Source organism: Epinephelus fuscoguttatus, linkage group LG18 (genome assembly GCF_011397635.1).
Source record: "Epinephelus fuscoguttatus linkage group LG18, E.fuscoguttatus.final_Chr_v1".
Classification (NCBI taxonomy): domain Eukaryota; kingdom Metazoa; phylum Chordata; class Actinopteri; order Perciformes; family Serranidae; genus Epinephelus; species Epinephelus fuscoguttatus.
Window position 1 is genome coordinate 41,205,254 of NC_064769.1, and position 56,757 is coordinate 41,262,010.

At 46.8% G+C, this 56,757-nt stretch overlaps 1 protein-coding gene across 3 annotated transcripts; it reads left to right on the forward strand.

Annotated features, from left to right (window-relative positions):
- The first annotated feature begins 434 nt into the window (after positions 1-434).
- Positions 435-53,611, forward strand: apc (APC regulator of WNT signaling pathway). 3 transcript variants are annotated; one of them, XM_049604813.1, is made up of 17 exons: positions 435-641; positions 13,076-13,231; positions 20,583-20,670; positions 21,965-22,187; positions 22,509-22,617; positions 23,221-23,334; positions 27,388-27,450; positions 27,812-27,862; positions 28,116-28,202; positions 28,365-28,542; positions 28,616-28,816; positions 37,583-37,678; positions 37,761-37,900; positions 37,986-38,063; positions 39,111-39,227; positions 41,659-41,873; positions 47,446-53,611. In XM_049604813.1, the coding sequence occupies exons 2-17, from the start codon at positions 13,097-13,099 to the stop codon at positions 52,409-52,411; spliced, it is 6,861 nt and encodes a 2,286-aa protein (XP_049460770.1). In that variant the 5' UTR covers positions 435-641; positions 13,076-13,096; the 3' UTR covers positions 52,412-53,611. The 3 variants fall into 3 exon arrangements, with proteins under 3 accessions (XP_049460770.1, XP_049460772.1, XP_049460771.1); XM_049604814.1 differs by lacking the exon at positions 435-641 and adding an exon at positions 3,853-3,943; XM_049604815.1 differs by lacking the exon at positions 27,388-27,450.
- Positions 53,612-56,757: the final 3,146 nt, after the last annotated feature.

Sequence of the window (56,757 nt, forward strand, 5' to 3'; positions counted from 1 at the left end):
GAGTACAAGTATTTCAGTGAATACTCGTACTTCAGTGAGTACTTGTATTTCAGTGAGTACAAGTATTTCAGTGAGTACTCGTACATCAGTGAGTACTTGTATTTTAGTGAGTACTAGTATTCCAGTGAGTACTTGTACATCAGTGAGTACTCGTACTTCAGTGACGACTTGTATTTCAGTGAGTACTCGTACATCAGTGAGTACTTGTATTTTAGTGAATACTAGTATTTCAGTGAGTACTTGTACATCAGTGAGTACTCGTACTTCAGTGACGACTTGTATTTCAGTGAGTACTCGTACATCAGTGAGTACTTGTATTTTAGTGAGTACTAGTATTTCAGTGAGTACTTGTACATCAGTGAGTACTCGTACTTCAGTGACGACTTGTATTTCAGTGAGTACTCGTACTTCAGTGAGTATTTGTCACAGACAGACACAAGATGGCGGACCGCAGCAGCAGCAGTTTCTCTAGAACAAAAAGGCCGAGTAGTTAAAACTTCTCTTGACTTTGTTAAACTCTACTTTTCCCGCTCTGACCGGAGACATGAGCGGCCCCCGCCGCCCCTGACGGTCCATTTACCGGCTGTGTGTTTCCCGGTAATGTTCCCTTGAATCTCCGCCGTCTGAACGGACTTTGGAAGGTAAGAACGGCCGTGCTGTTAGCTTAGCTCGGTGTTAACAGTTTGTTTATGTTGAATGTCAGTGTTTGGACGGGTCTGCGGACCGACCGGTGACGGTTACCGGCTTTACCGGAGACCAGAAGAATAACCCGGTGTTTGATGAATCGACAGACAGCCGATATTTCTGGATGGATTCTGGGAAAATAACGTTAAAGTAACGGGTCAGTGTTAGCCGGACTGTCATGTTCAGCTAACAGCTAATAGCTAACAGAGCTGCTGCTGCTATTGTCCCAGCGGACTCACACTGACACTACTGTAGCACTGTTACTGTACTATAGTACTAATACAGTACTGCCGTCGTACTATTGTAGTACTTTTACAGTACATCTCTTCTATACAGTACTACAGTCATACTGTACAATAGTAAACTACAGTACAACTGTAGTACCTTTACTGTTCATTGCTACGGCAGTACTGCTGTAGTACTGTAGTACCATTGTACAGTGACAGTACCACAGTCACACTGTGACTGTACAGCAGGATGGGTCCATTCCTCCACCTGAACAGAGACTTTCAGATGTCAATTTTTTTCTTCTCCTATGGGCGGTTGAGGCTTAGTTGTCAGCTGACAGCAGTGTGTGTTCTTCTGCTGTGGTGCGGTTGTTATATGGTGGGTTGTAACGTTACTGTTGACCCGGAGTCACTCTGACCTCTGACCTGTGGACATGTCCTCTGTCTCAGACTGTTGCCCGTCCTGGTCTCTGGGTCAGCTGATCACCTCAGGTGTTTAATGTGGTTTGTTGTGAGACAAAATGAGATCATGTGACCAGTCAGATGATGATGGTGATGATGGTGATGATGGAGAACACTTTTTACTTTGACTGAGACACTTTGATCCAAAACATGAGGCTGACCCAAGGATGGACGTCAGGAACAGAACCTTATAAAACTCAACTGATCAGGTCATTGTCATGGTGATGAAGCAGATGACACATTAACCCTTTAGGAAGGTAAAAAAACAGATTTTTGGATCATGCAGTCTCAGGTCTTCTCTCCAGGATCAGATCACCTGATAATCACATGACCCAATCATCCGTCTGACTTCACAGTTTGGTTGGATGTGACACGGTGGTTTGTGGTGGTAGAGATGCCAGAAGATCAATTTTCTTTACTGTAAATTGTTTTAAGTTTTTAATTAGATGTTATTAAATTTATTTATTCTCTGACCCGTCCTCTGACCCCCCACTGTGTGTGGGCACTCAGTCTGTTATGTCCCTGCAGCTCTCTGATGCCACTGATGTCATTCTGATCTCAATGTGATGAACACATGAATAAACACCTCTGTTGAATGTCACAGATAAACATCAGATCATCAGCTGACGAACCTCGCAGTCGTTACCGGCCCGTCAGCTGTTAGCTTCTGTTAGCTGCTTTTAGCTTCTGTAAGCTTCTTTTAGCTGCTAACAAACAGCGGCTCTCGGTCTCTGGTTCAGAGGGTTCCACAGACTATGTGCTGTTAGCTTCGCGGGGGACGCCTCGTTAACAACATTTTATTAAACACAGTTTAAGTTACAGAATTTATTTCCCAAATGTAACAGGGCAGTTGAATCAGTCGTTCAGTTTGTAATGTTAAACGGATGAATACCAATACGTGTGGTGTTACACCCCTGATGCACACACACACACGTGTGTGGGCACGCACGCACACACACACACACACACACACACACACGTATAACTAGAGTTGTACCGATACCGATACCAGTATCGGAAATGCCTCCGATAATGCCTAAAATGCGGTATCGGGTATCGGCGAGTACAGCCTATGACCACTCCAATACCACGTAATGCCTCACGTCATTACGCATACGCACGCTACAGGCATACGAAACGGAAACGGAGCAGAGTTTAAAAAGCATTCTACTGTAGCCTTTAAAATGTCTTTTTTACCAAATTGTGTGGCTGCACTTTAACCTGTGTCTTGATCTGTGTCAACACTGGATAATAATAATAATTCTAAAAAAGTTTTATGACATTATTTCTACTATTGTGTATTTATTTCTTAATATTTTACACAGAGTTTTAGGAGTTGAGACATACAACAATTCATATCCCATCCATTTTTATTTTACGCGCTGGTATCGGATCGGTGATTGGTATCAGCAGATACCTAAGGTTCAGGGATCAGAATCGGTATCAGGAAGGAAAAAGTGGTACCGGTACATCTCTGCGTATAACGAAGGGGTGGTGAGCTGTAATCGCTCATCAGTAACATTAACGGTATTTAAAGACCGTAGAAACGACTGCCTTTTTTTCACTCACGCAAATGCTTGAGGAACTCCAGCCGCCTTCCCTCTTCCCTGTGTGACACAGTTATGGGCGGTTTCCAAGCCACACTGTCGGCACAATGAATGTAAGTTCCACTGTCAGCAGCGTGGAAATAAGTCAAAGTGTGGCGGAGAAGAGGGACCGGTAAAAGCGGCGGACCTCTGGGGAAGCCTGCTCCGTTCTCCCCGCAGGTAGGGACCGTTCTCCACGGTACCGCTGCTGGGCAGGGTGGAAATAAGTCCTGCAGAGTTTCAGAGGACCTGGAGAATGTTTTAGGATAGTAATAACATTATATAAGATAATCATATTGCAAAGATAATATATATAAGATAATAACATTAAAGACAAAATTAAATTGCAATACTTTTTCAAAACTTGATGATTTTACCTTTCTGTACATTTTGTATACAAATTCATCGAATAATTTTGCTTGTAAAAGTCTATTTGCATCACGTTTATTACGGAAAACACATTATTTGATCAATTTACATTGTGCCCCTAAAGTTCTTTGTGCGCTCCTTACTTTTTCAACTTAGGAGCACATGTGCTCCTTGGGAAAAAAGTTAGCTTCAAGCCCTGGTGTGTGTGTGTGTGTGTGTGTGTGTGTGTGTGTGTGTGTGTGTGTGTGTGTGTTCATCAGATCAGAATGGCCCTGTTTGATGTTTTGGATCAAGCATTTGAATTATACATTAACAGAAATAATAATGATAATACTAATAAAACATGTAGTATTGATCACACTGCCGTGTGTGTGTGTGTGTGTGTGTGTGTGTGTGTGAGTGTGAGAGTGAGTGAGTGAGAGTGCGCGCGTGTGTCTTCAGTAACCCATTCTGCCTGCAGCAGCTGCTGCAAAGCATGCTGGGAGGAGGAGGCAGAGGGAGAGTGGCCCCCTCCCCCTCCCTTCCTCCTGATTGGCTGCTGGCGGGCCCAGCTGACTGCCCTCTGTCAGACAGAGAGGCAGAGACAGGGAGGGTGATGGAGGCAACGGCAATGGGGTGAGCTGCCATTTTCTCTTTCTTTATCCACAATCTGTTCATCCTCTATTCATCCGTCCTCCTCTCCTCCTGGCTTTATTTCATGTTCACGGATTATTGAGATGGGGGAGGGGGAGGTAGGAGGAGAGGGAGAGGACGGGTGGAGGACGGAGGGAGGATGGAGGATGAGCGGGAGGTTGATCTTTTCCATTGTCTGTTCTTTGGTGTGTTTTCTTCTTCTGTGGTGGATCTGATCTATTTAGTGTGTTTCCAGAGATGGGGGGGCGGGGGGGTAAGGGAGGATGGGTGGTGGTTGGGGGGGAGGGGGGGGCAGGGATGATGGGTGGAGAGAAAATGGCGGTGCGGTGATGGAGGATGGAGGCAGAGGACGGTGAGCAGGGCAGAGGCTGTCTCCTCACTGTGTTAAATGAGTCACAGCGGGCTGATCGATTATTGATCTGTTAATAAACATTATCATTTCAGCCTGTTTCTTATGTATATGCATATATATATATATATATATATATATATATGCATATATATATATATATATATATATATTTTTTTTTTTAACCACACAACTGATTTTAGAGTCCGACCGAATTTCTGCTTTGTTAGGTGTAGTTTGCTGTGCGGTGTTCAGGACAGAGCGAGTGGACAGATTCCTCACGTCAGAAATTTTGGTGGGCCGTCACAGTAGTGGCGGTCCTTCAGAGCCTGCAGGAAGTGGCTTGCAGAGCGTCTGAAAGCGCCATGATGACGTGATGCATCACGAGGATGTAAAATACAGAGACCAGGTTGGACGGGCCGCAGCAACAGCATACATGCTCCTCCTCGTCCTATCAGGAGCAATATGAACCAGGCAACATGTTGCTGCCTCGTTAGCACCATTATAGAGCTGCACTCTGAAATTTAACAACTCACTTCATCAGTCGGAGACCCCGCAGTCCAGGGACTTTGTTCCAGTCCAGCAGTCAGGGTCAGCTGTGTGTAGCCACATGTGGGGATGTTTCAGTCCCCAGAAATACACTGCAGAGTGAGCGCTCCCGTCTTTACACAGCTCTCTGGTGCAGGCAGCTGCAGACCCAGGGTGAGTCTGAGTCAGCTTTAGACCCAGGGTGAGTCTGAGTCAGCTTTAGACCCAGAGTGACTCTGAGTCAGCTTTGGACTCAGAGTGACTCTGAGTCAGCTTTAGACCCAGGGTGAGTCTGAGTCAACTTTAGACTCAGAGTGAATCTGAGTCAGCTTTAGACCCAGGGTGAGTCTGAGTGAATCTGAGTCAGCTTTAGACCCAGAGTGACTCTGAGTCAGCTTTAGACCCAGGGTGAGTCTGAGTCAGCTTTAGTCCCAGGGTGAGTCTGAGTCAGCTTTAGACCCAGGGTGAATCTGAGTCAGCTTTAGACCCAGGGTGAGTCTGAGTCAGCTTTAGTCCCAGGGTGAGTCTGAGTCAGCTTTAGACTCAGAGTGACTCTGAGTCAGCTTTAGACCCAGGGTGAGTCTGAGTGACTCTGAGTCAGCTTTAGACCCAGGGAGAGTCTGAGTCAGCTTTAGACTCAGGGTGAGTCCGAGTCAGCTTTAGACCCAGGGTGAATCTGAGTCAACTTTAGACTCAGGGTGAGTCCGAGTCAGCTTTAGACCCAGGGTGAATCTGAGTCAGCTTTAGACCCAGGGTGAGTCTGAGTGAATCTGAGTCAGCTTTAGACCCAGGGTGAGTCTGAGTCAGCTTTAGACCCAGGGTGAGTCTGAGTCAGCTTTAGACCCAGGGTGAGTCTGAGTCAGCTTTAGACCCAGGGTGAGTCTGAGTCAGCTTTAGACCCAGAGTGAGTCTGAGTGAATCTGAGACAGCTTTAGACCCAGGGTGAGTCTGAGTCAGCTTTAGACCCAGGGTGAGTCTGAGTCAGCTTTAGACCCAGAGTGACTCTGAGTCAGCTTTAGACCCAGGGTGAGTCTGAGTCAGCTTTAGACCCAGAGTGAGTCTGAGTGAATCTGAGTCAGCTTTAGACCCAGGGTGAGTCTGAGTCAGCTTTAGACCCAGAGTGAGTCTGAGTGAATCTGAGTCAGCTTTAGACCCAGGGTGAATCTGAGTCAGCTTTAGACCCAGGGTGAGTCTGAGTCAGCTTTAGACCCAGAGTGAGTCTGAGTGAATCTGAGTCAGCTTTAGACCCAGGGTGAGTCTGAGTCAGCTTTAGACCCAGAGTGAGTCTGAGTGAATCTGAGTCAGCTTTAGACCCAGGGTGAGTCTGAGTGAATCTGAGTCAGCTTTAGACCCAGAGTGAGTCTGAGTGAATCTGAGTCAGCTTTAGACCCAGGGTGAATCTGAGTCAGCTTTAGACCCAGGGTGAGTCTGAGTCAGCTTTAGACCCAGAGTGAGTCTGAGTGAATCTGAGTCAGCTTTAGACCCAGGGTGAGTCTGAGTCAGCTTTAGACCCAGAGTGAGTCTGGGTGAATCTGAGTCAGCTTTAGACCCAGGGTGAATCTGAGTCAGCTTTAGACCCAGGGTGAATCTGAGTCAGCTTTAGACCCAGGGTGAGTCTGAGTCAGCTTTAGACCCAGGGTGAGTCTGAGTCAGCTTTAGACCCAGGGTGAGTCTGAGTGAATCTGAGTCAGCTTTAGACCCAGGGTGACTCTTACAATGCTGCAGACCCGGGGTAAGTCTGAAGCCTTTTCCAGAGATGGCACTTCAGAGCCACAAAGACGTCCCGCCCTTATATGTTCTCACAGAACCAAATGACGGCGGCATCATGTGGCTCCAGTGTGTGATGTCAGACAGCATGATGACATCACAGAATCAAGAGGCGTGACATGTAACACAACAGCGTCGGCCTCTAGTGTGATATATACCACATGTTATCAGCAGCTCTTGTATTGTAGTGTTGTGTTAGTGTAATGAAACATCGTTGAAGTAAAGCGTTGTAGTGTAGTGTTGAAGTGTAGTGTAGCCTTGTAGTGTTGTAGTATACTGTTGTAGTGTATCGTAGCGTTGTAGTGTACTGTTGAAGTGTAGTGCAGCCTTGTAGTGTACTGTTGTAGTGTATCGTAGCCTTATAGTGTAGTGTACTGTTGTAGTGTACTGTTGTAGTGTATCGTAGCCTTGTAGTGTAGTGTACTGTTGTAGTGTACTGTTGTAGTGTATCGTAGCCTTGTAGTGTAGTGTACTGTTGTAGTGTACTGTTGTAGTGTATCGTAGCCTTGTAGTGTAGTGTACTGTTGTAGTGTACTGTTGTAGTGTATCGTAGCCTTATAGTGTAGTGTACTGTTGTAGTGTATCGTAGCCTTGTAGTGTAGTGTACTGTTGTAGTGTATCGAAGTGTTGTAGTGTACTGTTGAAGTGTAGTGTTGAAGTGTAGTGCAGCCTTGTAGTGTACTGGTGTAGTGTATCGTAGCCTTGCAGTGTAGTGTACTGTTGTAGTGTATCGTAGCCTTGTAGTGTAGTGTTGTAGTGTATTGTTGTACTGTTGTAGTGTATTGTAGCCTTGTAGTGTAGTGTTGAAGTGTACTGTTGTAGTGTATCGTAGCCTTGTGGTGTACTGTTGTAGTGTATTGTAGCCTTGTAATGTAGCGTTGTAGTATATTGTAGCCTTGTAGTGTACTGTTGAAGTGTACTGTTGTAGTGTATTGTAGCATTGTAGTGTACTGTTGTAGTGTATTGTAGCCTTGTAGTGTAGTGTTGAAGTGTACTGTTGTAGTGTATCGTAGCCTTGTGGTGTACTGTTGTAGTGTATTGTAGCCTTGTAATGTAGCGTTGTAGTATATTGTAGCCTTGTAGTGTACTGTTGAAGTGTACTGTTGTAGTGTATTGTAGCATTGTAGTGTACTGTTGTAGTGTATTGTAGCCTTGTAGTGTAGTGTTGAAGTGTACTGTTGTAGTGTATCGTAGCCTTGTAGTGTACTGTTGTAGTGTATCGTAGCCTTGTAGTGTACTGGTGTAGTTTATCGTAGCCTTGTAGTGTACTGTTGTAGTGTATCGTAGCCTTGTAGTGTACTGGTGTAGTTTATTGTAGCCTTGTAGTGTACTGGTGTAGTGTATCGTAGCCTTGTAGTGTAGTGTTGAAGTGTACTGTTGTAGTGTATTGTAGCCTTGTAGTGTACTGTTGAAGTGTACTCTTGTAGTGTATCGTAGCCTTGTAGTATACTGTTGTAGTGTATCGTAGCCTTGTAGTGTAGTGTTGAAGTGTACTGTTGTAGTGTATCGTAGCCTTGTAGTGTACTGGTGTAGTTTATCGTAGCCTTGTAGTGTACTGTTGTAGTGTATCGTAGCCTTGTAGTGTACTGTTGAAGTGTACTGTTGTAGTGTATCGTAGCCTTGTAGTGTACTGTTGAAGTGTACTGTTGTAGTGTATCGTAGCCTTGTAGTATACTGTTGTAGTGTATCGTAGCCTTGTAGTGTAGTGTTGAAGTGTACTGTTGTAGTGTATCGTAGCCTTGTAGTGTACTGTTGTAGTGTATCGTAGCCTTGTAGTGTACTGTTGTAGTGTATCGTAGCCTTGTAGTGTACTGTTGCAGTGTAGCATTGCAATCAATCATCAATCAGTCAATTTTATTTATAAAGCCCAATATCACAAATCACAATTTGCCTCACAGGGCTTTACAGCATACGACATCCCTCTGTCCTTATGACCCTCACAGCTGATCAGGAAAAACTCCCCAAAAAACCCTTTAACGGGGAAAAAACGGTAGAAACCTCAGGAAGAGCAACTGAGGAGGGATCCCTCTTCCAGGACGGACAGACGAGCAATAGATGTCGTACAGAACAATGTAGCAGTGTAGTGTAGCATTGTAGTGTAGTGTTGCGTTGTAGTGTACTGTTGTAGTGTAGCGCTGTAGTGTAGCGTGGTATTGCAATGTAACATTGCAGTGTAGTGTTGTAGCATGCGTAGTGCCACCCCCTCCCCTCTCCTCTATTCACTCCATGAGCCATTCAAGTAGTTGAACTATGAATAATAGGGATGCACCGAAATGAAAATTTGTGGCCAAAGCCGAATAATATTAAAAGCTTGGCCGAATACCGAGTACCAAATACCGAATATTGTTGTTTAGTTTTTCATTAGTTTTTGCAGATGAACCCTCCAGATTAGTGTTGTCACGGTACCAAAATTGGGACCCACTGTACGATACCAATGAAAATATCATGGTTCTGAGTAGTATCACGATACCACAGCGAAAATGAGGCAGATGTGCCTTTTGTCATTTATAAAAAGATAAATCACTTTTCTATAATACATCAATGATATTTCAATGGAATAAATAACTTATTGACTTATTCATACTTCAAAAACAGCATCAATAAGTGATTAACATAGGGGGGATTGAAATAAAATAAATAAATGAAATAAAAATCAACCAGCCACCCTCCTCCCCTGACAAGTAAAGAACAGTCCCTAAAGTGCGGTGAGGTTTGTGGGCCGTGAACGACTCGTTTGTCCTCTGACACGTCACATACCTGTGTTCGGCTGGCTCGGCTGTTCAGGTACTTCTGGTCAGTCGTGATGCCAAGAAGAGGATATTATTGGAGCCGACTTCTCCATCGCCGGTAAGCCGATTGGCCGCCGTATTTGACAGGAATACATTACTGTCTGTGTCTGTGACCCCCGTTCAACCCACAACCGATGGGATTCGCCTTTCGTTTCTGCTGCTGTTTGAAAACTATTTTTAGTCGCAAATGCGAGTGTGGTGATGGATGGATCGCCACACTGCCGACATTTTAATCCGCCCGTCACGGCACGCTGTTTGATTGCGTTATCAAAACCGCACTGCTATTATTCGGCCTTGCTTTTAACTTATTCCACCGAATACCGAATGTGTGTGTTTTTTTTTTTTTTTTTGCAATATTCAGCTGAATATATTCGGTGCATCCCTAATGCGAGGGGCAGGTGATTGTGGAAGATTTCAAAAACAGTGTGTGGAAAATGGCAGAGGGAGAACGAGAGAGGTTGGTCTGTGTGTGTGTGTTTGTGTGTGTGTGTGTGTGTGCACGTGTCTGTGTGTGTACGTGTGTGCGCACACGTGTCTGTGTGTTGGGGCCCAACTCTGTGCGCGATACAGAGAGCAGAGAAGAACTGTAAAAACGCGACCGTTTAGAGACAGAAATGACCTGCCGTCATGTAAACAATATAAGTCATCAAGTGCGTTGCATAGTCGCGATTTCAATTTTGAACAAAATAATAATGATTATGATTATGATAATAATGATTATGATTTTTTCCATAATTGAGCAGCCCTAGTTGTAGTGTGGCATTGAAGTGTAGCGTTGTTGAAGCATAGTGTTGTAGTGTAGTATTGCACTGTACTGTTGTAGTGTACCGTAGTGTTGTAGTGTAGCATTGTAGTTTTGTGCTGTAGTGTTGTTGTAGTATTGTGTTGTAGTGTTGTGGTGTTGTTGTAGTGTTCTTGTAGTGTAGTTTTGTTTTAGTGTTGTGGTGTAATGTTGTTGCAGTGTTGTAGTGTTGTTGTTGTTGTTATAATATTGTAGTGTAGCGTTGTTGTAGTGTAGTTGTAGTGTAGTATTGTGTTGTTGTATCGAGTGTTGTGTTGTTGTAGTGTAGTATTGTGTTGTTGTATCGAGTGTTGTAGTGTTGTTGTAGTGTAGTATTGTGTTGTTGTAGTGTTGTTGTAGTGTAGTATTGTGTTGTTGTATCGAGTGTTGTAGTGTTGTTGTAGTGTTGTAGTGTTGTTGTAGTGTAGTATTGTGTTGTTGTAGTGTAGTATTGTGTTGTTGTAGTATTGTGTTGCTGTAGAGTTGTTATAGTGTTGTTGTAGTGTAGTATTGTGGTGTTGTAGTGTTGTTGTAGTGTAGTATTGTGTTGTTGTAGAGTAGTATTGTTGTTGTAGTGTAGTTGTAGTGTAGTATTGTGTTGTCGTATCGAGTGTTGTAGTGTTGTTGTAGTGTAGTATTGTGTTGTTGTAGTGTTGTTGTAGTGTCCGAACCCTCTAAGGGGGTCTGAGGGCATGCTCTCCTGGGAGAAAATGTAGTATTTAAAGGCATCAATCTGGTGAATTCTGAGAGCCAAGTTATGGTGGCAGAATATGCCTAGATTTCAACATCTTTGTGCTTTTTATGTGTGAGAAATGTTGTATTTTTACTGATAAACACACTAGTAGTATGTTATGGTGAAAGGTTACACTCAAAATACAGCTATGGGAGCCAGAGCTAATCGCGGCCATTCAAGTCAATGTAAGCTGCACCACCAGAAGCGCTGCGGCGTGTCCTAGCCGTGTCCTAGAAGCGTCTTGGTGCTCCGCTCTTAGTCAAACAGGAAGTCAGGCGCAGAGAAGACGAGAGTATCCTGTTAATTTTCAAAATAAAACACCTGGGTGGCCCCAGGCCTGAAGTCAAACACGAAGACCGGCTGACAGGAGATTTCCGCAGATTATTGCGTGACATTATGATCTCGCAATCCACAAATTCCAGCTGCTCACGTGCTCGTCGCTATAGTTCCAGTGGACATTAACTTGGCACAGGATGGAGCGAGTCCACGCGATCCAGTGGACATCCGGCAGGCAGCTAGGTGCTCTCCCTGCAGCCTGTTGCGGAGATCAGTTTTGACCTGGAATGGAATGTAACTACCATGAGCCAAATGAGAAAGAATAAGTTTTCAGAGCTTAAGTGGTGCTGTGTGTTGCCGTGCAGGCTCAGAGTTGTCTTAAATACAGCCACACAATGCTCTGCTGATGTTTTCGGGGAGCCAAAGAATTCTCAGTAGGTGCTCTAGCCGGGGAGCTACAGAGAGACGTCCATTTACTGGAGGCATTTTATATCTGGCCGATTCTTGGAGACTATGGCGGGCCCCCATAGTCTCGTCAATGTATGGGAAACACTGCAGTCTGTACCAACATTTTCAGGGAATGGTTGACAGTTGCCTTGGTTCTCTGCTCAGAGGTTCACCTTACCTGGAGTCAGGATGTTCAGAGTGTGCCGATTTCCGGTTTAACCGGTTCGGTCCGGTTTAAGAGCTCCACCTAGTTTAATTCACGTCAACTGGATAAACCGGAGGAAAAAAAAAAAAGCGTTTCATATCGGCGGCATGTCAAGGGACTATATTCATCTTATCTTGCATTGTAACATGCATTATGACAACTTAATAAGGTTTATGTTTGTTTATAAATGAAGTGGAGGAGCCTACAAGTGTTTTGTTTAGTTTGTCTCAGAGGCTGCAGAGGGAGTCCGCAGCTCCACTCCGCTCAGCTGACTGCTGCTGCTGCGAGAGATCAAATTTCATTGGGGGCGGGGAAAAGTACAAGGGAGTCAACAGTCATTCAGTTTGTTGCCCTAGTAACCCGTTTCCACTGAAGAAGTTCCTGGTACTATTTGGGCGGCTGGAACTACTACAGGAACGTGGTGTCCTCAAGGCTATTCAAGAGAAGGCTGAGACACAGGGTTAAACTTGGGGGGATTGCACATGCGCAGTGTAACTTGAGCTGCGATGCTGGAGGGTGACAGCAGGGGCGCTAGATAAAAAGTGCAGGATCTGCTCAGGCGATCAAGGAGTGCGCTTGGTGCGGTCTGCTTGGACTTTTGGAAGGTGGCTGCCTGAAGTTGTCAGAATTGCATCTCTGTCATTCTCACCTACAACGCAGGCCACCAGTGACAGTCCAGTAATAAGCTGTGAAAATGACATGCATGCACATCCCCCTTATTCTGCGGTCTCACGCCATCTACTGAGCCTTTGAGGAAGTGCAGACCAAATTTTACTGCGCATGTGCAATCCCCCCATGTTTGGCCCCGTGTCTCAGCCTTCTCTTGAATAGCCTTGGGTGTCCTTCTGCGTCTTCTTCTTCTTGTGTTACCTTGTGTGTATTGGCAGTTAATACAGCATTACCGCCACCTAGTGGATTGGAAGCGCATTACACCTATAATGGGCTTTTATTGGGAAAAATAGCTCAAATGTGACCCCCAGTGGTAAAATTAGGTATGTAATTTGATATATCGGTTCGTTTAGATATTTGGCTTTAAATCAAACCGGTTGGAAAATTTTCAAACCAGTACAAGCCTAGTGCAGATATAAAGAAACACAGTTGGTTTTATTTCATATCTGATGTTTAGAAAGTTTCAAACTTTAGCCGTCAGGGATGACCTCATCGCCACAGTGTGGTCACATGACCAAGGTTTTCCAGTACTACAGAGTGATGGTTCCTGGTTTTTTTTGTGTGGTGCAGGTCAGACGTGGGTCCTCCAATATGGCGGCAGCGTCGTACGACCAGCTGTTGAGGCAGGTGGAGGTGTTAAAGATGGAGAACTCCAACCTGAGACAGGAGTTGCAGGACAACTCCAACCACCTGACCAAACTGGAGACTGAGGCCTCTAACATGAAGGTCTGTACATGTCCCACTGACACACTACACACAGTCCCACTGACACACTACACACAGTCCTACTGACACACTACACACAGTCCCACTGACACACTACACACAGTCTCACTGACACACTACACACAGTCCCACTGACACACTACACACAGTCTCACTGACACACTACACACAGTCCCACTGACACACTACACACAGTCTCACTGACACACTACACACAGTACCACTGACACACTACACACAGTCCTACTGACACACTACACACAGTACCACTGACACACTACACACAGTCTCACTGACACACTACACACAGTCCCACTGACACACTACACACAGTCTCACTGACACACTACACACAGTCCCACTGACACACTACACACAGTCTCACTGACACACTACACACAGTCCCACTGTCACACTACACACAGTCCCACTGTCACATTACACACAGTCCTACTGACACACTACACACAGTCTCACTGACACACTACACACAGTCCCACTGTCACACTACACACAGTCCCACTGTCACATTACACACAGTCCTACTGACACACTACACACAGTCTCACTGACACACTACACACAGTCCCACTGTCACACTACACACAGTCCCACTGTCACATTACACACAGTCCTACTGACACACTACACACAGTCTCACTGACACACTACACACAGTCCCACTGACACACTACACACAGTCCCACTGACACACTACACACAGTCCAACTGACACACTACACACAGTCTCACTGACACACTACACACAGTCCCACTGTCACACTACACACAGTCCCACTGTCACATTACACACAGTCCTACTGACACACTACACACAGTCTCACTGACACACTACACACAGTCCCACTGTCACACTACACACAGTCCCACTGTCACATTACACACAGTCCCACTGTCACATTACACACAGTCCCACTGACACACTACACACAGTCTCACTGACACACTACACACAGTCTCACTGACACACTACACACAGTCTCACTGACACACTACACACAGTCCCACTGTCACATTACACACAGTCCTACTGACACACTACACACAGTACCACTGACACACTACACACTACACACAGTCTCACTGACACACTACACACAGTCCTACTGACACACTACACACAGTACCACTGACACACTACACACAGTCCTACTGACACACTACACACAGTCTCACTGACACACTACACACAGTCCCACTGACACACTACACACAGTCCCACTGACACACTACACACAGTCCCACTGACACACTACACACAGTCTCACTGACACACTACACACAGTCCCACTGTCACACTACACACAGTCCCACTGTCACATTACACACAGTCCTACTGACACACTACACACAGTCTCACTGACACACTACACACAGTCCCACTGTCACACTACACACAGTCCCACTGTCACATTACACACAGTCCCACTGTCACATTACACACAGTCCCACTGACACACTACACACAGTCTCACTGACACACTACACACAGTCTCACTGACACACTACACACAGTCTCACTGACACACTACACACAGTCCCACTGTCACATTACACACAGTCCTACTGACACACTACACACAGTACCACTACACACTACACTACACACAGTCTCACTGACACACTACACACAGTCCTACTGACACACTACACACAGTACCACTGACACACTACACACTACACACAGTCTCACTGACACACTACACACAGTCTCACTGACACACTACACACAGTACCACTGACACACTACACACAGTCTCACTGACACACTACACACAGTCCCACTGACACACTACACACAGTCTCACTGACACACTACACAAAGTCTCACTGACACACTACACACAACACACAGTACCACTGACACACTACACACAGTCCCACTGACACACTACACACAGTACCACTGACACACTACACACAGTCTCACTGACACACTACACACAGTCCCACTGACACACTACACACAGTCTCACTGACACACTACACACAGTCTCACTGACACACTACACACAGTCCCACTGACACACTACACACAGTCTCACTGTCACACTACACACTACACACAGTCTCACTGTCACACTACACACAGTCTCACTGACACACTACACACAGTCCCACTGACACACTACACACAGTCTCACTGTCACACTACACACAGTCTCACTGACACACTACACACAGTCTCACTGACACACTACACACAGTCCCACTGTCACACTACACACAGTCTCACTGACACACTACACACAGTCTCACTGTCACACTACACACTACACACAGTCTCACTGTCACACTACACACAGTCTCACTGACACACTACACACAGTCCCACTGACACACTACACACAGTCTCACTGTCACACTACACACAGTCTCACTGACACACTACACACAGTACCACTGACACACTACACACAGTCTCGCTGACACACTACACACAGTCTCACTGTCACACTACACACAGTCTCACTGACACACTACACACAGTACCACTGACACACTACACACAGTCCCACTGTCACACTACACACAGTCTCACTGACACACTACACACAGTCTCACTGTCACACTACACACTACACACAGTCTCACTGTCACACTACACACAGTCTCACTGACACACTTCACACAGTCCCACTGACACACTACACACAGTCTCACTGTCACACTACACACAGTCTCACTGACACACTACACACAGTACCACTGACACACTACACACAGTCCCACTGTCACACTACACACAGTCTCACTGACACACTACACACAGTCTCACTGTCACACTACACACTACACACAGTCTCACTGTCACACTACACACAGTCTCACTGACACACTACACACAGTCCCACTGACACACTACACACAGTCTCACTGTCACACTACACACAGTCCCACTGACACACTACACACAGTACCACTGACACACTACACACAGTCTCACTGTCACACTACACACAGTCTCACTGACACACTACACACAGTCTCACTGTCACACTACACACAGTCCCACTGACACACTACACACAGTCCCACTGACACACTACACACAGTCTCACTGACACACTACACACAGTACCACTGACACACTACACACAGTCCCACTGACACACTACACACAGTCTCACTGACACACTACACACAGTCTCACTGACACGCTACACACAGTACCACTGACAAACTACACACAGTCTCACTGTCACACTACACACAGTCCCACTGACACACTACACACAGTACCACTGACACACTACACACAGTCCCACTGACAAACTACACACAGTCTCACTGTCACACTACACACAGTCCCACTGACACACTACACACAGTCTCACTGACACACTACACACTACACACAGTCCCACTGACACACTACACACAGTCTCACTGACACACTACACACAGTACCACTGACACACTACACACAGTCACACTGACACACTACACACAGTCCCACTGACACACTACACACAGTCTCACTGACACACTACACACTACACACAGTCCCACTGACACACTACACAGTCTCACTGTCACACTGCACACAGTCCCACTGACACACTACACACAGTCTCACTGACACACTACACACAGTCCTACTGACACACTACACACAGTACCACTGACACACTACACACAGTCTCACTGACACACTACACACAGTCCCACTGACACACTACACACAGTCTCACTGACACACTACACACAGTCCCACTGACACACTACACACAGTCTCACTGACACACTACACACAGTCCCACTGACACACTACACACAGTCTCACTGACACACTACACACTACACACAGTCCCACTGTCACATTACACACAGTCCTACTGACACACTACACACAATACCACTGACACACTACACACTACACACAGTCTCACTGACACACTACACACAGTCCTACTGACACACTACACACAGTACCACTGACACACTACACACTACACAGTCTCACTGACACACTACACACAGTCTCACTGACACACTACACACAGTCCTACTGACACACTACACACAGTCCCACTGACACACTACACACAGTCTCACTGACACACTACACACAGTCTCACTGTCACACTACACACTACACACAGTCTCACTGTCACACTACACACAGTCTCACTGACACACTACACACAGTCCCACTGTCACACTACACACAGTCTCACTGTCACACTACACACAGTCTCACTGACACACTACACACAGTACCACTGACACACTACACACAGTCTCGCTGACACACTACACACAGTCTCACTGTCACACTACACACAGTCTCACTGACACACTACACACAGTCTCACTGTCACACTACACACAGTCTCACTGACACACTACACACAGTCTCACTGTCACACTACACACAGTCTCACTGTCACACTACACACTACACACAGTCTCACTGTCACACTACACACAGTCTCACTGACACACTACACACAGTCCCACTGACACACTACACACAGTCTCACTGTCACACTACACACAGTCTCACTGACACACTGCACACAGTACCACTGACACACTACACACAGTCCCACTGTCACACTACACACAGTCTCACTGACACACTACACACAGTCTCACTGTCACACTACACACTACACACAGTCTCACTGTCACACTACACACAGTCTCACTGACACACTACACACAGTCCCACTGACACACTACACACAGTCTCACTGTCACACTACACACAGTCCCACTGACACACTACACACAGTACCACTGACACACTACACACAGTCTCACTGTCACACTACACACAGTCTCACTGTCACACTACACACAGTCCCACTGACACACTACACACAGTCTCACTGTCACACTACACACAGTCCCACTGACACACTACACACAGTCCCACTGACACACTACACACAGTCTCACTGACACACTACACACAGTACCACTGACACACTACACACAGTCCCACTGACACACTACACACAGTCCCACTGACACACTACACACAGTCTCACTGACACACTACACACAGTCCCACTGACACACTACACACAGTCCCACTGACACACTACACACAGTCTCACTGACACACTACACACAGTCTCACTGACACGCTACACACAGTACCACTGACACACTACACACAGTCCCACTGACAAACTACACACAGTCTCACTGTCACACTACACACAGTCCCACTGACACACTACACACAGTCTCACTGACACACTACACACTACACACAGTCCCACTGACACACTACACACAGTCTCACTGACACACTACACACAGTACCACTGACACACTACACACAGTACCACTGACACACTACACACAGTCCCACTGACACACTACACACAGTCTCACTGACACACTACACACTACACACAGTCCCACTGACACACTACACACAGTCTCACTGTCACACTACACACAGTCCCACTGACACACTACACACAGTCTCACTGACACACTACACACAGTCCTACTGACACACTACACACAGTACCACTGACACACTACACACAGTCTCACTGACACACTACACACAGTCCCACTGACACACTACACACAGTCTCACTGACACACTACACACAGTCCCACTGACACACTACACACAGTCTCACTGACACACTACACACAGTCCCACTGACACACTACACACAGTCCCACTGACACACTACACACTACACACAGTCCCACTGTCACATTACACACAGTCCTACTGACACACTACACACAATACCACTGACACACTACACACTACACACAGTCTCACTGACACACTACACACAGTCCTACTGACACACTACACACAGTACCACTGACACACTACACACTACACACAGTCTCACTGACACACTACACACAGTCTCACTGACACACTACACACTACACACAGTACCACTGAAACACTACACACAGTCTCACTGACACACTACACACAGTCCCACTGACACACTACACACAGTCCCACTGACACACTACACACAGTCTCACTGACACACTACACACAGTCCCACTGACACACTACACACAGTCTCACTGACACACTACACAAAGTCTCACTGACACACTACACACAACACACAGTACCACTGACACACTACACACAGTCCCACTGACACACTACACACAGTACCACTGACACACTACACACAGTCTCACTGACACACTACACACAGTCCCACTGACACACTACACACAGTCTCACTGACACACTACACACAGTCTCACTGACACACTACACACAGTCCCACTGACACACTACACACAGTCTCACTGTCACACTACACACTACACACAGTCTCACTGTCACACTACACACAGTCTCACTGACACACTACACACAGTCCCACTGACACACTACACACAGTCTCACTGTCACACTACACACAGTCCCACTGACACACTACACACAGTCCCACTGTCACACTACACACAGTCCCACTGTCACACTACACACAGTCCCACTGACACACTACACACTACACACAGTCTCACTGTCACACTACACACAGTACCACTGACACACTACACACAGTACCACTGACACACTACACACTACACACAGTCTCACTGTCATATTACACACAGTACCACTGACACACTACACACAGTCTCACTGACACACTACACACAGTCTCACTGACACACTACACACTACACACAGTACCACTGACACACTACACACAGTCTCACTGACACACTACACACTACACACAGTACCACTGTCACATTACACACAGTCTCACTGTCACATTACACACAGTCTCACTGACACACTACACACTACACACAGTACCACTGACACACTACACACTACACACAGTACCACTGACACACTACACACAGTCTCACTGTCACATTACACACAGTACCACTGACACACTACACACTACACACAGTACCACTGACACACTACACACTACACACAGTACCTTCGTTCTCTGTCCTTCATCCTGTTTCCTTCATCCTGTTTTTTTTTTTCACGGCTGATCTTTTGTATGTTTTATTTCTGTTTCTGTGTCCTCATGTTTTTGTCGTCCATTCTTGTACTTGTAGTTAGTTTTTTTATTGTCCTGTCCTTCCCATTCTAACACACACACACACACACACACACACACACACACACTTCCTGTTTCCTGTTTCCTGTTTACTGTGGATGAGCAGAAAACACACATGGACGGTGTGAGTGTTGTTAGTTTGCATCATGTCGCTGTACGATCGCTGTCGTTTCATTGTGGTGAGTCAAACTGGGCAAGACAGAGTAAGAATCACTGTGATCAGTCATGTGTTCATTTAATCATGTGTTCATTTTATTGTTTCCACTCATGTGAAACAGGAAGTGCTGAAGCAGCTACAGGGCACCATAGAAGAAGAGTCTGGAGAGGCATCTGGCTCTCAGCTTGAGCTCATCGAGAGACTGAAAGGTGAACAAAACAAACGCACACAGAGAACACACACATCAGGGTTCTTTAAATCACAGTAACGTAAGTGTCGCTGCCTGTTCCCCCCAAAAAACAAAACAAACTTTTTTGTTTATTACTAGTGCTGCACGATTTGGTAAAAATGTGCGATTGCGATTATGGTGGACAATATTGTGATTTGCGATTGTGATTACAATATAATTACAATAAAATGTAATAAATAAATGGTATCATGAGTCTTGTTGGTTGACTCAGTGTTTCCCTGCATTATATCAGCGGGCACTGACCTGACAGAGTTATTGTTATGGACAGACAGTGTGTTAACGACCATCAACAGACTGAGCACAGTCAAACACGCTGCTCACACAGCAGCGCAGCACGACACTGTACACACAGTGGAGCGAGCCTGTGTTGCGTTCAGGCGTTGTCACGTAAATGACAAATTCCAGCGCCATAGCACACCACAGCAGCATGTCAAGTGGGCCGAGCCCGAGCAAAATTGCTCAGTTTTTCATTTGTTATATAGTTTGTTATGGAGTCCATGATTTCCCTGTGACACTTACAGATGTTTGCGTAACTGTGCTTGGATGTTGTTTTATGAGGCTCTGGTGTCTTTCAGTTGTCTCTTTGTCTTGAACGTTATACGGCTCGGCTTTCTCTCACATGCACTCTTCCTACTTCTCTCTGTGCTGTCTCAAGTGCTGATATAGATTGGTCGTGTTGCTGCAGGATGTGGCGACTTTAACTTTTAAACTTTACACAGCACGTCTTTCAGGTACGGCGACGTTGGACAGAAAGACGTGCTGTGTAAAAGTTTAAAAGTCTGTCCACCGTCGCCGTACCTGAATCCAAAGTATCGCCATGTAACAAACGTTTTTTTCGCCACCAACTCTGCCTGTTCATGGTCGAGCTCATGCTCTTCTTCAGCGTCTGTGTTGGTCACTGCTGCACACTGGCTGCACACACCAGAATAGCTTGTGGGCGTGATGTCGACAAACTCCACTGACTACAGGAGAGGCAGTCACGTTCACAGGCACACACGTTAACATTTATTTAGCCTACATTAAATCGCAAATCGCAGCCTTTAATGTGGCTATGTAATCGCACAACCTGACATCGCGATTGAGACTGCGATTAGATTAATCGTGCAGCACTATTTATTACTTAACAACAACCGCAGGAGAAGCAGCACAACACAGGTTTTTTTATTTGTTTATTAGTTACTGTGTTGGTTGTGTTTCATTAAAAACCAACAGAGGAAGTAAACTTGTAACGCTGAGTGTGTCTCCTCCTCCAGAGATGAGCCTGGACTCTGCAGGGTTTAAACCCAGATCGAGGCCTCCTCTGCCCCCCTTGTCCTCCTCCAGCTCGGCCTCTTCTGGTTCAGGAGCTCCTGGAGGAGCAGCAGGAGGCTCCGTAGCTCCAGGACCCCCGACCACCACCGGCTTCCCCAGAAGAGGGCTGCCGACTGCGGGCAGAGACTGCCATGACCGCTGCCTGGAAGAGCTGGAGAAGGAGAGGTACGACTGAGAGTACTGTTGGTACAACTGAGAGTACTTAGTACTACTGATAGTACTGTAGGTACTACTGAGAGTACTGTTGGTACTACTGAGAGTACTGTTAGTACTACTGAGAGTGCTCTAGGTACTACTTAAAGTACTGCAGGTACTACTGAGAGTGCTCTAGGTACTACTTAAAGTACTGCAGGTACTACTGAGAGTACTGTTGGTACTACTGAGAGTACTGTCTGTACTTTCTTTCTCCTGTTGTTCCATTATGTCCAACCTCTCTTTCCTGTCCATCTCTGTTCTGCTCTGTGATTGGCTGCTGCTCCCTGACAGGTCTCTCCTGTTGGCCGAGCTGGAGAAGGAGGAGAAGGAGAAAGACTGGTACTATGCTCAGCTGCAGAACCTGACCAAGAGGATTGACAGTCTGCCGCTCACTGAGAACGTAACTACTCTTACTGTCTGTGTTACAGTACCACACAGAACGTGACTATATTTACCGTTGGTGTTAAACTACCACACAGAACTTGACTAAACTTACCGGCTGTGTTACAGTACCACACAGAACGTGACTATATTTACCGTTGGTGTTAAACTACCACACAGAACTTGACTAAACTTACCGGCTGTGTTACAGTACCACACAGAACGTGACTATATTTACCGTTGGTGTTAAACTACCACACAGAACTTGACTAAACTTACCGGCTGTGTTACAGTACCACACAGAACGTGACTACATTTACCGTTGGTGTTAAACTACCACACAGAACTTGACTAAACTTACTGGCTGTGTTACAGTACCACACAGAACGTGACTATATTTGCCGTTGGTGTTAAACTACCACACAGAACTTGACTAAACTTACCGGTTGTGTTACAGTACCACACAGAACGTGACTATACTTACCGGCTGTGTTAAAGTACCACACAGAACGTGCATAAACTTACTGTATTTATTAAAGTACTTCTCTGGAAAAAGACAGAGTTAAAACAGGAAATGCTTCCTGTTTACGTTGTGACTCATTAGATTGACTTTGTGTGTCAGTTTACTCTTCAGACAGACATGAGTCGTCGTCAGCTGGAGTTTGAGGCTCGTCAGATCCGTTCAGCGATGGAGGAACAGCTGGGCTCCTGTCAGGAGATGGAGAGAAGAGCTCAGGTGTGATGTCACTTTCCTTAACACCACCTCTGATGCTCTGTGACCTTCATATACCAAACAGACGTATGACAGAAAATTGGGTGCATGGTCATTTCCATGCAGAGGTAGTCACCTATCAGTGTGTACATGAGGGGAAGCTCTGGTCACGTCAGGTCTCAACTCATGTACACAAGTTTACAAATCTGACTGAAGTGGAGACGGTGAGCAGAGGTGGTGTCATTAGACCACAGTCTGACTGATATCTCAGGTTTTATACCAACATATAGATCTGTCTCTGTAGGACTGACTCTATGAATGTTTGCCCTTTCTGAATGTGGTTTGTATTGGAGATCGGACCTTGCTAAGCACCTTATTTTCACGATGAGACGATAGCTTCAGACACCACACACACACTGCACAGCCATTACAAACCCCTCCCCTCAGGTACAGATCTCTTGCTTTCAAAACAAAGAGAGCCATGTCCAGCTTTGTACCCTCATCCATCAGACTAATGAATAACAGCTGATTTGATCTGATATGTATGCTTGTGGGTGTGTGTGTTTGTTCTTCTCTCCTTTTAACATTTGTATTTGTATTTTTAAATTTTTAACATTTGTATTTATCTATTTGTATTTATTTTGTTTAATATACACTGTCGCTTTTCACAGACAAAGTTCCTAATGGAAAAATGAAGTTTTTTGAATTGAATTGAATTGTAGGACTGACTCTGTAGGGCTGTGTCTGTAGGGCTGTGTCTGTAGGACTGTGTCTGTATGGCTGTGTCTGTAGGACTGTGTCTGTAGGACTGTGTCTATAGGGCTGTCTCTGTAAGAATGTCTCTGTAGGACTGTGTCTGTAGGGCTGTCTCTGTAAGAATGTCTCTGTAGGACTGTCTCTATAGGACTGTGTCTGTAGGACTGTGTCTGTAGGGCTGTCTCTGTAAGAATGTCTCTGTAGGGCTGTCTCTGTAGGGCTGTCTCTGTAGGACTGTGTCTGTAGGACTGTGTCTGTAGGGCTGTCTCTGTAAGAATGTCTCTGTAGAGCTGTGTCTGTAGGGCTGTCTATAGGACTGTCTCTGAAGGACTGTGTCTGTAGGACTGTCTCTGTAAGAATGTCTCTAGGGCTGTCTCTGTAAGAATGTCTCTGTAGGACTGTCTCTGTAGGACTGTCTCTGAAGGACTGTCTCTGAAGGACTGTGTCTGTAGGACTGTCTCTATAGGGCTGTGTCTGTAGGACTGTCTCTGTAGGGCTGTCTTTGTAGCACTGTCTCTGTAGGGCTGTCTCTATAGGGCTGTGTCTGTAGGACTGTCTCTGTAAGAATATCTCTAGGGCTGTCTCTGTAGGACTGTCTCTGAAGGACTGTCTCTATAGGGCTGTGTCTGTAGGGCTGTCTCTGTAGGACTGTCTCTAGGACTGTCTCTGTAGGGCTGTCTTTGTAGCACTGTCTCTGTAGGGCTGTGTCTGTAGGGCTGTGTCTGTAGGGCTGTGTCTGTAGGACTGTGTCTGTATGGCTGTGTCTGTAGGACTGTGTCTGTAGGACTGTGTCTGTAGGACTGTGTCTGTAGGACTGTGTCTATAGGGCTGTCTCTGTAAGAATGTCTCTGTAGGACTGTGTCTGTAGGGCTGTCTCTGTAAGAATGTCTCTGTAGGACTGTGTCTGTAGGACTGTCTCTATAGGACTGTCTCTGAAGGACTGTGTCTGTTGGACTGTCTCTGTAAGAATGTCTCTAGGGCTGTCTCTGTAGGACTGTGTCTGTAGAGCTGTGTCTGTAGGGCTGTCTCTATAGGACTGTCTCTGAAGGACTGTGTCTGTAGGGCTGTCTCTGTAAGAATGTCTCTAGGGCTGTCTCTGTAAGAATGTCTCTGTAGGACTGTCTCTATAGGGCTGTGTCTGTAGGACTGTCTGTGTAGGGCTGTCTTTGTAGCACTGTCTCTGTAGGGCTGTCTCTATAGGGCTGTGTCTGTAGGACTGTCTCTGTAAGAATGTCTCTGTAAGAATGTCTCTGTAGGACTGTCTCTGAAGGACTGTGTCTGTAGGACTGTCTCTATAGGGCTGTGTCTGTAGGGCTGTCTCTGTAGGACTGTCTCTGTAGGGCTGTCTTTGTAGCACTGTCTCTGTAGGGCTGTCTCTATAGGGCTGTGTCTGTAGGGCTGTCTCTGTAGGACTGTGTAGGGCTATCTCAGTAGGGCTGTCTCTTTAGGACTGTGTTTGTAGGGCTGTCTCTGTAGTGCTGTCTCTGTAGCGCTGTCTCTGTAGGACTGTCTGTAGGGTTGTCTCTGTTGGACTGTCTCTGTAGGGCTGTCTCTGTAGGACTGACTCGACTGCTCCTGTAGGACTGCCCCTGTAGGACTGTCTCTAGGGCTGTGTCTGTAGGGCTGTCTCTGTAGGACTGTGTCTGTAGGGCTGTCTCAGTAGGACTGTCTCTTTAGGACTGTGTTTGTAGGGCTGTCTCTGTAGCGCTGTCTCTGTAGGGCTGTCTCTGTAGGACTGTGTCTGTAGGGTTGTCTCTGTAGGGCTGTGTCTGTAGGGCTGTGTCTGTAGGACTGTGTCTGTAGGACTGTCTCTGTAGGGCTGTCTTTGTAGCACTGTCTCTGTAGGGCTGTCTCTATAGGGCTGTGTCTGTAGGACTGTCTCTGTAAGAATATCTCTAGGGCTGTCTCTGTAGGACTGTCTCTGAAGGACTGTCTCTATAGGGCTGTGTCTGTAGGGCTGTCTCTGTAGGACTGTCTCTAGGACTGTCTCTGTAGGGCTGTCTTTGTAGCACTGTCTCTGTAGGACTGTCCCTGTAGGGCTGTGTCTGTAGGATTGCCTCTGTAGAGCTGACTGTAAGGCTGTCTCTGTAGGGCTGATTGTAGGGCTGTCTCTGTAGGGCTGACTGTAGGGCTGTCTCTGTAGCGCTGTCTCTGTAGGGCTGACTGTAAGGCTGTCTCTGTAGGACTGTGTCTGTAGGGCTGTTTCTGTAGGACTGTCTCTGTAGGGCTGTCTCTGTAGGGCTGTCTCTGTAGGGCTGACTGTAGGGTTGTCTCTGTAGGACTGTGTCTGTAGGGCTGTCTCTGTAAGAATGTCTCTAGGGCTGTCTCTGTAGGACTGTCTCTATAGGGCTGTGTCTGTAGGACTGTCTCTGTAGGGCTGACTGTAGGGTTGTCTCTGTAGGGCTGTCTCTGTAGGGCTGTCTCTGTAGGACTGACTGTAGGGCTGTCTCTGTAGGACTGTCTCTGTAGGGCTGACTGTAGGGCTGTCTCTGTAGGGCTGTCTCTGTAGCACTGTCTCTGTAGGGCTGTCTCTATAGGGCTGTGTCTGTAGGACTGTCTCTGTAAGAATATCTCTAGGGCTGTCTCTGTAGGACTGTCTCTGTAGGACTGTCTCTGAAGGACTGTCTCTATAGGGCTGTGTCTGTAGGGCTGTCTCTGTAGGACTGTCTCTAGGACTGTCTCTGTAGGGCTGTCTTTGTAGCACTGTCTCTGTAGGACTGTCTCTGTAGGGCTGTCTCTGTAAGGCTGTCTCTGTAGGGCTGTCTCTGTAGGACTGACTGTAGGGCTGTCTCTGTAGGACTGTCTCTGTAGGGCTGTCTCTGTAGGACTGACTGTAGGGCTGTCTCTGTAGGGCTGTCTCTGTAAGGCTGTCTCTGTAAGGCTGTCTCTTTAGGGCTGTCTCTGTAGGGCTGTTTCTGTAGGGCTCTCTCTGTAAGGCTGTCTCTGTAAGGCTGTCTCTTTAGGGCTGTCTCTGTAGGGCTGTTTCTGTAGGGCTCTCTCTGTAAGGCTGTCTCTGTAAGGCTGTCTCTGTAGGACTGACTGTAGGGCTGTCTCTGTAGGACTGTCTGTAGGGCTGACTGTAGGGCTGTCTCTGTAGGGCTGTCTCTGTAGGACTGTTTCTGTAGGGCTCTCTCTGTAAGGCTGTCTCTGTAGGACTGATCAATCCTACGCTCTGATTGGCCTGATGAGAATGTGTCATCAATCACATGTCAACTGTGGTTGGATGATCTGAGCTGGTTCGTACGTTAGCCGGACTGTTCCCTAAATGCACCACAGCGCCCAGCTGATGGTGTGTAAACTGTTGTTTGATTGTGTCTTCAGGCTCGAGTGTCTCGTATTCAACAGATAGAGAAAGACATCCTGAGACTGGGAACACGCCTGGAGGTAGCCTCACCTGTCCATCTGTTTAACCTGTTCACCTATTCACTTGTCCACCTGCTCATCTGCTCACCTGTTCACCTGTCTACCTGTCCATCTGTTCACCTGTCTACCTGTCCAACTGTCCAACTGCTCACCTGTCCATCTGCTCACCTGTCTACCTGTCCATCTTTTCACCTGCTCACCTGTCCACCTGCTCACCTGTCCACCTGCTCACCTGTCTACCTGTCCACCAGCTCACCTGTCCATCTGCTCACCTGTCTACCTGTCCATCTTTACACCTGTTTATCTGTCCACTTGCCCAACTGTTCACCAGTTGAACTTTGTTGTTGTTTACATGTTGACGCTCTGTTCTCTTTCTCTCCAGGTGGAGGAAGCTCAGGGGGCGAGCGACAGCAGCGGATTGGCCGGAGCTCAGGTAGGCATGTCTCGTTGTTTGTTTTGTTTCTTTACGTCGCATCTATTTTCTGTGTAACGTCTCCACACAAGCGTTGGCTGTGGTCAGAGGCTCAGTGTTTTCAGGTCGTTCGTCCTGTCATCCTGAATGTCTCAGAGCAAGTTGCTGGGACGGTCCTCAGATCTGACACACAGAGGCCAAAGGTCAAAGGTCACTGTGACCTCACAAAAGATGTTTTTAGTCACAATTCAGAATCTTTCTTTTCTCTCCTCAGAGCTCCAGCAGTCGTTTGGACCACGAGCCAGCTAATGATGCGAGCTACTCTGTGCCTCGACGAATCACAAGCCACCTCGGAACCAAGGTCAGTAACTCTGCCCATTAACACCTTAACAACCAGTCAGCACCTAGAGTGCTGTAACATGACATTCCCCCCCGGTAGAGATGGTGTACAGTGTAAAAAGTTACCTGCCCCCCCACAGGTGGAGATGTTGAAATCTGTCAAAAGTAATCTGCACCCCCACAGGTGGAGATGGTGTACAGTCTTCTGTCGATGTTGGGGACTCATGATAAAGACGACATGTCGCGGACACTGCTCGCCATGTCGAGCTCACAGGACTCGTGCATTGCCATGCGTCAGTCTGGCTGTCTGCCGCTACTCATCCAGCTGCTGCACGGCAATGACAAGGACTCCCTGTTGCTAGGTAAGTGTTACTTCCTGTAGAAGTAAGATGGTGGGAGGTGTTTCTGTCATCTCACCTGTCACCTGTTGCCTAGGTAACTCCCGGGGCAGTAAAGAGGCTCGTGCGCGAGCTTCAGCAGCGCTGCATAACATCGTCCATAGTCAGCCCGACGATAAGAGAGGCCGCCGTGAGATCAGAGTTCTCCACCTGTTGGAACAGGTGCGTCATTACTGTGAGGCATGTTGGAGCTGGCAGGAGAACCACGAGAGGGGTGTCGACCAGGAGGACAACCCCAGTGAGTGATGTCTCTCACACACACACACACACACACACACACACACACACACACTTGCTTCCTTGGTGGGAAGGATCCTTCCAGGTCAGGTCCTACAGAGACCAGAACAGACTCCTTCCTCCGCCTTCAATTGTGGAAAATTTTGTTCAAAGCATTGTGGGAACTTCACACCCGCTGAGAATACAAACACGTGTGTCCTTGAAAATACTCTGGAAAGAGCAATATCTAATCTTCCCTTTATGTCAAAGATCCTTGAGAAAGTAGTCGCAGACCAGCTGTGTGATTTTCTCCATGATAATAATTTATTTGAGGAATTTCAGTCAGGATTTAGAGTGCATCATAGCACTGAGACAGCTCTAGTTAAAATTACAAATGACCTTCTCATTGCTTCAGACAAAGGACTCGTCTCTGTACTTGTTTTATTAGATCTTAGTGCGGCGTTTGACACAATTGACCATCAAATTCTACTGCAGAGACTGGATCACTTAATTGGCCTAAAAGGTTCTGCACTGAGCTGGTTTAAATCTTATTTATCTGATCGTTTTCAGTTTGTTCACGTTCATAATGAATCATCCTTACGTACCAAAGTTTGTTTTGGAGTTCCGCAAGGTTCTGTGCTCGGACCAATCCTATTTACTCTATATATGCTTCCTTTAGGTAACATCATTAGAAATCACTCTGTAAATTTCCATTGTTATGTGGATGATACTCAGTTGTATTTATCGATGAAGCCAGAAGAAAGTAATCAATTAACTAAACTCCATAACTGCCTTAAAGACATAAAAACCTGGATGAGCACCAATTTCCTGATGTTAAATTCAGACAAAACTGAAGTTATTGTTCTTGGCCCCAAACAACTCAGAGACTCTTTATCTGATGACATAGTTTCTCTAGATGGCATTGCTCTGGCCTCTAGCACTACCGTAAGAAACCTTGGAGTAACATTTGATCAAGATTTGTCTTTTAATTCTCATTTAAAACAAATCTCACAGACTGCATTTTTTCATCTGCGTAATATTGCGAAAATTAGGCCTATCCTGACCCAAAAAGATGCAGAAAAATTGGTCCACGCTTTTGTTACCTCAAGGCTGGATTACTGTAACTCTCTATTATCAGGTAGCTCTAGTAAGTCCTTAAAAACTCTCCAGCTAATTCAGAATGCAGCAGCACGTGTACTAACAGGAACTAAGAAACGAGATCATATTTCTCCTGTTTTAGCTTCTCTGCACTGGCTCCCTGTAAAATCCAGAATTGAATTTAAAATCCTACTGTTAACTTATAAAGCTCTAAATGGTCAAGCTCCGTCATATCTTAGAGAGCTCATAGTGCCTTACTATCCCACCAGAACACTGCGCTCTGAGAACGCAGGGTTACTCGTGGTCCCTAAAGTCTCCAAAAGTAGATCAGGAGCCAGAGCCTTCAGCTATCAGGCTCCTCTCCTGTGGAATCATCTTCCTGTTACGGTCCGGGAGGCAGACACCGTCTCCACATTTAAGACTAGACTTAAGACTTTCCTCTTTGATAAAGCTTATAGTTAGGGCTGGCTCAGGCTTGCCCTGTACCAGCCCCTAGTTAGGCTGACTTAGGCCTAGTCTGCCGGAGGACCCCCCTATAATACACCGGGCACCTTCTCTCCTTCTCTCTCTCTCTCTCTCGTATTCTATTACTGCATGTCACTAACTCGGCCATTCTGGATGTCACTAACTCGGCTTCTTCTCCGGAGCCTTTGTGCTCCACTGTCTCTCAGATTAACTCATATCACAGCGGTGCCTGGACAGCGTGACGTGTGTGGCTGTGCTGCTGCCGTGGTCCTGCCAGATGATGATAAAAAAGATTTTACTGATGTAAAATAATATGCTGATGTGACTTTTTCCACCGGTCCGCTGCACAGTGAGTCTGGTGGTCAGCCCTACTACTGTCACTTTCGTCTGTCCTGCATCTCTCTCCGTCTCTGTCTCTGTCTCTCTGTCTCTCCCTCTCTCTCTCTCTCTCTCTGTCTCTCTCTGTCTCAATTCAATAAGCTTTATTGGCATGACTGTAGATTAACAATATTGCCAAAGACATTAAAATTTACAAATAAAGTACAATAATAAAAGTAAGTCAGAAAACTATAAAAAAAAGATTAAATATATGATATATAATACAAAATACACCAATCTACAATACAATACACCAATATATAATATAGGGAAAAAAATGAATAAAGAAAAATGTAGATGGTGAGTTACAAGGACTGTAAATATAGACAGGTGTGTCAGGTGTTGTGATGGTTGTCCCTCAGGCTGTGGCATAACCTGACATATGTTGCTGCTGCTAAGCTGCTGACTCTGTTCTCTCCAAGGATGTGTTGCATTTTAGTTTGATCAGGCAGAGAATCAAAGTCAGTGACTTTATGTTTTATTTTTGAGAGGAAGTCGGCTCTGATGTGTTCATACTTGCTGCAGTGCAACAGGAAGTGTGTCTCTGTCTCCACTTGTCTGTGTGGACAGAGCTCACACAACCTGTCCTCTCTGGGCAGCCAGGTCTGCCTGTGTCTGCCCGTCTCTATGGCCAAGCTGTGGTCACTGAGTCTGTACATGGTCAAAGTCTTCCTCAGTTTCTCATCAGTAACGGTGCTCAGAAATTCTGACACCGAGTACTGTCTATTTAGAGCCAAATAACACTGAAGTTTGCTTTGCTTTTGTGGTCGATGTCCAATAGTTAATGTAATGTTCTTTTTGTTTCTCTATAATTTGGTGGGTCCAGATTGTGTGAGGGCTGTGCTGAGGTCTTGTGTTGTTAGAGGAGCTGAGCCTCAGGACCAGCTGGCTGAGGGGGCTCTTCTCCATGTTCTCCTCTTGGCATTGCAGAGCTTTGTAGTGGTAGGAGTTGGGGTCACTTGTTTTAAGGTGTTTATAAAATTTGATGGCTCTTTTTTGAATTCTAATTAACAGGGGGAATTGGCCTAGCTCAGCTCGGCACCCGTTGTTGGGGGTGTTCCTGTGCACTCTCAGGATGCTCTTGCAAATCTCTGTATGCAGGATTTCGATGGGGTGTTTGTCCCATTTTTCAAAATCTTGATTTGCAAGAGGACCCCACACCTCACTACCATACAGAATAATTGGTTCAATTATAGATTTGAATATTTTGAGCCAGATTCTAATGGGCATATTAATGTTTGAAGATTTCTTTATAGCATAGAAAGCCCTTCTTCCCTTCTCTCTGAGATCATCAACAGCCAGGTTAAAGTTTCCCGTGGACGTGATGTGTAGTCCTAAGTATGTGTAGTCGTGTGTGTGCTCCACCTCATGAGAGCCCAGGAAAAACCTGGTTTGGTTTCCCTGACCCCTGGGTCGTTTCTGGAATATCATAATTTTGGTTTTGTCCAGATTAACTGTCAGGGCCCAGGTCTGACAGAAGGTTTGCAGATGATCCAGTTGCTGTTGTAGTGCTTCATGTGATGGAGCCAGCAATATGAGATCATCTGCAAACAGTAGGCATTTAACCTGTGTGTCAGACAGAGTGAGACCAGGGATGTCAGATAGTTCTAGTGATTTGGCCAATTCATCGATATAGATGTTGAAGAGGGTGGGACTGAGACTGCAGCCCTGTTTTACTCCTCTACTCTGGGGGAAGAAATCTGTTTCCATGTTGTTAATTTTAACAGCACATTTCATATGACTGTACGTGGTTTTGATGATGTCATAGACCTTCCCCCCTACACCCTTCTCAATTAATTTTAAGAACAGTCCATCATGCCAAATTGAGTCGAATGCTTTTTTGAAGTCTACAAAACAAGAGAAGATTTTCCTGTTTTGCTGGACGCCTTTATTAATGAGGGTGTGAAGGGTGTAGATATGGTCTTTTGTTCTATTTTTGGGTGTGAATACTATCTGGCTCTTGCTCAGGACATCATGTTATCTGAGGAAGTCTTGCAGTCGGCTGTTTAGGATACTGAATAACAACTTCACCAGATTGCTGCTGACACAGATGCCTCGGTAATTGTTTGGGTCGAATTTGTTTCCACTTTTAAAGATTGGTGTGATGATTCCTTCACTCCAGAGGTCAGGGAAATGTCCGACACCCAGAATAAGGTTAAATAATTTTAATATGGCAATGTTAAATTTATGGTCATCAAATTTTAGCATTTCATTTAAAATGCCATCAGGACCGCTGGCTTTCTTTGGCTGCAGTGCCTGGATTTTAGCCAGCAGCTCTGCTTCAGTAATTTGGTAGTCTAGGGGGTTCTGGTTGTCTTTAATGACTGATTCTAAAATTTGTAATTTGTTGAGATTGTTTTGGGCAATTCAGGGAACAGCAGTATACAGACTTTCAAAGTGATTTTTCCAGATGTCACCATTTTGAATAGCCAATTCTTCTTTTTGTGGTTTGCTGAAAGAGTGCCATTTCTTCCAGAAGTCATTGGAGTCAATGGACTCTTCAATTATTTGTAACTGATGCCTCACATGCTGTTCTCTTTTAGTTCTGAGTGTTTTTCTGTATACTCTCAGTGTTTCCTAGTACTGGAGGCGGAGCTCAGGGTTGTCAGGTTGTCTGTGTTTTTGATTTGACACATTTCTGAGAGTTTTTCTCAGTTGTCTGCATTCTGTGTCAAACCACTCGTCATTGGTCGGGTCTTTTGGTCTGTGGTGCTGGCGCTTTTTCAGACTGGACAAGTCTGCCACATGGTCAAATATGTTGTAGATGTCCTGTACAGCCTGTCTGAGGCCGTCCTGATTGAGGGGATACGAGGTGGAAAGAAAACAGTCTAAATGGGACTGAAAGACTGGATTTTTGATTGCTGTCTGGTATTCGTCTTTGCTTTTGTTTGTCCATTTATAAGGTTGTTTTCTGTAGGTCAGATTGCAGGGTTCTACTGTGTGAGGGTCGTTTGTTGTCGTTTTAATGTAGAGTGTGATTTTACTATGGTCTGATAAGGGGGTTAAGGGGCTGACTGTAAATGCTCTCAGGTAGAAGGGGTCTAGGTCGGTGATGCCATAGTCTACTGTGCTGTTGCCAAGAGGAGAGCTATGAGTGTAAAGACCGAATGAGTCCTCGGCCGACCGTTAACCATGTACAGACCCAATGTTCGGCAGAGCTGTAACAGTTGCTGCCCACTTTTATTGACAGTTTTGTCAAAGTTGTTTCTCGGGTTGTGAAGGGAGGGGATGCTGACTTGACCAGGTATATGTTTGTCTCCTGTGTGCTGATAAAGTCTGGTTCTGTACCAGTCCTGGCATTCAGGTCTCCACAGATCAGTACACTTCCTGGGCCTGGAAGTAACTAATCTCATCTTCGAGAATGGAGAAACTGTCTTCATTAAAATAAGGGGATTGTGATGGGGGGATATATGCTGCACACAGGAATACATCTTTATCTGTGGTGATAAGGTCTTTTTTGATTTTGAGCCAAATTGAAAATTCTCCTTTTTTGATTAATTCAATGTATTGTACAAGGTTTGCCTTATACCAGATCAGCATTCCCCCTGAATCCCTTCCTTGTGTTACTCCCTTTAGTTTGGTGGACGGGGACATTATCTCTATGTAGCCTGAGGGACAACCAGTGGAGACATCTCCTCTACACCAAGTCTCTTGCAATATAAACACATCTGCATTTTCTAACTCTCTAATAAAGTCTGAGGTCCTGCTCTTAAGGCCAAGAGCAGAAGATCTCAGACCCTGAACATTCAAACAAGAGATGACAAAAGATTTAGATTTCATTTAAAACTCAAAAGGCTGCATTTGGTGATCAAAATGATATAAACTACTAAGTCAAAGAAAATAATTTAAGAGTATCTACATGACATATTATAAAAGGTAACAAATCAATAACTGGTATATTAAATAATCAATACTTATGTACAGTGTAAATGTCCTTTTTTTTTTTTTTTAAACTGTATGAGCACAAGAAATACTCTAATAATAATTCATACAGTGTCTGTTGTGGTACCTGTCCAATCAGACGAGAGCAAAGCAGGCTGAGCATCTGCTGAATGTCCCTCAGTTCATTGTGTGGGGGGGTGGTTAAGGTTGGTTCTGCTGCTCTCCGGACCACCTGGGCATAACTCAGTGGGCCAGGGTGTGGCTCTTGTCGCTGTGGTTGGGGTGGGGCCCCTAGGGACAGGAGTGACTGTGGTCTGGCTTGAGGGGGATCATGGTTGCCTTGGTGGGGTCTGATTTGGACATGATGTGGGTGGGGCTGAGGGTGGTCTTGTCTCCATTGTGTTGGTCTGGATGTTGGTTGAGGATGTCTTGGTGTTCTGGTGGGGTTGGGGGCGGATGTGGTCTGTGTGCGGGCGGTGTAGTGGTCTCTGTTGAGAGCGACGCTTTTCAGTGTTTGGGCGAAGATGGGGACTGTGCTTTTAAACAGATGGACGTGGTCGAGAGACAGCTGATGTCCAGGGTGGGGTGGTGGGCTAGGTGGACATTGGGTCTCCGTGCACAGTCTCTGGACAGGCTGCTGTTGATCCTGTGGATGGTGTCAGGGTGGAAGTCTTTCCTTGGGAGCAGAGTGGATATGACCACTCTGCTGTTGGGGAAGGTGGTGGAGGCTTTCTCTGTCACTCTCTTGAGTGACTCTGACACCCTCTCCTGCTGGCTCCGCAGATCATTGGTGCCAGTGTGGATGATGATGTGACTCGGAGATCCAAGCCGCTCCTCTGACAGCAGGTCTATGGCATGGTGGGTGTTTGGACACCAGATTTTAGCCACTTTGTGGGTGGGGAAAAGTTTCCTTTCATTAAGGAATTTTCCATTGGAGTCGATGAGGAGGACAATGTCTGTCTTCTCTCTCTGTTGTGCTGGTCTGGTGGAATGAGGGGAGGTGCTGGTCTGTGGGCTGGATGTGGAGCTGGGGGTGGAGGTAGGTTCTTGGATTGGTGGGTCCTGGCTGCTCACAGGGTCCTGGTTGTGGTCTAGGTTTTCATCCAGGTCCTGTGTAGCTCCACCTCTCTCCTGAGGCTGTTCTGACAGAGTGGTGAGTGCTCTGCTGTGCTCCTCTCTCTCTCCTCTGAGCTCCTCCACTTCCTTTGACAGAGAAGTAAGTTCTCTCCTGTGCTCCTCTCTCTCTCCTCTGAGCTCCTTCACCTCCTCTGTCAGAGCTGTCAGTGCTGCTAGACGCTGCTCTCTGTCCTGATGCAGCTCTCTGATCTCAGTCCTGAGCAGGCTCAGCTCTCTCCTGCAGCTGTCCCTGTCCTGCCTCAGCATGCCCAGCTCTGTGCTGATGGTACAGGGATCAGGCTGAGCTGTGGTGGCTGGCATGGCTGTTGGCTGATCAGCTCTCTCAGTTGTACAAGTTCTCTCTCCAGCTCTGTGAATTTCACCTTCAGTTCGGTGATGGTGCGGTTCAGCTGGGGGTCCTGGACCTGCTCTGGGCTGGTGGGCTCCTTCTCTTCAGGGGGCTGCTCAGTAGTTAGGCAGCTGGCAGCTGGGACCTGGGAACTGTCAGTGGAGCTAGATCTCTCCTGCTGGGCTCTTTCCTTTATAAGGAGGAAGTCCATCTCAAACAGTTTGAGGTTCCCCTGCACTATGATAGTCCCATTCTTGTATAAGTTTACTGTCATCATGAAAGTATCTGAATCCTCTGCTTCTTTTATTTTTATTTTCCAGCCGTTACAGATCCCCTCGGTGTTGACAGAGGGGTAGTGGGCACTGATGGCAGAGTGCCATGCTAGCGGCTGGTCTGTGAAGAGGATCAGGTTGCTGACCTCCCCGGTCTTATAAAGATCAGAAAACAGGGTTTCTGGTCTTTCTTTTAGCAGTTTTTGTTTAAATGTCTTCCTGGCAGTCTCATTGGTTACATCAGGAGGATAGAGGAGAGGAACAGCCTCTGTGCAGCCTTTGGTGGACTCCATCAGGCTCTGCTGCTGTTGAACTGCTGCTATTTAAATTCCTTGGCAACAGTTGCTAAGGGTCTTGTTTACAGCTAGCTGTGTTATGCTAGCTTAAGTTTATTTAGTGTTTTGTTTCCTCTTTTTAAATGTTATATTTTCTTTCTGATGGTTTCACTCACTTGCGTCTTCAGCTGTTTTCCTCCTCTTTGCTTGACCTTTTTTTTGTTGCTGGTTGGACAGTTAGGCTAACTGTCAGTTTGGCAGTTGGTTCCGTTGTTTTCCAGTCTATCACTGTTTTCTGAGGTTTTTGCTGTTTTTTTTTCCTTCTTGGTAGATTTTTTTTAAAAAAACAACGGTTTTCTCTTCTGTTTTCTTCCAGCTCTTAGAAGAATAGTAGTTTATCTCACTTTAAAACATCCAAAAAAGCAAAAATATTCAGGAGCTCATGTTCATGCTCATGGAATCTCTCTCTCTCTCTCTCTCTCTCTCTCTCTCTCTCTCTCTCTCTGTCTCATTGTGTCATGTGGATTACTGTTATTTTATTATGCTGATCTGTTCTGTACGACATCTATTGCACGTCTGTCCGTCCTGGAAGAGGGATCCCTCCTCATTAAAGGGTTTTTTGGGGAGTTTTTCCTGATCAGCTGTGAGGGTCATAAGGACAGAGGGAAGCCCTGTGAGGCAAATTGTGATTTGTGATATTGGGCTTTATAAATAAAATTGATTGACTGACGATTGGAAGGAAGGTCTCTGTAGATCTGGAAGGATCCTCGACTGAAGCTCCAGCTGACCAATCAGCACAACAATTCAGGGTCACGTAGACACGCCAGTACTGCATAGTGTGCCGGAGTCATGGTTGACCATGTAACTCTGCCAGAGGGAGGCGGAGTCATGGTTAACCATGTGACTCAGTAGCAGAGTTAATAACCCGTTGTTTATATAACCTGTGTTCTCAGTGCCGTCTCCGGTGGAGCATCAGATCTGTCCTGCCGTCTGCGTCCTCATGAAACTGTCCTTCGATGAAGAACATCGTCACGCCATGAATGAACTTGGTGAGTCTTTGTTTATCTGCAGTTTGAATGTTCTTCTTCGTTGGTGTTTCCTGACTGGTTCGTGGGTTATTTGACCCTGCAGGTGGTCTTCAGGCGGTGGCGGAGCTGCTACAGGTGGACTGCGAGATGTTCGGTCTGAGTAGTGACCATTACAGCGTCACACTGCGGCGATACGCCGGCATGGCACTCACCAACCTCACCTTTGGAGACGTAGCCAATAAGGTTGGAGGAGAACACAGGCATCATGTCTCTGGCATGTCTCAGTAACCAATCAGATCACATCTGGATGTTGTTGTTTTTCCATCAGGCCACGCTGTGCTCCATGAAGGGCTGCATGAGGGCGATGGTCGCTCAGCTCAAATCTGACAGTGAAGACCTGCAGCAGGTGAACTCTTCTTCTGTGGTTTATTTGTCTGTTGCTGTCAGGTGACTCTGATCTGTTTGGTTGGATCGGTGTGGGGGAGGCGTCCATAGGTGTCATTTAGGTATGGCGAGGTATGGCAGCTGCCATACCTTGGAACTGGGAGGAAAAAAAAAGAGAGAGGTTCTGTAGTCGTCTTACTTGTGAGTGTCCTTCATATTTGTTGCAAGTGATCAGATGTGATATGTCAGATAGTCCGAGGCGCACTGGCTGGTTGTTTTCATTGTATTGCACTTAAATATGTCAATAATATGCTCATCAGTGAATACGAGTGTTACTGAATCAAATTGTTCGCCACTTCGCTCCTCCGCGAGTTATAAGTTATGTGAGTTATCTGTGTGTTGTAAAGCATTTTGCTCTGCTGCTGTAGACAGCCTGTCTAAATGATGTCTTGAAGCCTGTCTGATTGTATGGGTTTTTTTTTTTCTTCATGTCGGCATGTTGAGCTTGTATTTTCGGTCTCTGGAGACACTCCAATAAAGTCGCCTATACAGTATTGTACCAAACTGGCCTTTGTTTTACTGTGTTTCATACACCGGACCCCTTGGTTGTCTTCTAGAAATGAACTTGTAATTAATTTATTTCCTTTTTTTGCTGTGAAGTTAAACACATGACTAATTATAATTTAACGTCCGCTTGCTGTCCGTGGTGCTGAAATATGCGCGGAAATAGGTCTGATGTTTTCACTGCTCTCACCAAGTCGTGCATTACATGCAGACATGAGGTATTATGAATGTGAGACACAGCTTCGTGTCCTTTGAAACAGTTTTCAATAGCATAGTATGTACTTCTGACAGGTCAAAGACCAAAGTGAAGTTTTATATAAGTTCATATTTTTGAAACTCCATCATCAGTAGCTCTGTGACGTCATGTCATATTGCCCCATACCTTAGATTTTGCTGAAACGACACCCCTGGAGGCATCCATGTTTTTACAGACATGGATGGAAACTGTGTGGGGGGGGGGTTAGTTCCTGTTGTTTATGTGTGTGTCATGTCTTGTTTCCTCTAGGTGATTGCGAGCGTGTTGAGGAACTTGTCGTGGCGTGCTGATGTCAACAGTAAGAAGACACTGCGTGAGGTGGGCAGCGTGCGAGCGCTGACGGGCTGTGCTCTCGAGGTCCAGAAGGTAAAACATCAACATGTTTTCTAAACGTACTCACTGAGGTTATCATGTCAGAGGCGTCATGATAAAAGGACCTGTGTCAGTGATGTCGACGTGTGACAGCGTCACCTTTAGGCTGCGGACGAACAGGAAACTGTTAAATATCGACTTCCTTTTCTCTGAACGCAGCTGACGTTTGGGACTAACTGTAACATTTAAACTGATGGAACATTTAAAGCCCATCAGTCATGTAGTCGTGTGTGTGTGTGTGTTTGTGTGTATATGTATGTGTGTGTGTGTGTGTGTGTGTGAGAGAGAGAGAGTATGGCGACTACTAGGGCTGGGCGATATGACCAACGATAACGGCATAAATGTGCCTCTGTGTGAGCTTTTACTTAGCATGCAGGTGTTCCGGATTCAGAGGTGTGACGGAGATCAGACAGATAAGAGCTTTAAACTCTGCCATGAGGGAGTACAAAAACATTACTAGGACAAGGGGAGGACATTTCTCCCGTTGGATAATATTACGAGGAGCTGGGCAACCGACTCATTTTAAAGAAGACGAGAGAAAAAGAGAGAGAGAGAGCGAGCAGCTGTGGTCGAGCAAGCTAGAGAGTGATATAAACGATAGAGCAAAATATTAAATGATAGATATTTTTCTCTCGTCACACGATATATATTGTAATATTGCACAGCCCTAGCGGCTGCTGTTCTGATGAGGTCATCAACATGTTCACAGGAAGTTATCTGTACCTTTTAAATACTGAGAGACGCTGCGTCAGATAACTGTTGTTCAACAGTCTTTGTTTACTGTATTCACTGAGCCCTGTTTGGCACAAACGTCCACCTCGACTGTTCACCATTTGGTGGTAAAAGGTCATCATCATCATGTGTTAACGTCATATCAGGAACAGAAGGGAAGACATTTGGTCACATGGGTCGGATCTTCTGTGCGTGAGGCATCCATGTTTTCATTGGTGGGTGGAGTCTGTCATACAGTCTCAGGGCAGGCTGGTGGGTGGGGTCATACAGTCTCAGGGCAGGCTGGTGGGTGGAGTCATACAGTCTCAGGGCAGGCTGGTGGGTGGGGTCATACAGTCTCAGGGCAGGCTGGTGGGCGGAGTCATACAGTCTCAGGGCAGGCTGGTGGGTGGAGTCATACAGTCTCAGGGCAGGCTGGTGGGTGGGGTCATACAGTCTCAGGGCAGGCTGGTGGGTGGAGTCATACAGTCTTAGGACAGGCTGGTGGGCGGAGTCATACAGTCTCAGAGCAGGCTGGTGGGCAGAGTCATACAGTCTCAGAGCAGGCTGGTGGGCAGAGTCATACAGTCTCAGGGCAGGCTGGTGGGTGGAGTCATACAGTCTTAGGACAGGCTGGTGGGCAGAGTCATACAGTCTCAGAGCAGGCTGGTGGGCAGAGTCATACAGTCTCAGAGCAGGCTGGTGGGTGGAGTCATACAGTCTCAGGGCAGGCTGGTGGGTGGAGTCATACAGTCTCAGAGCAGGCTGGTGGGCGGAGTCATACAGTCTCAGAGCAGGCTGGTGGGCAGAGTCATACAGTCTCAGAGCAGGCTGGTGGGTGGAGTCATACAGTCTCAGAGCAGGCTGGTGGGCAGAGTCATACAGTCTCAGGGCAGGCTGGTGGGTGGAGTCATACAGTCTTAGGACAGGCTGGTGGGCAGAGTCATACAGTCTCAGAGCAGGCTGGTGGGTGGAGTCATACAGTCTCAGGGCAGGCTGGTGGGTGGAGTCATACAGTCTCAGGGCAGGCTGGTGGGTGGAGTCATACAGTCTCAGAGCAGGCTGGTGGGTGGAGTCATACAGTCTCAGGGCAGGCTGGTGGGTGGAGTCATACAGTCTCAGGGCAGGCTGGTGGGTGGGGTCATACAGTCTCAGGGCAGGCTGGTGGGTGGAGTCATACAGTCTCAGGGCAGGCTGGTGGGCAGAGTCATACAGTCTCAGAGCAGGCTGGTGGGTGGAGTCATACAGTCTCAGGGCAGGCTGGTGGGTGGAGTCATACAGTCTCAGGGCAGGCTGGTGGGTGGGGTCATACAGTCTCAGGGCAGGCTGGTGGGTGGAGTCATACAGTCTCAGAGCAGGCTGGTGGGTGGAGTCATACAGTCTTAGGACAGGCTGGTGGGCAGAGTCATACAGTCTCAGAGCAGGCTGGTGGGCGGAGTCATACAGTCTCAGGGCAGGCTGGTGGGCGGGGTCATACAGTCTCAGGGCAGGCTGGTGGGTGGGGTCATACAGTCTCAGGGCAGGCTGGTGGGTGGGGTCATACAGTCTCAGAGCAGGCTGGTGGGTGGAGTCATACAGTCTCAGGGCAGGCTGGTGGGCGGAGTCATACAGTCTCAGGGCAGGCTGGTGGGCGGAGTCATACAGTCTCAGGGCAGGCTGGTGGGCGGGGTCGTACAGTTGCAGGGTGGTGACTCTAGTTTTTCTTCTTCTGCAGGAGTCGACCCTGAAGTCCGTACTGAGCGCGCTCTGGAACCTGTCGGCTCACTGTACGGAGAACAAGGCAGATATCTGTGCCGTGGACGGCGCCCTGGCTTTTCTGGTGGGAACGTTGACGCACCGCAGCCACACCAACACACTCGCCATCATTGAGAGCGGCGGTGGCATCCTGCGCAACGTCTCCAGCCTCATCGCCACCAATGAGGCACACAGGTACACAACTGTAAACAAGTAAACAAAACGAGTGTGATTGAATGTGAAAATATTTGAATGTCATCACGAATGTTAATGACTGTATGAACGTATGATTGGTCTGTGGTCGTGGTCATGTATCATCATGATCTCCACGACGACGTGTGAAGGGGCTCCAGACTGTTTGTAGGTTATGGCTCCATGATATCATCGAACTGCAGCTCCTTACTCCTCATTTAGTGGCCAATCAGACCGAACCATCAGTCAAACAGAGGCAAAGGAGAAAATCTTTGTTCACTCAGCTGTTGTTTCGTTTGGATCCTGCCGACGACACGAAATCAACGTGGAGAAAAACTTCAGTCTTCTACACTGCGTGCCAAATTATTATGCAAGTTGGTGATAAGAACATATAACTTATGAAAAATAAAAACTAGATACCTTTTTAAATGTTTTATTTATTGAAAAGAATATTTTCTACAACTGTATTCAAACTTCAATAAAAACAACAGATTTCTTTCCAACTTTATAGAAGATACATTTTTGAAACATTTCAAATCTAAATTGTTTTTCTAACAGAGTAACCTAAAGTAACCTATCAGTGTTACGAAGTAACGCTTTAGAGTACTTTGATTACTTTTTGCAGTAACAAGTAACCTAACGCGTTTGCTGTTTGAGTAATCAAATACTTAAGTACATTTTCAAACAAGCCATTAGTTAATTCCGTTACTTTTAGAACGCTGGTCCTTCAGCTCCGAAACAGCAATGACTGTCTTTTGGTTCTAATAACGGAGATAACGTTAAACCTATCAGTCTGAAAGAAGCCACGGAGCTTGTGGCTCGCTAACGTTATGTGGTAGAAAAAATGCTGCTGTTGTCTACGGTGGAGTCTAAAAAAGGTGGAGGGTATTCGATGACAGACAGGTCAAACTCAGGACTTGCATTATGCCTGGTACACACTACACAATTTTTCTGCCCATTCTGAAAGTCACTATGTCACATTACACAATTGTGGAGTCATAAAATCGTGCCGTGACTTGGCCGACAGACACACAATGGTACTCACCAATTATCCCCGGTCGTCTTTGTGTGATGTCATCGGGTTATTCTTGTCCTATTTTTATTACTTTCACTATTATTTGAGTCACTGTGTCTGTTCATGTGCCAGCTGAAATGTTGTTGTAGTCACCTAAAAGCGTCGGCAGTAGGGCCGTAACAGTACTTGTATTTGTGTCGAACCATTCAGTACGCGACTTTCGGTTCGGCACGACCCTGTACCGAATTACTGGGCGCAGGATATTATTTTATTTTATTTTGTTCTATTTTAATTCCGTTTTTGTGAGCCGAACCATTTAAAATATCTAGTTTCCCGACGGACATAATTGAGTGATGGGCTGAGTCGGACCGAAAATCTCTCTAGAGGAAATGTTAAAAACGCTGGGGTGTTGTTGTCATACACATAGACTGCGGAACCGGGGGGGCCAGGGGGGCCATGGCCCGGGTAACTTTTGTACTCTGACATAGAGGGCTGCATTGGAACCCGGCGGGACCCAACGCAAATAGTAATAGTCATTTTGATCCACACTCCACCAGTTGGTGGCGGTAATGGGCCAATTCGCTGTTTGCCAACTGCCATTAAACAGTAGAAGAAGAACAAGAAAAATAAGAAGAAGAAGATGTAGCCTAGCGACGGGATGTCAAAACAGGAACTTGGTGCACATGCATGAGCGTTTCCACTCCATACTTATTCATAATTGGACGAATATGCCCTGAACCAGCTTTCATACCAATTTGCCGCTTGCTCCACCTGTCTGTCTGTCTGTCTGTCTGTCTGTCATGAAACAAACATGAAAGAAGACTCGCAGTTTATTGTGTTTCACCGGCGACAAGCTCTCATTATGAGCGACTATTATGCATGTCTGCGCGCTCTTTATAACTCACTGTGTGAACCTATGTTGCATAATAAAGATTTGCCCCCTCGTAATTTTTAACCGCTCCCTCAGTAACTTCATCCTGTCCCCAGGCTTGCCTTAACCTCAATCACTGCGTGATTATATAAAGGTAGAAAAATAGCCTAAATAAATACAGAGGAGGAGAATAGAATATGAAACAGCCTTTATTTCATTAAAAACTAAATGAAAACAATGAAATAGGGGCGCTATTCTTGACCAGTGCGTCAAAAGACATGCAGGCCAGGGGAATGAAACAAACAACCCCATGAATCTCTTTATTAATAGCCTATAACATGACGTGTTTTCTCCTGCGGGACGGGAGAAGACACAAAATCAATGCATCTCTATTATTGTGCGGGCATAAATTCTCAGAGTTTTGCAGGTGCGGGCGGGAGTGGACATACACATTGCGGGTGCGGGCGGGTGTGGACATACACATTGCGGGAGCAGGCGGGAGTGGACACACATGTTGCGGTTGCGGGCGGTAATGGTCAGAAATTCAGCGGAGCGGGCAGGAGCGTGATGAAGAAAACAGTCCCGCGCAGGGCTCTACTCTGACAAACTATTTTATATGAATAAAAGCCTAAGTTGTAGCTTATCTGTGTTTTTACGAGTCAAGTCACCACACACCTTCACTCACTCTCACCAATTGCTGCCGATAAAAAAAAAAACTCCCACTGACTGCTGCATATTGATTTGATATTAGTGTGCCTATCAAGTGCATTGTTTATCAATAGGTCATGCATGAGCGTCGCGAGCTAACGGTGGGCACCTGTGCTGGCTGCATCTGGGAAAATGAAGAGACAGAAGTCGATATCTGATTTTCTTCAAGTAAACAGAAAAAACAAAATGATCAAATTACTCCAGCTTCCACTGTGGCCTCATCTGTGCCTTTATGTGTAAATAGGCTGGCCTGTTGTGTGTGAATGTTAGAGTGGGATCAGAGGGGTTAATCTGAGCAAGCATGTGTTCGTGTTCATGCGTGTACTGTAGATGTGACTGTGTGGCGTCGGAATAAAAAAAGTGCTCCGCAACGTTATTTAATACGTCAGTAATATTGTCTGTTTCAATGCATATGCCCCCCCACCCCTCCGCGTGACTTGAAATTATGGCCCCCCCTTGTTCCGATGCGTTCCGCGGTCCATGGTCATACAGTTGTCTACGGCAGCAGATCGTTCTGTGTTTGTACTGGTCAAAGTGACGGCTGTGATGGGAGATCTGGATCTCAGTGAAGGGCAAGTGGTCCATAACTTTAATTTTGGAGACAAAAAAAATGTAGGCTTAGCGCCCTGTGGTCCATTGGCCAGTAGGAAATGTAGAATACTCAAAAGTACTTTAAAAGTACTTGAGTTACTTTTCTCAGGGAGTAACGCAGTAAAGTAACTGGTTACTTTAAAAAAAAGTAACACAGTAAAGTACTTTGATTACTTTTAAAGGAACCCTTACCCAACTCTGTTCTCTAATGTCCAATATAACCTCTTTTCCTTTCAGTGAGGGTCAGAGGTTTCTGGTGACTTCTCTGCTGACACTGTGTGCTGCACCTTGGATGGCTCTCCAAGCTGGTCTTTTGAGCTTTTTGTCATCACTGTAAATCATCTTCTTTATTATTGACAACAAGTGCCCAATCGGGTCGAGATTGGGTGAGCAGGCAGGCCAGTTCATGAGACGATCGTCTCCGAAGCCCTGAGATGCCAACCAGTCTTGTGAATAACGTGATGCATGTGACGGTGCATTGTTGTGCAAGTACACTTGTGTCTTCTTCACTTTAGCTGATTGTTTTTTCCACCATGGAAGGAAATTTGTCTTGAGGAAAGTAGTAGCCGTAGCCCCAAGAATTCACTTTTACACCATCCTGAACCCAGAGAGGACCAACAAGTTCATAATCAACAATGGCAGCCCTGAACATAACACCACCGTGTCAAGGTGGAGCGGCATGGCCTCTTGAAATCCAACCAGATGCCCATTTGGTCCATCTAGGTTTGCCCGGCGCTCATGGGTGAATAAAACTTTGGAGAAGTCGGCTGTTGTGTATTGTTTAGCCCATTCCGTTTTTCCCAATGTATTTTCTTCAGTGTCTTTTGGACCTTTCAGGGTTCCTACGCAAGTATGGAAAGTATGGAAAAGTATAGAAATAAATTTGATCAATTTCCAGGTATTAAAAAGTATGGAAAATGAAAAAGTATGGAAAATTATTTATGTTTCCAGACTATTAGCACTCTTCTAAAATACTGTTTTCTAAAATAGAAAATTAGGTATTTCCAAAAAATAGTTTAATCAATCGGGATCGTGTTTTATGCCGGGCCAAGCACAGTTTGTGTGAGAGCAAACGTCTCAGAAAACATCCCGCCCCTTTTACCTGATTGACAAGTGGTATGTCCAGTCCGCTGCCCCATGACCCTCCTCCAGCCCCCCAGGTATCAAGTTTCACTCCAACACTGCACCTTCGACAAGAAGACGAGTTTCACGTGGTTCACAGTGGGTAGATGCAAGTTTTTGGATGGATGGCTTGACAATACCGTATATAAATACTGGTTGGCCAAGGATTCCCAATTCACACATAGAGCTAGATGCAAGCTTTGTGTGAAATCGTTTGACATTGTCAACATGGGGGAGAAGGCGATTCTGAGCCACATGAAAGGAAAAAACACAGACGTCTCGTTACTGCATCGCTTGCACCCAGAGTCCCAACCTTTTTGCCTCAGCCCAGACATTGAACTTACCTGAGTTTTTATTTGCATGGCATTATGGTACTTGGCTACAGTCACCTATTAAGAACAATTAATTGTGATGTGAAATATGATGCACGGGTATATTTACTCAGATGTTGCATATTCTCTGGAAAAAAAAAAAAAAAACGCCAAGAAGTCTGGAAATCAGGGTATGGAAAAGTATGGAATTTTGAAATTCCAAATGTGTAGGAACCCTGACCTTTGCCACTCGTCTTAGCGTCCTATATGGAGTTTACCTGGATACATCATTGAGTCCCACAGCTTAAACAATGGCCTTACTGGTAGCTAAAGCTCTTTTAGCAACCTCTCGTTTGATTTTTGACAGTTCTCTGCTTGATAATATTCTACAAACTTTTTCTGCTCTGGGTTTTCTCCCATCCTGACTATTTTGGATGAATCTTTTTATGGTTTGGTGCTCACGCTGCAATTTCTTGGCCATATCATTTGTAAATTCCCCCTTACTCAGACTCTTATCCTCTTTGGCCAGTTCATGTTTCTTGCCCATGGTCAAAGTTGAGTAGGACTTGCATAATAATGTGTCACACTTACACGTGTACAGCTTCCAGATCACTTGCATAATAATTTGGCACGCAATGTATGAAACATGTTTAACACAGATCTGCTCTGAGGATTGGTGTGTTCGCCTGCCACGGTCACATCATCATACAGAACATCTGTTCAGAGTGTTTCTCACACATCACACAGACATGTTGGACGTTTGAGTCTTAACGTCTACAAAATGATAATGTCACAGCGTTGTAACCCTCAGACAGCGTGGAGCCTCCTCGCACTCTGACACATGACCATGGACGAATCATAGGTTCACACAGTTGTTAATGTTCGTGATGACGTTTAAATAGTTTTTCTCTGATTATTAAATACTGAAGTTTCTTCTTCCTGTGTGTTGTCTTGCAGGCAGATCCTGCGTGAGCATGGCTGCCTGCCGACGCTGCTGCAGCACCTAAAGTCCCACAGTTTGACCATCGTGTCCAATGCCTGCGGGACGCTCTGGAATCTGTCAGCCAGAGACGCCAAAGACCAGGAGGCATTATGGGAGCTTGGTGCCGTGGGCATGCTGCGCAACCTCATTCATTCCCGACACAAGATGATCGCCATGGGCAGCGCCGCTGCCCTGCGTAACCTGATGGCTAACCGGCCGGCGCGCTACAAAGATGCCAGCGTGGTGTCGCCAGGCGCCGGTGCTCCTTCACTACACGCCCGCAAACAGAAGGCGTTGTTTGAGGAGCTGGACGCTCAGCAGCTGTCAGAGACTTTTGACAACATTGACAACTTGAGCCCCAAGGCGGCACACAGGAAGGGACGGGGCTGTAACGGCGCCGGAGGCGGAGGAGGGAGCACGACACGCTCATACGCCAACACACCGGTGCTTTCGAGTCCAAAGAATGGAGACGGATCGAAGAGGACAGGTGAGGAAACAGCATACGCCCGGCCGGTGTTCCCGCCCAGTGTACGCGCGTCCAGTGACAGCCTCAACAGCGTGACGAGCGCTGATGGATATGGCAACCGTGGCAAGACCAAACCATCATCAGAGCCATTCTACTCATCAGATGAAAGCGGCGCCAGCAAGTGTTGTGTCTATAGAAAGTACCCGGCCGACCTGGCACACAAGATTCGCAGTGCCAACCACATGGCGGACGACGACGGCGCGGAGCTTGACACTCCCATTAATTACAGCCTGAAGTACTCTGACGAACAGCTGAACTCTGGGAGACAGAGTCCAAGTCACCGCAGCAGCATCGAGAGCGACGAGGACGATGAACTGGACGCCAGGCTGAGGAGGAGGAATGACGGCAGTGACTCAGCGCCAACCGGCAGCCGCATAGCGTCTGTCCAACAACAACGCTATGTCGTCACCACGGCAACATCAAACTATGGCGGTGACTCGACAGGCGAGCAGCCAATCGACTACAGTTTAAAGTACAGTGCTGATGCCGCCCGCAAACCGCTGTTCAAGGCAGAAGAGACTGTTGCTCCGTCAGTCCCGCCTCCTCCATCATCCTCTACCAACAAGCTCCGTCCCCCTCCCCCCCCAGCCAATCGGACGGTGCAGAAAAGCAACCAGGAGTCAACGCAGACGTATTGTGTAGAGGACACGCCCATCTGCTTCTCCAGAGGCAGCTCACTCTCCTCGCTGTCGTCAGAGGAGGAAGAGGAAGATGGCGATGTCATTGGGAGGAAGAGAAGGGGTGGGAGCAGCAGTGGCGGTAACGACTACCCAACACTTCCTGTCAGCGAGAAAGACGCACATGAGCAGCAGCAGAGGCAGCAGAAGGAGGCTGAAAGCCAGACCGCCTCTGCTGCAGCCGTTCCCTCCTCACGGGGAAGACGAGGTCACCACCACCATCACAGCCACGCCCACCACCATCACCACCATCATGTGACATCATCATCGGGTGCCAGGACTCCTAAGAGTCCTCCAGAACAGCCGTACGCTCAGGAGACGCCGCTGATGTTCAGCCGCTGTACGTCAGTCAGCTCCCTCGACAGCTTCTCCACCTCTTCCATCGCAAGCTCTGTGCGCTCCAGCGAACCGTGCAGCGGCGTGCCGAGTGGCGTAGTCAGCCCCAGCGACCTGCCTGACAGCCCGGGACAGACCATGCCGCCAAGCCGTGCCAAAACGCCGCCACTGCCGCCGCCGCCACAGACCACAAAGGAGGAGGAAAAGACCAAGAAGAAGGATGAGGAGGAGAGCTGCGCTGACGTCCTGCTGCACTTTGCCACAGAGAGCACGCCACATGGCTTCTCCCGAGCCTCAAGTCTGAGCGCGCTCAGTCTGGATGAGCCGTACATTGCAGCGGAGATGAAGGGGAAGACAGAGGAGGTGGAGATGGAGGTGGGAGGGAACGAAGAAAGGAAGGAAGAGGAGGTGGCAAAACCAATCCTCGACGAATCGGATGACGATGATGACATCGAGATCCTGGAGGCGTGTATCAACATGGCGATGCCCAAGTCATCACGGAAACCAAAGAAACAGCAACAAGCAGCGCCAAGGAAACCTAGCCAGCTTCCTGTTTACAAGCTCCTCCCACCTCAAAGCCGTGCCCAATCACAGCAGAGGAAGGACGTGCCACCGCCGCCGGAGGAGGTGCCCCGAGTTTACTGTGTTGAGGGAACGCCACTCAACTTCTCCACCGCCACCTCTCTCAGCGACCTCACCATCGACTCCCCACCCAATGAGGAGGCAGCAGCAGCTGTCATACCAGTAGCTCCGCCCACCTCCAGCCAGAAGAGGGGAGCCGGCCTGCCTGAGGGTGAGAATGGTGACGACATCCTCGCCGAATGCATCAGCGCCGCCATGCCCAAAGCCAAACCCAGAAAACCAATCAGAGCACCAGCGAACAGTGAGCACCTCCAAGCCCCATCTCTTCCTCCTCCAGTCCCACCCCCTCTCAGCCTGCAGCAGCAGAAGAAGAAGCCTACATCGCCAGTGAAGCCGATGCCCCAGCGGGTGCCATACGGTGTCACCACAGCAACAGTTGCCAAAGCAAAACCAGGGTTTGCCTTTGACTCACCGCACCACTACACACCCATCGAGGGTACGCCATGCTGCTTCTCACGCAACGACTCACTGAGCTCGCTTGACTTTGATGAAGATGATGGTGGTGAGAAAGACGAAGAGAAGAAAACAAAAGAAGAAGGCAGGAAGAGGAAACAGCAGACGGCTGCTGTTTTCCCTCGAACGAAGCCGACGACCAACCCGACAGCGTCGGATGAGAAGCAGAAGTTCGCCATCGAGGACACGCCTGTCTGCTTCTCCAGGAACTCCTCCCTCAGCTCGCTGAGCGACATTGACCAGGAGAACAATAATAAGGAGTTCGCTCCGCCGCCACCGGCCCCGCCGCCTGAGCAGCAAGATGGAGGCAAAACAGGAATCAAGTCTCCTCCTCCTCCACAGGAAGAGTTGAAGCCCCACCCCCCTGCAGCGAGCGGCTATGCCCCCAAAGCATTTCACGTGGAGGACACGCCCGTGTGCTTCTCCCGGAACTCGTCGCTTAGCTCACTGAGCATCGACTCCGAGGACGACCTCCTGCAGGAGTGCATCAGCTCAGCCATGCCCAAGAAGAAGAAGAAGGCTGCAGCCGCCACTGCCGCTGTCGCAACGCCACTTCCAGTTACTAAAACTGAAGATGGCATTTTGGCTGAGGAGGAGCCGTCAGAGGCCCCAAGAAGCCCCGCCTCCCCTGACTCAGAGTCATTTGATTGGAAGGCGATCCAGGAAGGCGCCAACTCCATCGTCAGCAGCCTGAATGCTGCCGCTGCCGCCGCCTCATCACTGTCCCGCCAACCGTCATCAGACTCTGACTCGGTGCTGTCCCTGAAGTCTGTGGGCTCGCCCTTCCGCATGCCAGCAGCCAATAACAACGCAGAGGAGGAGATGGAGGAGAAGGAGGAGGTAGCGGTGAAGCGAGGGGCGAGGATCCTGAAGGGCGGAGAACGCAGCACGCTGGAGGCAAAGAAGGAGGAGGAGGAAGAGGCGAAGGCCGTGAGAGGCGGGAAGAAGGTCTACAGGAGTTTGATCACAGGAAAGCCAAGGGCGGAGCCAGCAGCCAGGGGGCGGAGTAAACCCAGAGCAGCACCCGTGGCCAAAGCCCCAGGAAGCAGCGACGGTGCTGACAGAGGAGGCGGGTCCTCTCGGGACTCCACACCATCTCGCTCCTCCACAGCAGCCAGTCAGAAGGGAGGGAGGCTGCTGCAGATGCCACGCACGGCGTCTCCAGGAAGTGCATCTTCATCATCATCATCGGCCTCCAGACCGGCCAAACAGAGTGGGGCAGCGAGGAGCGGCGGGGGCATCCCGAGGAGCGAGTCAGCGTCGAGGGTCAGCGGCTCCACAGTGGCCAAGAAGCAGAAGGCAGAGCCAGAGAAGCCGGCTCTGGTCCGTCAGTCGACCTTCATCAAAGAAGCACCGAGCCCAACGCTAAAGAGGAAGCTGGAGGAGTCTGCAGCGGCGGCAGTGGCAGGTGCAACGGCGTTAGATTCACCGTCTAGCCCTGATACACCGCTACCTCCAACAACTAGGAGACACGACATTAACCGCTCACACTCAGAGAGTCCGTCACGCCCACAGGACATGACATCATCACGCTTCAGCCGCACCGGTACCTGGAAGCGGGAAAACAGCGGTGGGGCAGGAGGAGGGAGTGGCGGTAAACACTCAACATCGTTACCACGTGTGGGGACGTGGAAGAGGACAGGAAGCTCATCATCAGTGCTGTCAGCGTCATCTGAGTCCAGCGAGAAGGGGCGGAGCGAAGAGGAGAGCGCCGTGAGGTCGAAGGGAACGTGGAGAAAGGCAAAGAGTGGCGGCAGTGACTTATCAGCTGGGCGGAGCTTAACTGATAAATCAGAAGACGTGTGGGTTCGTCTGGAGGACTGTCCCGTCAACAACCCACGCTCCTCCTCTTCCTGTTCAGCCCGCTCTCCCACAGCTGCCAATGCCCCACCCGTCATTGACAGCCCTGCCCCCTCCAAGATTCCCTCCTCCTCCTCTTCCTCCTCCTCCAACCTCAACCTGCGCCGAAGCTGCGAGAGCCTTGACGACAAGCCGCCGCCCGAACGCCAACAACAACAACAACAACAACAACACCAGCAGCAGCAGCAGCAGCAGCAGCGCACTCAGCAGCGCAGCGGTGCCGTGGCGGCAAGAGTCAGCCCCTTCAACTACACGCCTAGCCCGAGGAAGAGCAATGCTGATGCCACCGCCACGCCAACCACCACCACATCTTCATCAACGACCCCAACACGACCTTCACTCATTCCCACACCAGTCACCAAAAAACGGGAGCCGAAGGGTGGAGAAGGCGGCGGTGGCGGCAGCAGCAGTGGAGAGCGCGGCTCATACATTGTGACATCAGTGTGAAAAGAACCAGGAAGAAGACTGTTGGACAGAGAAGGTGTAAATATGGAGGAGCGTCCGAGTGTTTGTTTGTGAACTGTACAGGAAATGAGTCTGTATTTAAGCCCCCTCACCTCCCTCCTCTCCCCCCATTGGCTCCTTTCACATGTCAGTCAAGGTTCTTTATTCGACGAGAGAAAACTTTGAATATCAACTTTTTATGTTTTTATACCACTAAAATAACGTGTAGCGCTTAGCTCCGCCCCCTCTGCCTGTGTCCCTGCATGGCCCCGCCCCCTTAACGATGACAGTTACTATGGTGATATAACGATGAAGATGACAATGATTATGATGTTTCTGCTAGCTGTAGCGTCTGAGCTGATTTCATATTGTTTTGAGTTTGGTTCTGAGAGAAAACACGTTTATTTTTTATGTCTGACGCGTCCGAGGGCGTCGCCATGTACGTTTGTTAGAGCGTCATTACGAACGATTGTGAGAGCGTCATTAGGTGTCGGCACGTACGTTTGTGAGGGCGTTGGCACATCTAACAGAATCCTGATGCATCCAAGGGCGTCAAAGCGTCTGACAGACTCCTGGATGTTCCTCGGCTTTGATTGTCCAAAATGTTTTCCACTGTTTTCTACGTGCAGCATTGAGGAGCGTTCATGAGAGTTCAAGAGAGTTCAAGAGAGTTAAGGAATGTTCAGGAGAGCTGAGTAGCGTTCAGCAGCGTTCAGGAGCGTTCAGCAGCGTTCAGGAGAGTCCAGGAGCATTCAGGAGAGTTCAGGAGCATTCAGAAGTGTCAGCAGCGTTCAGGAGAGCTCAATAGCGTTCAGGAGAGCTCAATAGCGTTCAGGAGAGTTCAGGAGAGTTCAGCAGCGTTCAGGGGCGTTAAGGAGCAGACAGATCATAGATGTACATTTTGTGTCGGACAATGTAATAACGTGTTTTTCAGAACCTCACTCGTCTCTCACACAGACAGGAAGTTTACTGCTGACCTGTAAACACCTGTGAGGATCACTTCCTGTTGATTTGATAAACTTTCTGCTCGCCTTGGAAACAAATAACACTGTAAAACGTTAAGTTATTGCTGTAAAACCTTTGAAGCACATAATTTAAAATGGCTGTAACATGATTCACTGTTTTTATGTTGATGACGCAGGAAACAAATTTTTGGTCTGACGTTAACGATGAAAAATAAAAGTAAACATTTTAACTGCAGAACTGGACTGGACTCCTCCTGCTTCTTCTTCTTCTCCTTCAGAGACTACTGTGATGATAAAATCCCGAAGAGTTTTTTTTCATCTTCAAACTGATTTTATTTTTATTTATTCATTTTTTAATATATTTTTATTGCTTTTTGGTTTCAGAGTAAACACACATCAAGCATTTAGCATAGAAAAATATTTCTGAAATATATATAGCACCTCAAACTCCCCTCCCTCACAAAACAAACACTCAGTACGTCACATGAACAGCTCAGCCATGGTTATCATCTAAAGCAGATATAGAAAATAATAATAAAGCACGGGATTTCAACTGTACATGTACACAGCAATAGAGGACAGATAGTCAAACCACCACTTGCTTGTCATACTTGTCTACTGCAAGTAACACACTCGTGGCTCCTAAAACGGCAAGTAGTGGGTTGGGTTCCCATGTCTTCTCAAAGGCTTTAGAAAAGCATTCAAAAATACTCTTCCAATAAGTAAACAGTTTCCGACATGCCCAGAGAGAATGTGTCAATGACCCGTCTGTCTCATTACACTGGTTACAGAGGGGGGGGACACCTCAGGGAAGATCTTATGTAACTTGTCTTTGGAGTAGTACAATCGATGTAATGTTTTGAATTGTATCAAATTGTGTCTGGAGTTAATTGAACATTTGTGTACACTCCAAGGCATTCCTCCCAGGGGCCTGTATCACGAAGCAGGGTTAATGTCTCAGCGAGGTAACTTCAGGGTTAACCCTGGGTTTTCGGTCTCACGAAGCCGGTTCAGTTCTTATCGGGGTAGATCACCATGGTAACTTACTCTGAACGGCTATCCTGCTCCGGAGCAGGGTAAGTTCAGGGTTGAATCTGATCCTATAAAAAGCACCACCCACTGGCCAATCAGCTGTTGATGGCTGACAGAAATGCAACCCAGTCATGACGGGAAGTTTAATTCATTTGATTGATTTTGATTTGAAAGTTTATTTTGAACATTAAAAAAGAAAAGAAAGCAACAACAACAGACAGTGAAAAGATTGTTCAAAAAGGAGTGGAAAGAAGTGGAACTTTCATCCCACCCCTTCATAAGAAAGAAACTGATCATTAGCGGACACTTAATAGCACCATTAATTAGTGCCAACATTTTGTTTTGTTGGAGGAAATGATCCCTGTTAAAGATAATGGGCCTAACTGACAGCTTTGCTGCTGGAAATGTGGAAAGTAGCCTATCATGTCTACACTTCATGGTGTTTGAGGGATTTTCCTTTTTGTTTTTTAAAGAGGGACACTAGGTATATTTCTGCACAGCTGTTAATTTCTAACACAGCTCAATATCAGGATGATTTTATTCAGACAATTAATCAGTTTGGTGTTGATATGATTTAACTGTGGCGTCAGCTTTAAGCTTTATTGTAGCATATATAACGTTATGACAAAGAAGACCAGTTTATCAGACGCAATGATGTTAGACGATAATTGTAATACACGCAGTTCATCTGCGCAGCATTGATTTCATGGGATTCAAGGGTGTGATCAGTGTCAGATGTACAGGTACAGGTACTGTAGCTACTTGAACCAGTGATGAGTCATTTAACCTACACATCATTTTATTTGCTGCCTTGTGTTGTCTTGATTTTTCCCTCTCTCCTCCTCTATTTCTTCTTTCCTCACCCCTTTCTTTTCTTCTGTTATGTGATTTCATTGATGTTTTGACAGGGGAATTTCTTTGATAAGCTTTTAGTGGCTTCTAACCTCTCCGGCACTTTTCTTTTTTAATCTTGTAAATGTTATACTGTCTGTTTTTAACATTATGTGCAAATAAACTAATCTAAACTAAAACTAAACATTATTCATCCCGTTATGCGTTGCCACGCATGTTTCCTCCTCCTGCAGCTGCCACGGTGTTGGCCTTTTCTCTAATGTTGCTTTTCTCCTCCTCATATTTTAGTAGAATTAATCTCTGATCCTCACATGAGAAATACTTTTTCCCCTCACATACGGCGCTCTGTGAGGACGCTCAGTGACGTTCAGTGACGCTGCGCTTCTCTCATGATTGTGATTGGTCCGCTGCGTGCGCGTTCACGGCTCTTGATAAAGCAACCCTGGGTTGAGTTACAGAGTTGATATCCAGCGTCGTGATACCGATTATCCTGATTGCCATTGTTAGGGTTAGTCAACCCAGGATAGGTCTGGGTAACCCAGGAAAGATTGATCTCGCTTCGTGATACAGGCCCCAGGTCTCCTCATTTATCTCCTCCCAATTTTGCTTATGCACAGTTGTATTAGCATCAACATATTCTTCAATAGCTTGATAGAAGTAAGAGACTGCCCCCTTTTTACCTGGTTCCACTTTACTGATGCTTTCGAGAAAGTTATCATAGCAGATATTATGAAAGTTAGGTATATTTGTCCTTACAAAATCACAAATTTTCAGATACCTGAAATGGTAAGAGTTTGGGATACTATACACACTCTGTAGTTGCTTGAACGACAAAGTGCCCATCAAGATATAAGGCACTGATATCTTTAATGCCGTTGAGTTTCCAGTCTGCAAAAACTCTATTACTTAGGCCAGGAAGAAATGCATGATTCTCACATATGGGACTATCAGTGTACCTATTTGGTGCTTTTGTGTGTAGCTTAATTTGTTTCCAGATTTTAAGCGTATGTCCGCTCTAACGACAACCAGGCTGGACATTTTATTTTTATTTTATTTTTAATATTATTTTTTAATTTTATTTCAGTTTTGTTTTGTTTTATTTAAACTTTTTTTTGTTGTTGTTTTTTTAATTATTATTATTATTTTTTTAATTTTTATTTTAATGTGACGTCTCCTCGCCAGCCGTGGTCACACATCAAGTCCTCAGGTCGTCCGTACGTCCGGCTGAATGTCTCAAAAACAACTTCAGGGAAGTTCTTCAAATTTGGCACAAACGTCCAGTTGGACTGAAAGTCTAAAGGTCAAAGGTCAGTGTGACCTCAGTAAATATGTTGTCCATAACTAAAGAACAAATGTGTAACAGGATAAAATACTGAAGGTCAAAGGTCAGCGTCACTGTGACATCATCATGTTCAGGTCATATCAGCAACAGAAGATTTGGTCAGACTGATCTGATTGGTCAGATCGTCTGTGTGGGAGGAGTCTCGTCTTTGTTTTCTA

Bases quoted from the DNA above. Each gene is read 5' to 3' on its own strand.
- apc (XM_049604813.1), top strand. From the start codon at position 13,097: ATGGCGGCAGCGTCGTACGACCAGCTGTTGAGGCAGGTGGAGGTGTTA. The intron at 20,671-21,964 runs GTGAACAAAACA...CTCCTCCTCCAG, and splicing joins GCTCATCGAGAGACTGAAAG to AGATGAGCCTGGACTCTGCA. The intron at 28,203-28,364 runs GTCAGTAACTCT...GCACCCCCACAG, and splicing joins CAAGCCACCTCGGAACCAAG to GTGGAGATGGTGTACAGTCT.